This window comes from Glycine soja, chromosome 2, assembly GCF_004193775.1.
Source record: "Glycine soja cultivar W05 chromosome 2, ASM419377v2, whole genome shotgun sequence".
In the NCBI taxonomy this organism is placed as follows: domain Eukaryota; kingdom Viridiplantae; phylum Streptophyta; class Magnoliopsida; order Fabales; family Fabaceae; genus Glycine; species Glycine soja.
This window is the reverse complement of record NC_041003.1, coordinates 1,522,844-1,577,075: the sequence shown is the minus strand read 5'-3', so window position 1 is coordinate 1,577,075 and position 54,232 is coordinate 1,522,844. Positions and strand designations below refer to the sequence as shown.

Here is a 54,232-nt window from a genome sequence, read left to right as displayed (position 1 = left end):
TATTAGTTGCTGATATTTGCCAATATACATTAGTGGACCTTAATTAAGATATTAAGTAGAACATTTAAGCGAGACCAAGTGAATATTAATTCAGGGTTGAATAGTTAAATTATGGTCAAATAATGATGTGTGCAGTAATAAATTAATAAAAAAATTATAAAAATAGTTTAATTGTATTTTTAATCCTTTTAATTTGAATTATGTGTGACGTTGGTTTTTCAAGTTTTTTTAAAAAAGTAAATTAAGTCTTTCTATTTTTTAAATTTAACAAATTTGATTCATGTATCAATTTTCTTTTATTTAAAATTTCCAAATTATCATTCCTACTCAAAATCTTTATGTATTGAATTTATTAAACTTTTTTTAACCTAAACTTACTAACGAGAATATTGAATTTTATTTAAATTAAACATTAATCTAATTTTTTTCTATTCAAATCTCGATTTCACATTTTATTAAATCTTTAAACTTTATCAAGTTTTCACTAAATTTCTAATACCTAAATTATGTTTTTTTTAATTACAAATCCATCCTAAATCTTCAAATGTTTGAATAAAAAAACAAATAAAAAACTAATCCTTATATTTTCAGTCAAATATAATCAAGTTTTTTTTTTATATTTTCGTTACTTTAAAAATCATTTAAGTTTAGTTCATTTTCTCTTTTGGTTACTTTTTTTAAAGTTAGGAATAATTTAATTTACTTTTTCTTTAGAATTAGGATAAATTCATCCATATAAAAAATTTATTACATTTTACCAAAAATATAAAGATTAAAATATTTTTTTTATAAAAAAAATGTACCATCACATTATTTTAGAAAAAATAAATAAATTTGAAGGGTAAGAAAAATGATACGAGATAAACTAGTACACGCTGTGATAGCACTTGTACAATCAAGCGAAACTAAAAAGGACGCGAAGGAGAAAAAAGCAGATCCTTCCCGAGAGAGAGAGATCAGTAGTGTCAGAGATGGCGAGAGGGCAAGTTCTGAGCGCGTACCGGGCGCTTCTGAAAGCGACACGGAAATCATTTTCCGGCGACACCATGATGCTGAAGGAATCAGCGTTGGAAGTGAGGAACAAGTTCGAGGAAAACAAGAGCGTGAGCTCCCAGGCGGAGATCCAGAAGCTTCTCCTAGAGGCTGAAGAGGCCTCCCATTTCATCACCACCATGATCGTCCAGGCGCAACTCAATCCCGATTCTGGCACCTACTGTATGCTCACCTCCTGTTTGTTATTTTGCTTCCTCTTTTTTCGTTTTTCATTCCTCGGTCAGCACTACCACATCGCAGTTGCACGAACTTTTAATTATATGGAATTATGTCTTACACTACTTGAAAGACTCGCATTCCAGTCTTTGTACATCAAAAAAATAAAAAAAATCATTATGTCATGGAGCTTGCATTAGAAATAGGAAATCATAACATAAATGTGTTACTTCAGCTGGTTTATTGAAAAAACTTGGCTTTTGTTTATTGTTAAGTCGGAGCAGAATGATACTAATGACTTGTCCGCAAACTCTTTCATGTTCCTATTTACACTTGTTTTGAATTTACTTGCGTTTGTGGCATGCCATTTCGGCAATAATCTTCGCAATTCCTGATTAATAAGAGAATGACATTTCCAATTATGACCATTCGTTTCTGAGATAGGTTTTAGCCGCTGCCTTCTAAGCGTCTTCCATTAGGAATTAGCAATTACCTTTCATTGCCTATGTAAGTCTTGAGTTCGGTCACCAGCATTAAGACCTCCTAGGGCTATGGAAGTGCATCACATGTCTTAACACAATGGGCATCTCAGTTGATTTGAGGTTATTTGAGATGTCGATGGTTATCTCGTGTGAATATTCCAAACATGGTCATTACAGGCTGGCATTTGGGATGTCTAACCATATTATATCTGCCAGCCTGCTTACTAAGAGTATCCTTATAGTTTTGTGTTTGCAATTTTGGCATTGCATTTTATCTATTTTGTTTTTATGTCTGGAGGAGCTAGGAACTTTTTTCAATAAAATCTGTATCTGGGTAGACTCAGTCCTTTCATCAATTTTTCCGAACTTATTGCTGCAGTGGTGAAGCCGGGTAAAGAGCATGCTGGGGCAACGCTTGAACTTCCCTCGGAAGAAATTATTCGGAAATCAGGATAAGACAGGAGAGAAGAGGTTAGAACAAAGTGTTTCCTCTTCTAGTTTTTTTTTTCCTGTTTAGGATCAATAAGTAGTGTTGACAGTGATTTTATGGGGGTGTTTGAATTGTTCTGCTTAGATTCCTTTATGTGGTTGTAGCTTTGTTTTTTTTTTGCTCCCAATCCTATGTTTCCTTTCAAATCTATCTAGCAGAGTGGACAGGATATAAATCTTACCGGTAAAAGTATATGATACCCTTTTTTTGTTGTATGATTACATAATGTATCCCAACTGTTTTTGTTTAATTTGCCTTCAGCAGAATTTCAAATTAGTTTAGATAAGTTTGCTGTCCCTTTAGTTTATATTCATTTCGATTTTGGTCCTTATAAAATAACACACTGACACATATCAACGGGGTAATGGGGTGTGGATCCTTGTAGTGTCTTATCACTAAGGGTGTATTTTTTTTCCCTCTGGGACCAAACTGTTATGAAAAAACAATGACAACCCTAATAAGTAGAAACTACAGGGATTAAAATCTAATGGGTGAAAATATAGGGACTGACACCTTAAAGATTGGGAGCTGATACTGAAATGAGAGAAAATATTTGTACTGATAAATTTGATTATAACAAAAACTACAACAACTCTATAAATACCAAAAAAAGCTCAAGTGGGTGAAAATATAGGGACTGGTACATTAAAGATAGGGAGCCGAAACTGAAATGAGAAAATATTTGTATGATACATTTGTTTAAGACAAAAACTGCAACAATTCTATACATACCAAAGCTCAAATGGGTGAAAACATTTGGGATTAAATTGATATTTAAACCTTTCAAATTTAAGGCTAGGTTAGACTTTCCTTCTGCATGGCAGTTTGAGGCTTTAAGGTGGCATAGCTAAGATCCCACGTGTATTTGATGTAGCACTGATCTCCACGGTGCCTTGATACATTAAAAAAAATAAAAATGCACCTGATAACCATGTAGAGTAATAATTATAACTATCAAGGCATACCCAATTGACAGTTTGACATAATCAATAGACATAGAGGCATGTTAGGTTGAAAAGAAATGTTAACAACACATTCTCTGACACATTCTTTATTATTGAGTAAAATCCATTTGGGTTCTACTAAATGCAGCAAACTCCCCCGGAAAAGGTGCAATAAAGTGAGATATAAGGCTTGCACGATGCTTTTAAAGAGCCTACCATTTTCGAAACTAGTCAAACAGTTATCCAAGTCCACCATAAGAACTCTATATGGTCATTCCCAACTCTGTTTTTGTACTGTTAATATTAAACTAGCGGCATAACTACTTGTTCCATCTTCTTTCTAGTTCAACTTCTCTCTTAGTCTTCCTTTACAATTATCAGAGTATGTTACTGCTTGTGTTTATTTTTCCTTTATTCCTCGCAAATACTGGTCAATTAGTATTTGCAAAAGGGAGAAAGTGTTAGAAATGCTTGTGGAGTAACTGCTAACTAGGTATCTAGACCTTTGTATCTGCTCGCTAGCACCATTTTCTAGCAATGCTGGAAGAAGTCCCGCAAGTGGGCGAAAGCGAGAGTATCGGTGACAATTGGTGAGGTTAAGCATATCTAATGTTTAACCGAGAGAAACAGAGTAGCACTGAGATGTAATAACATCTTCGTATTAAGGATTTAATTTGATCTATTGTGTATAGTTCTTTCTTATATTGTCAAATAAATACAAGAGTTTAACAATCACATTTGTTATCAAAAAAGTTTAACTTTTATATATATATATATAAACATTTTTTTAGAAACGATACTGAAACTTAAATGTATTAGTTTCTTATTTATTTAATTTTATGTGCCACAAGCAACTCTAAATAATCAAACGAATTTTCATATATGAAATTATAATGACACGGGGGCTAACTCAAAGCTAAACTGTCAGAATTTTTTAATCCTGATAAATTTATATATTTTTATATATAAAAAAAACTGAGAAAGGGCTGGTTGCTTGTGCAATCTATTATTAATAAGCCCTTGGCAAACTTCTATAGTGCATCGTGGGCTGTAATCCAACAAGAAGGGCTATTGCATCTTTATTCCAGAAAATTCATTCTGAAATGCAAATTTTCATTTTGGAGATGGAGGATGCAATAATGAAAGTGCAGAAAACAAATGTCCAATTCAAGTAAGTCCCAATGGACTGACACATTAATCCTTGCACTCGATCTGAGTACACTTCAAGAGTTACGTGCTCGTTCTTTTTCTTTCTCGCGAAGTAGTACAAAAAATACAATAGCAAGTTATTCTCGATATTACCGAGCAGAGACACCAATGACTAGTATATGACATAAGATACTGTCAAAGAAAAAAAAGTACATGACATGAGAAATTATTAGGTAATTTGGACATATTTGATAAACTTTTCTATAAATATTTATAAAAAAAATAAGATGAGTTTTTTCATTTAAAATTTATTTATTTTTAAGTTACAGATCATTTTAAAAATAAACTATTGTATGAGAGTCTTGACAAATTAATTTATCTTTAAACTAATTTTAGCATATAAAAAATTTTAATTTTTTTATTTTTTTCACTGTTAGATGTACTTGTAGAAATTAGAAAAGTTTATACAAACGGATTCTTGGAGATCACTACGTGTGTGTATATATATATATCAGTGCTTTAAATATGGGTCCTAATTCGGGTGATTTGCAAAGAGATCAAAAGTGAATACTATTAACTCCAGCAATCATGATTTTTTTATTTTATTTTATTTTTTATTTTTAAAAAAGGAGTTTTTACAGCTTAAATATGGAAAGAAAAACAATAAGTGCAAGTGATACGTGAATGTTAGGTAAGATAATTAGGTGCATATTTAGCAAGATAATTTATTAGTTTAAAATTTAGTCAACTGATTTATTTAACCAAAAACAATTTATTGAAGGCGTTTGTTCAAGATTTTTTGTTTTTTTGAAAAAACTATTGACTTGCTCTGTCTTGGTGAACTAAATAGAAGTAGCTTAGTATTACTTATAGGTTATTTTAATGCACGATCGCCCCTATTAATTTCTAAAAAGTCATGCCCTAATTAATACCCTTATTTTCAATAATTACATATATACATATTTTAGTTTCTTAATTTTGTATGAAATATAGTACTTACTTTACTTATAATTAAATATTAAAATTTTAATTATTATGTAGGCACACAAGTACATAAGTATCATATTTGACATAATCTTATATATATCAGCTAATTCATTAATTTATTTTACCAAACATTTTTATTTGAATAAGTTTACCAACTTTTATTTTTCAACTCTTAACTTTTCAATCTGTAGCAACTATTTAGCCTTCAATTAGCTTTTCGACGATCGGTTACTTTTAGCCTTCTAGATAATTTATAAGTTAGGCAGTTAGCTTTTTTGGACTAAAAGTAAACTATTAGAAATGTTTGGTAGAGATTTTTTTTAAAAAAATGTTATTAACTTAAAAAATTGATTTAATAAGCTAATAAAAGTAACGCATTACGTATGAACGTATGATTTACATACTAATGTTGCATCATGATACTTATACAGAAATTCATACGACATATTTTTTGTGTTTATCTTTCTTTCATCGTTATGACATGTAATAAATAATGTATAAAAAGGAGAAAGACACAAAAAAAATATTATTTTATAAACCGTTGTATGAATTGTTGTACACATAATATTTTTCTTTTAAAATTTTGTCTTAAATGACTTTTTACCCACACCTAATTAATATATTTTTAAAAATAAATTACATGTACATACTTAGTAACATTTTTTATATGTAAAAAAAGTAACTTTTTTTTACATACTTTACCTAATAATAATAATTTTATATAATTAATTTAGTTTTTAATGATTATATTTGTCCATATAAATATATTTTTCTCTATTAGCTTTAGTAATGCAGCATATTTTTTTATGATATATACAAATTATTTCATTTTATTTATGAACGATGAAATTTATGAAATTCATGGATTGGTTCATTCTTCATACACACACGTAGCATCATTAGGGTCATTACTTTGGTGGTGGTCCATTATAAACTATTAATAGTGATCTTTAGAGTAATATGATGATCACAGTGTTATAGTGTACCATCTGCATCTGCATAATAGTACTGTCTATTTTCTTCTCTGCAGCAACTATAGTCGTTGATCAGCATTCGTTGTTGTCGAAGACGATTCCTGAAAATGACATTTATTTATTTTTAATCCTTTTCTTCTCTCCCAAAACAAAAAAGTTGTTCTGATGCAACATTACTGACCACCGCATTAAGATTGACCATCGTTGAACAAACCCAGCAACAAGTTTTCCTCCAGATACACACAACCACTTGCTCATCATAGATCTGGTGTGGAGGTGTAATAAGAAAAATGAAATTAGATAAATCTGATGACAAATAGTAGTGGTCCATTAATTATACACCACTTATTTGGATAGAATGGACCCATTCACTAGAACCGTCACTTGAGGGTAAAAAAAAGAATATTCTGGTGCATTTAACCTTTGTTTTGTTCCTATCTTTCAATGGAGATGATAAATTTTCCATTTTGGCCGTTTCTTTACTTAGATGAGGTAAAGTCAAAGCCATGTTGGACTTGATAGTTGCATCCTACCATCACGGATCACATTTTTGTAGAACTTTATTTTAAACAATAAGTATATTGCATGAAAAATAATTCTGTATATCTCAAAGTTCTTCCTATTAATGCAACTTTATATTTGAGATTTGATTCTAAGAATTATAATTAAACTAAAATAATATCATACCAATTAATTCACACCCATATACGGTTAATGATGGATAGGACTTTACTTAAACAGTAGGAGTCATTAATCGTTTTGACGATTCTCATAACTCTAAGTTCGGCATTGGTAAAGAGATACTGATAGTCTTTTATACGTGTCTGTCTATGCAACTTGGCAGCACCAGATACGGCCTTTCCCGGATCTTACCATTTACTTTTAATTTCCATGCAGGTCCCTCTGATATGAGAGTGAGGGACCATTTTTTTTTTATTTTTAAAATTCTCGTACACAAAAAAAATAAAATGGACCAGGTGAATTTGCCAGTAAAAAAATTATATTATTAACTAATTAAAAATTGTTTTTATACAATTTTTATGGTAAATAAACTTATTATATATAATTGGTAATGACATAAAGTATAACAAATATTTATTTTTTACTATGTAATAACCGCATTGAGATTTAAACTTATAATTAACTTTATGCTTACTATTCAAGCCCCATGTTATTAGGGGTCGATCCTACTGGGTATGAACACACATATTATTTATTGGTACATTTCTGTGAGGATTTATTTATGTGAGTGGTTGATCCATCATCTTCCCATAACTAACCTATTGGTTTAGGATATAGATATTTCATTTTAAGGAGGAAGCAAAGGTTAGAAATTTAACAATATTTCCATCTTGGTTGGGATTCCGTGCAATAATGGTGGCGTATGAAGGGTACAATAAACGTGCGCACTTTATGAGCATCACATTCACATGTACTATGCATTGCAGGTCAACAACAGCATTGCTTCGGAACCTGGCGAGGTGCACATTGCACTCCAGACTCTAGAATCATGGCGGAACAATTTCATTTCTGAATTCTGAACATTCCACACACACCAAAAAAAATAATGCTGAAAGTAAGATTTAATATATCCTCTCGAGACTTCAACCATGCCTTAATCAAGCATGAGATGAATTATTTGCTTCAAATACGTTTAAAAAATATTATATATAAAGTTAATGCTTGAACAATTTAAAGTTTATATATTTATTAATACGCTTAAATATGTATTAAATCTTAGCAAATATGATTATTTAGGTTTTAGTCTTCACAAAAGATTGTTACTTTTATCCCTGACAATTGTTTAGTATTCTTTTTTGTCTTCCTAAAAGGAAAAAAATATTTATTGCATGTATAAATGATAGGAAAATGTAAAAAAAAATAATTATGAATAACATAATTTTTTGTCTTTCAATAAAAATATTTTAACTTTAAGTTTGTTAATCAATATCTTTAAAATACTGATTAGTATTTATCTTTTTTTTTTATTCTTTATCATTAACTTTAGTTAATTTAGTGCTGACATAGCTGATAAAGTTGGAGAATGAAGTATTAATTAAGGTGACATTTTTTTATGACATGCACAAGGTCATATTTGATTGAGTGAGATGTGATCATTGGTATTGGTTGTATTTGGTTTAAAAAATAAAAGTAAAGAAAATAAAAATATGATTTTTTTTAATTAAAGTAAAATGTGATACGTGAGATATGAAATTCACACAATTAATTCTCTATTCCTCTCCTCCTCCCTCGAATCAATAACATAAAAACAACCTATACTACATTTCAGACAAGAAATGGCCGGGGTGTATTTATATGAAGGTCAAACTGCTTTTAGGATTAGAGACAAAACAAATCAAACTAGCAAACACATTTTTTTTAGTCTATCAAAGACATCATAGACTTCTCACTTAGAAGACTCAAATTGCATCTGGATTAGATACTAATACTTTTAGGGTTAGAGATGGGAACAAAGCTAGGCTTTAAAAAAGAAGTTTCGAATGGAGCTAGATTGCGGAAGGAGAAGCTAAAACTAAATTCAATCTTTGAGAATAATTGGTTGAAACAAAACAGAAAGATGGACTAATAATATGATGCTATTTGACGAACATTTGATAGTATATATTTTTTAATAAACTATTGATTCCCTCTCTCTCTCTCTCTCTATATATTGATGATTAATTAAGTTTAACGAATAGTTGGAGACAATTTGTAGAAAATGAGAAATATTAGTAAAAAATTTGATATATCTTTAATAAACTCTTTATTAACAATTAAAATTGATTAAGAATCATAAGATTTTGTAAATTTTATTTCTTATTTAACGAAATCTACTTGTTATATTGTAGTTTTCAATCAATCTTTATTAATAATAAAGAGGGTGTTACAAGAAATATATTATTAGTGCTCTTTGTAGAAAAGAGGGTGAAATGGAAGAGTTAAAATTGATTGTGAAAATTTTCGAATTCCCATACATATATATAGGGATGTTATTACCACATCATTTTAATGATTACTATGATGTGATAACAAAGTGAATTCCTATTGAATACTTATGTGAACAATTCTTTAAATTGATAAAAATATATAAATTAAACTTTAGTAAATATTCCTATTATACTAATGACACCTGAGTTTTACTTGTTTATTTTATTTCCTTGATTTATTTTTTAAATAAAAAAGAAATGATCAAATTTAAAATGTTAATTAAAAGAAAGTAAGTACTTAATAGCCAAAATTTACTTGCTCTTAACCGATTTTCATTAACTTAATAACATGAAAGGCGGAAATTATTTTAAGGTTGCATACCTTGATTCACTAAATACCTTGATTTTATTTAAAATCAATTTTATAAATACTGACCAAAACACACACTTGTTTTCCGGAAAGAGAACCGTGGATGTGTCCTGTTCATTGGAGAAAACGGCATGTTACTGATGTTAGCTTATAACGCAAAGTGGGTTTTGGCGTGAAAACAATGAACTCTTTTCATGAGTATACTATAGTCAAAGGGATACTTAATAATTAATGATTAAAATTTTCTCTTTACTTGCGTACATAAATTTTCGCAAGTGGAAGTTGTATTTTAAGTCATGCAAAGAGCTTCGATATCACTCCAAAATCTATATACCAAATTGCTTTTTACTCCTTTTAAGTGTTTTTTTATACGAATATTTTTTAAATTAAAATAAGCATATTTAAATAAAAAAAATTATGGAATGTTAAGCTATAATATATTAAGTATGATTTAACCAAATTGTGAAATGAATGTGACGTGAACAAATACTATTATTTTAAAATTGTAATTTAATTTGTTGTGATTTTAAAGTTGTGTCTTTGTTGTCCTAGATGTGTTCTTTATAAGGATATCAAATTCTTTCAAAGTTACCTTTCTCTTTTTTAGCCAGACTTGAGTTTCCTTAAGACATTTGTGATATTCTATTATTATTAATCTTTGACCCAATAAATCTTGTATTATTGCCTTAACCTCTACAAATTCAAAAGATGTCTCTCTAGATTTCACTTTCGCCTTCTTTCATCATTTTGGTTAATTTCCATGGGGTGTTGTAAAGGAGATGATATGTTGGGTCAAATTTACATTTAGGAAATAATGATATGTATGTCCTTAAACCAAATATCTTTTTTTTTTTTTTATAAACTTCCACCCCACTTTAAATATCATTAAGGATTGTCTTTCAATAATCGTCATGCATACTCAAATTTAAATATTTTTCCTTCATCTTGATTAAAAATGGTAAATGCATCATTCATAACATCATTCTTAAAACTCTCACTTTTCTTCCTCCTTACAACTTATATGTAGTATCCAATAAACCTTTGAATCGTAAAATTTATATTCCATTGTTGTTTCACTCTCCCATTGGCGTCGATTGTGATTCTCATTATAGTTGTATTTGACCTTTGACAAAAAAACTATTTGTCTGTTGGTTAATCCCTATAATTAAGTTCTTTGAATGATGTAGCCATATTTGAATGATTAGTGTATCCTCTTACATTGTAAACTTTTGTTTAGAGTTTGCATAACCACTCAAGCTTTTATCTTCGTTTATTGCAATATTTTCCATGTTGACTTAGGAGGAAATTGAAGGAAGTTGAGGCTTTGAAATAGACCAGACTAATATTTATGATTGTTGATTAGAATAAAATTTTGTTGTTACTCATTGTTGAAGGCCCACTAAACACAAGGGACTAGTTGTTGACAATGGAAAAAAATAATCTACTTTGCTCTGATATTCCAAATGGATTACTCACATATGACATATTTAGTTGAAAGAAACTAGAGAATGAAAATTTAACAATATTTTCGTGTTTGAGTTATGTGAACTAAACACAAGGGACTAGTGAACTAAACACAAGGGACTAGTTGTTGACAATGGAAAAAAATAATCTACTTTGCTCTGATATTACAAATGGATTACTCACATATGACATATTTAGTTGAAAGAAACTAGAGAATGAAAATTTAACAATATTTTCGTGTTTGAGTTATTTGGAGAATTTGAAGACATCACAGAATTTTTGACATTTTGATCATTTGAACGTTAGAAGTTTTGCATCTATTTGAGTAACAGTGTTACGGAAACATAAAATAATAGTTAACATATCTACATAAGTGCTAGTTCACATTATTTTATTATAATAGTGATGCATTAGTCAAATAATTTTTTCATCCAATAATGTTTTTTTTATAAATAATAATATACTAATATATTTTGGTGTAGCCCATAGATATTCTTTCTAGAAATAATTAAGTAAAATCGCTATAGACGAAAAATTATTTTTTTTCTAAGCATTAAACATGGTATATCCAAGATTCAAATTTAAGATTTTTAGTTAACCCAAAATTACTTTTGTGTGAATTAATTTATGTACTCAATGGTAACATCTACTGATTATAATAAAGTGGACCCCATTAAACAATAGAAAAACAGTTGCTCTTTTATAGGAAATATGCTTTCTTTGAACCTCATATTAGTTGTTTAAAGTAAAATTTGAGTTGCTACACAATGTTAATGTCAAAAAAGCAACCCATTAGAGATGACCTAATTTGAGTAAAAATTTAGTTTAATGACAAGTAAATTTTGAAAATGTTGGATAAGATTTGTCTATAAATTAAAATGGAAAAAGTAATGATATATTTTTCTATCATTCTCTTACAAATATCCTTAATATTTTATAAAGAAAGTTTTTGATGAAAAATTAAATTATATAATTTATTGAAAATATGAAAAAAAATTTAACAATTTCTATATTAATCAAGTATAAGGGTTGGTCTATTAGAAGAAGAAGAATGATTGGTAACAATATGTTATTGGATTATTCAGGTTCAAATTTTGGATATTATATCTGTACGGTACCAAACAAATTATAGATATTATATATCTTTTAGATAATCATAATTTTAATTTTGATAATATTTCTATAAAAAATTGCATTATTAATCAATTAAATTTTTACCTAAATGTATTTTTAACTTGACTCATGTATGTGAAACATTTGTTAGTGTGAGATTAATCCTTTAAATGAATCTCAGTATTTAGAAAGATCAGTCATTAATTAGCTTTTGACCCAAAAATACATTCACATAAAAAAATTTATTAAAAAACCAACAGTTTTTAATTATATGACAATCTATAAATAAGAGTGTAAATAACCTTTATATAAATAATGTATTGTAATTAAATTTTATGACTATTTTGAACAGAATAATGAGAAATATTGGGATAGTTGCTAATACGACAAATTAAGGTACAATTGTTTACGTATTTGTTTAATTTATATTAACTTTTAATGTTGATATAATATATATTATATGAATTAGTAAAGTGAAACTTTATCTTTGATAGAAGAATAATATAAAACATACTTAACGAATTCATTTACAATTTGTACTTTCAAATATTCTAATGGTTCTTTCGTCAAGTTTAATCAGTTTCCTTGAGCAACAAATGAAAAGTTTGATCAGGAATTCGTACCACTTTGGCCAATGCCCTAATCAAGCGATTTCAAGTGGAAACAGGCACATGATTGCCAACAAACACCAGTAGTATAGTCTTACCAAAAAACCTACTGGTCTAAAGTGTGAGTGTTAGGTGTTCTACAATAAATAAAGTTCATTGTAATTAATTTGGGAATTGCCTTCCCTTCTTGAGAAGCATATGCAAATTATTACGCCAAACCTTTTATTGAGGTTAACATAATTCAATTAGTTTTTGAAAGCTTTGACAAGTTATAAAGCGAATTTTGTGTTTTGCATCTCAAGTTATTGCCCATTTTTACTAATGTTATTTCTTATCAAACTAATCAACTTGTTGTCGTGATTGAATGAAAAAGAAGGATGCCTAAAAAGGAGAAAATGTTACCTCGAGTTATATATACACTATACACAAACAAAAAGCATTTAATATATGCTTGTTCCATCAATTTTTTAAACTAACAATAAGACATAACTTAGCTTATATAGAAAAAAAAAATATTATAGTAAATGGGCAATGAGTCACCTAGAAGATGCATTTTCTATTTGTCGTGGTATCCTGTAGTATTAATTATCGAGGAAAAGGGTAATAAAATGTTGTATGGTGACATCGGTGGTCCAGATATATATATATATATATATATATATATATATATATATAGAGAGAGAGAGAGAGAGAGAGAGAGAGAGAGAGAGAGAGAGAGAGTAGTTTGACCCTTTCAATGCACATTGAAATTTATGTAAAAAGTCTTTTGAAAATTAAAATACATTTATAAGAATTTGTGTTTTTTTTATTGAAATGTAAATTTTTTTAAAAAGTAATTTATCTAATATTTTGCTCAAAAGCTAAAAAGAGTAGTTCATAAAAACAGGGAAAAAAATCACATAAGAAAAGAACTTGTCTAAACAACACACTAATTAGCGTGTTATCATATCCTTCCTTGTTAAGATATTAGGTCAATTATTAATATCCAATATAACATGTGCATATGCTGTTAATGGTCAACAGCCACTGAATGGTATTCAGTTTGGCAAACCAGTGCATAGGTTTAGAATTAGATAATTTTGATTAGAATGTGTCAAATGTGTTACTTATAATAACTTACATCCGTTAAGGACTTCACTTCGCCAAACCATCATGGGCACCAATATACGACTTCTCCCCCCTACTCCCGGGACATAACGTAAAGTTGGCTTAATCAGGTTGTAATCATTGCAAAAACGATACCTGAGAATGAAAATGGACATTTCATAATCTTAAATTAAGGGTATTTCAGCTTCTCCCTTCCAGTTAGTTATGCAAACATCACCTAATTAACAATTTGTAGTTTTTTTTTATCAAGACAAATATTAATCATTAGTCTCGTTAGAATGTTAATGAGAAAAAATTTAAACTCTTGACCTCTATTTTTCTTTTTAATTATTAAATCGACCTTATAATTTCTACAACTTGTAACCTCTAGTTTATCCTTTCCATATCTGGTTATCGTTTGAGAGGTGTAAACAATCATGGACGCAGTCCGAAAAAGAAAACAAAAACAAAGAAAAAATCGTTGGAAGTATTCTCACCCAAATCAGGTCTACAAATTGTAGTTTAAATAATAGTAATTTCAACTAAAACCATTATGATACATAGCCCCCTGTTAAGTATCCAAAAGGCATTTCAAAGATTTGAGAGGTGTAAAGTAAATTTAAAAATGATAATAATAAAAGAAAAGTTTTTAGATTTTTTTAGTTATTAATTATTAATTTTTTTTAAACAAAAGTTATGATATTGATGAAGAGTTGTTGTTTATTAATTATTACTTACAGTATCAATAAAAAAATTAACGGTTATTTATAATATTTTAATTAAAATTTATTTTCAAATATAATTTTATAATAATTTTTTAAAATATATTAGTAATAAAAAAAATTTAAAGTGCTTGCTCGGGTTTAAGACGGTCCTGTAAGTATCACTTACCCACACACATTGCTATAATATTAGATTTGGTTTTAATTTTCTATATTTAAATTATTGCCCTCATTATGAGTGTTTTTGGGGGAGGTCCTTAGTTACTCCTTACCATCATTCTAATGTTTTTATTTTTGGGGTCTAAATTATTATTTATTTATTTTATTTGAAGACAGGTATAAATATTTGGGGCAGTGGATATAATATAACGAAAGAGAAAGAGCGAAATAGTTGTTAGGGCTCTGTGTCTCTTGTGACATCACCGGTGGCGGCAGACACTTCATGTATGACTGAAGAATCAAAATATCATTTTCACGATTTGATTCGACTGGCACGTTTCCATTCCAATTACCATTCAAAGCCACACTCTTCAAATAAGAAATATCCCAATCCTTAATTAAAATTACTACTGTAGCATTCTCCCTTTAGTTATTAATTTATTTCTTAAATGATTCAATTTGATTTGGAGTTTTAAAATTGAATTAAATTTTATCTTTAAGTTTTAAAAAAAATTAATTTCATCCTCAAATTTTTAAAAATAAATCAGTTTAATCTTTAAATTATTTTAATAGTTGAATTTAATCCTTAAATTCTTAAAAAGTTGATAATTAAATTTATTTATTTTAAGAATTTAAAAATCAAATTAATCCATTTTTAATAATTTAAAAACTAAACTAAATCTTCAAAAATTAAAAAATTGAATTAATTTATTTTTAAGAGCTTAAAAATTAAATTAAATATTTTTAAAATTTAAAAACTAAGTTAAATAATTTTAAAAAAAATTAAGATGAAATTGATAATTAAGGCTAAAAGTGACTGCCTAGTAGCAGTAGTTTCCATTTAGATTAGGGCAAAAATAATTACTAGTGGCTATTTCTGAAAACCCCCTCACCCAACCTTGAGGTCGCACCCAATGGCAGGGGTAGTTCCGTCTTTGCAGGAAAAGCCTTGAACGCATGCTCTTTAAATACTAAAAAAGCCATCATCAAACACCCTCACACACTTGACCAGCATCTCATTCCCGTCCCCGGCGACTGAGTAGCGGTCTCTTCCCAACTCGGAACTCAGTCCATTCCGCATTTCAATTTTCTCTTCACTTGGCAAAGCCCAAACCAAACCCTGGCTGAAGAAGAGAATTGACTGAGAAGAAGAACACAGAAATGGGCTCCGAACTGATTTTCAGAGGGCACGAGACCCAGCCCGTGGACGACGCGTACTCACCAAAGCCCCACAAACCCTGGCTCACCGTGACTCGCCCGATTCACTACATGCTCCGTGAGCAGCGACTCCTCTTCGTTCTCCTCGGCGTCATCATAGCAACCCTCTTCTTCACATTCGTCCCTTCCTCTTCCCCTTCCGCTTCCTCCTCAAGCGTTTCGTACGAGTCTCTCCCGATCTCCTACTTCGAGCGCGAGTCAAAGATTCCGGCGTACCACCACCGCGTGGCTGCGGCGGTGCATTCGGTGGGGAAGGTGCCGCTGGGGATTAAGAGGAAGGGACTCCGGATCGTAGTGACGGGCGGCGCGGGGTTCGTGGGGTCGCACCTGGTGGATCGGTTGATTGCGAGAGGGGACAGCGTGATCGTGGTGGACAATTTCTTCACGGGAAGAAAAGAGAACGTGATGCACCATTTTGGGAACCCTAGATTCGAGCTCATCCGACACGACGTCGTTGAGCCTCTCCTGCTCGAGGTTGATCAGATCTACCATCTGGCTTGCCCTGCTTCCCCTGTCCACTACAAGTTCAACCCCGTCAAGACTATCATATCCTTTTTATATTTTTATTTTTGTTTAATCAAAGTTTTAGGGATCTGGTTTGGGAAATTGGAGTCCTTAATTGTGTTTGTGTCCACAAGACGAATGTGGTGGGGACCTTGAACATGCTGGGGCTTGCAAAGAGAGTGGGCGCGAGGTTCTTGTTGACGAGTACCAGTGAGGTTTATGGAGATCCTCTGCAGCACCCTCAGAAGGAGACTTACTGGGGCAACGTCAACCCAATTGGTTAGCATTCCTTCTCTTATTATGTTCTCCGGTCACCACCGGCCTTTCTGGGCCATGTTTAGAATTAGAATTGTCAGAGACACGCCTTGCACTTGCTGCAGCACACTCCGTGTGAGACATATTTTTCAAAACTCAATAAGAAACGTGGAACGGAGGTAGAGGACCACGTAGTAGGAATTCCAGGGTCTGGCCAACGAGGAACCCGTGATATGCTGGTCCACAAAATGAAGGGTAGAGATATTTTTTTGTTGTTACGCATCCATAGTCATATCCTATTTCATTGCAACAAAGCAGCCCTGGTAAAAGTACTTGGGTAGAAACTATAAACTGGGAACTATGGAAGGAGGAGGGACCTGGCTGCAAGACAGTACCTGGATGCAATGCTCAGAACTTTATTAATTTGTCATTGCAATTTTTTTCTTTTCGTAAAAAAATATGTATTTTTTTACTATGAAAGACATCTTTTTTAAAGTGTTATTCAAAGATAAAAAAATAACAAAAATATTTTATATGGACTAAAATGATTTTTTTTATAATGACGAAAATTAAAAAATGTTATATTACATAAAAAAAATATATTTAGGCCTTTACTATATTATTAGTTTTCATATTTAAGAGGGGTAAAACAAAATAGGCCAGTTTTTACTCTTAAAGTGACAAGAGTGTGATGGATGGTTTCATGATATGTGTGGGTGCATGGATGTGTGACAGGTGTCCGAAGCTGCTACGACGAGGGAAAGCGTACGGCCGAGACGTTGACCATGGACTACCACCGAGGTGCCGGCGTCGAGGTCATTTTCTACGGACCTAACTGACTCTTTTCTGTCTCTCTCTCTCTCATCAATTTTCGTTGCTGTTTAATTCTTGTGTTGAGTTCAGCCTTTGATGGACTTCTCAAGTAGTGAAAATTTAAACGGTGCCTCTTGTGTATTGTGTTTTACAGGTTAGAATTGCTAGAATCTTTAACACCTACGGGCCTAGAATGTGCTTAGATGATGGTCGTGTTGTTAGTAACTTCGTTGCTCAGGTTGGCGTTTTGTTTATTTGGATTTGAATTAGGAATGGAGCAGTTGTTGTTGGCTTTATTTCTGTAATAATTGTCTCTATTTGTTGACCTTATTGCAGGCACTAAGGAAGGAGCCTCTGACCGTTTATGGAGATGGGAAGCAGACAAGAAGTTTCCAATATGTCTCTGATTTGGTAAGCAAATAATATCTTTCTCATCACTCTTAGTAATTGCCACTGGCTTGTATTTTGCTTATAATGTAATTAGCATATATATCTTTGTTCTTTAGCTGAAAATGCTCAACATATCCCTCCTCCCCCTATAATATGGTGCTTGTTGCGCAAGGGTTGAATTTGGATTACATTGCAGGTAGCTTTGGTAATTTAGTTGACACTTTAAAGTAACTTTTCCCCATCTGCATGCTGCAAATTTAACAGAAGCGATTCACATCTATTTCTGAAAAAAGGGTCTTTTCCTTTAGTAAATGATAAGGTTCGTCCGTGTGTTTGAATGACTCATTCATTGTGCATACTCCTGTCCTGTGTGATGCTATCGGTGGCTAATTTCACTGAAGAAGCATTTGCATGTGACTGGAAGCGAGTTTGAAGGCCCATGTGGGGAAGCTCTTAATTATTGCAGTTTACTCAATAAAAAGTTCACAAGCTCAACACTGAAAACAATGGAATACAAAAGCCTACTAAATAAATTGAAGTGACAGCCTCGTTGTAAGCTGAATGCACTAAATGAATGATACGTGTACTGTAATTAAATAGTACTTAATATTGTCGTCGATTACTTGAGTTATGGACTAGATCGGCATGCAGTGAGATACTGACATGGTTGCTATACCTTCAGAATCTAGCTCAATATGCTGCTATTTGGCTGTATTAATGTGATGTTCATGTTGGTATAGGTGGAGGGTCTAATCCGCCTTATGGAAGGAGAACACGTGGGACCTTTCAATCTTGGAAATCCGGGAGAATTTACAATGCTAGAACTTGCCAAGGTAAAGTTGGGTTTTTCTGCAAAATATATTTTATAAGAGGGGTAAAAGGTTGAAACTTTCTGATTTTTAAACTAGGCTAATATCATGCCTGGGCTTGATTCCGAGAAACTGCCCACAAGAAAGTACAAAGATTAGGAAATTGCTCATGGTCATGTGCATACTAATAATCCGAAAGGCGCATGTTCATCCGAATAAGTGAATTGAACCTTACTGATACAGAAAAACACTTGTACATCATTCTTAGCATGGGATACCAGTTTCTTCATTTTTCCTATTCTCAATTTACCTTGTGGCGTGATTGTTTTACCTACATTCTAGATTTTTTTATTCATTTTATAATCATGTGGATGGAAATGAACAGTGTCAGTTTGGAAGAAAGAAGGGTTGTATTTTTGTCGGTGGACTCTATATTTTAGTCTCATAGCTGATAGACCCCATTTAATTGAATGCATCTATATACTTGCGTTTTTTTTTTCTTTTTTCTTGGGGGTCAAGATACATGTGTTAACATTATTAGCTTCGTTGATGACGATGATGATGATGCAGGTGGTTCAAGAAACAATCGACCCTGATGCTAGGATAGAGTACAGGCCGAACACAGAGGATGATCCGCACAAGAGAAAGCCTGATATAAGTAGGGCTAAGGATCAACTTGGCTGGGAACCCAAGGTTGATCTGCGCAAGGGCCTCCCACTAATGGTTTCTGACTTCCGGCAACGCATTTTTGGTGACCAGAAGGAAAAGGCAACCGTAGCCTAATTCTTGCGTGTCATGTATCTTAGAGTGAGAAAGGGATATAAGATAATAATAGTTCGAGGATAACCCTGGCCCGCCAAAGGTCCCATTAGTCATCACAGGATTATATGAGCTCTACTAAAATGTCCCTTTGTCGTTTGTTCTCCGTCAATCTTTACATGCCGGGTTATTTACCCTCTTTCAAGATTGACCACCACCCCTGATTCCATTTTTCAAATTCCTGCCATCTATATTCTATTTCTTTCTCTTTTTTTTTGGATGTAATTGGTATGTGCAACAGTGCAAGAGGCTACAGTTATAGTTATTTCAACATTTTACCTTCTCACTTGTTCTATTTTTATTTAAACTTCATTACTTCTCCACTTATTTGCAATTTGATCTCTGAATTTGTAGAGTTTGCTACACTCTTGTTGAAATTATTACTATCATCATCATTCGTTGTTTATGATTTTCTTCCACAACAAACTACTTCCTCCGATCCTATAACCAATTATCTAATTCATCCAAACCAATAAAAGTAGTTAATGATTAAAGGATGAGTTATTTTTCAATCAACGAATATTTTTATTGATAGCTCAATAAATATATTTTCTATTTATAAAAAAATGAGTATAATCATTAATTGATTTTATAATTAATTAGGATAAAAAATTAAAAATAAAATAATTATATATTTCTTATATATAAAATCAGAGATAATATCTATTATATAATAAATATGAAAACTGTACAAATATGTGGAGTCCTCAAAAGTCGGTCGTGTGTCTTTCTCTCTACTAGTCTAGTGACGAAAAAGGATTCCGTTCCTTATATAATACTAGAGAAAGTGAATAAGAGACTCACTTTTTATTACAAGTTACAACAATTTATACTATAGTAATCTAAAATATAATAGCTCTACCCATAATGCATTCAATACAATGACTAACTCAATAAAAAAATGACTACCTACATTATTCAAGTATAGTTTTCATATCTCGAGCTCATATTAGTCATGGGGTTCAGAACCTGAATTGAAGTCTATGAACTTGAATTTTCCGTTGTTGATAAAGTATTTTAATTATTTTCATTAACTGAAAAATTTATTTAAGCATTTGGTAAATAAGTTTTTAGTAACTTTTTAATAATTTCTAGTATTTTTTGAAGCGTTACTAAAAGTAACATTTTTTAAATGTTACCTTTGGACCTCTTGCTTTTTATATTTTTCTTCTTTCCATCCTTAATAAATCTATCAAAATTTTTTATTACTTTTTTTAAATAAATTATTATTTTTATTTTATGTCATTTTATATTTTTCAACTACTTTAATAATTAGTTTTACCAAATACTTATAATTTAGTAAAATAATTTTTTAGTTTGTCTCTATCTTCTCAACTTTTCAATCTCTAGCTAATTTTTCCTAACAAAACCATAATAATATTACCAATCACAAAATGGATGGTATTTCAAGGTCCGTTTAGGTACCATTTAATGGTTTTATTTAAATCAATGGGAATACTAATCATAAAAGGATTGTTTTTTTAACAGCCAGCCAAATGGGTCGGTCCAATGAACCTTTCCTAATATTTATGTTGTTACGAAAATTATACTAACATATTTGATTTTGAAGGCTAAAATATTTTACTTTATTTCTGGAAAAATCAATTGGGGCTTGGGAAGGGAGGCTGAAGTTGGCCATAACAAAACACAATTAGGCAATTTGTGTCAATATTTTGTAGGTGATGCAGTTGTTGTCTATTTCTCAATGTCATTACTTTTAATTAATTTAACGGACTCAACATTTGCCATGCTAGCCCACTTATCCAACCAAGCTATGATGTCAGCAAACACAAGTGTAATGTTTTCATCTGTCTCTCCAGTTGTTATGCCATGACACATTCCAGTGTTCAATTTGATGGTCTTATTTATGCTACGACTGGAGAGAAAACAAAATGGAAAGTTCTATTCGTCTTTTCAAATTCACATTTTTTAGGTATATGATAAAATGTGATGAATGATAATACAATTGGATTTGGAGCCTCCGCTGAATTCTAGAATCTGTTGGTATCAGGTTTATATTCAGATGACAACAGTTCTTGGCAACGTCAATTTTACCAATTAAAATCAACGATGAAGATTAATTCTGTTAATTATTTAACTGCAAAGTTAACAGAGGGATCTATTGAAACAATGGTAAAAGTTTAAGTATGAATTGAGATAAAATGAGAATTAAGGGTGGCTATTTGCTACATGATAAAAGTACAAGGTGTTTAAATGCCCTTTTTCCAATTTTTTAAGGTTAAATTGACCTTTTATTCATATAATTTATTTTGGATTCGATTTACTTGTTTATTTTTTTGGATTTAATTTTATCTTTTAATCTTTAAAATCGATTCAATTTAGTCTTGTCATTTAAATTAAACTAATGATATTAAAAAATGTGTTTTATGACAATTTAAAATCATTATAAAGTATAATTTTTTAATATCGTTGATATAATTTTGATGATAGGACCAAATTGAATCTATTTTAAAAATTAAATGATTAAATTGAATAAAAAAAATAAGAAAATCAAATTAAATCTAAAAATAATAAACTAATTTAATCATTTTTTAATAGTGTTAAGACTAATGTCTATGGCCAACTAAGGGATATTTTGTTGTAGTAGATTATCTCATCCCTTACCATGTATTTGAATTTCCTAACTTGTTCATGATTTCACAAGAATGATTCAGGTTATTTTTGAAATATGTTAAATATTTGATATCTTATTCTTGACTTTTGAATGTAGCGTCTTATGATGCTATACAATATATTTTTTTTGTTATACACAATGGTAATGGAATATTGGAGTGTACTGGGGTTGGTTTGGACTAAGTTTAAAGAAATTTGTAATCCAACACAAAATTGAATAGGTTAGTTTTGATTGGTTTCCCAATTAAAAAATTTAAAACTCAACTTAAACAAGATGTTTGTAAATAGTTTGAGTTGAGTTGGATGAATAGGTTAAAATATTTAAATTTATTTGTTATTTTTTTAAATCCAATATTTTTATAAGCTAATTTTTTATTAAATGAAATATCAAATACATTATTTATAATTGTTATAATCAAACAGTAAAAGAGAAGACCATGGACGAATCACATTGTTATTATTATCATCATCATCATATAGGCTAACATACTATCTTAAATATAATTTAAAAATTGAAATATAATAAATAAGTTCAAGAATTACACCCACAAAACCTGAAAACCCAAAAAATAAAATTATTACAGCATAGTTTGAAAATTTTAATGTTCTCAAATAATCAAATGAGTAGTATAATTGAAATTTTAACTAAATCTAAAATAGTTTGATGAAACAAATTAAAAAGCAAAATATATGCTCTATAACCAATTGAAAGTTGAAACCCTAATTTTACAAAGGTGACCAAGTGAAATTGGAAGAACCGGAAAGAAGAGATCTTCTCGCTCTTAGTTATTAAGTCCGATAATAATAGTTATTGATTTTTAAAATTTAAAAAGATATATTATTTATAAAAATAAATAATAATAATTTAATATAAATTAACGGATTGAATCAACAGTTTTAGATATTAAAACTCATAATCCAATCAAAAATTTAATAAATTTAAATGGATCATATTATATTTAACCCAATCAAAAAAATATTCAATCCAAATTATTTAAATTGATTTAGATCAATTTAAATTTAAATGGATCATATTAGGTCAATTTAATTGAATGTATAAGTTCACAAATATTTAATTTCCTTGGTTATTTCCACACCGAGAAAAACTTATTTGTATTTTCAGAATAAAATTAAACAACCTTATTAAAATTGAATCTTTTCGCATTTATATTACTTTGTCGTATGTGATATCAACGAGCCATTACAGTTAATACCATGAACTTTGGCTGCCCTTTCATTTCCGTCATCAATTAAACTTGGTCTTCCATTACATTAAAATATACAATTAACAATAACAAGAAATTTTATTCTCAAAATAAACTTACTGTGCAAATTTGTTTTATATTTTCTCATATCTTAAATTGATTCAAAATTATTACTTACTAAAATTTTTTATTTAATTTTTTAAGAAACTGTTTCTCAAAATTATTTTACAAATTAATTTTTAAAATAAAAAAAATAATCAAGCAAGCTTAAAGTGGACAAATGAGTTTGCCACTACTGATACAAATGTGTTTTTTTTCTTCTTTTGATTTTCACTCCAAGCTAAAATATAAGAAGCCAATCAAACTATAAAGATTGCGCAGTACACATTAGTTAACTTAAAAGATTAATATATTAGGGAAGGTAGAGTGTGTGTTATGATATACATAGTTTTATTTTATTTTATTTTTTTAATTTGAGGTCAACAAATTGGCTTACCCACGACAAGCTAGCCAACATTAAACTACTAAATTTTGAGGCCACATTGTGTTGGACCAAAATAATCTTGAGCCTAAATTTATTATTCTGACACATATTTTAGATTACACTAATCAAGTTAACCTATTGGACTCAGATAATTTTACACTTGTATTAAATCCTACATGTTTTATACCTCTTTCAAAATTCATAATCTAGCAACACATTTTTTAAGCATATAATTATTTATCCCTATAATTACTATGTAATCAAACAAAGTAGTTTAATAGTGATATATTACGAAGTCTCTATGTATATATTTGCACTTTCATCGAAATAATATTTTTCTTCCTTCTTTCTCAACAACATACAAAAATTAGTCTGGCCCTATGGATCTCCCAATGTTTATATGTTGTTACAAAAATTGCGCTAAAATATTTGATTTTGAAACCTTACATATTTTGCTTTAATTTCATAAACAATTTAAGCTAGAAGGAGGATGAAGTAGGGCATAATAAAATGAATTTTTGAAAAGAGTTGTAGCTATTAGCTACATGTCCATAATAGATAATAATCATTTGACTGGATTTATAATTCTATACTAATGAATCGAATCCATGCAAATAATCAAAATTTCTTCAATGCATTTTATGTTAAATGAATTTTGTGTCAATTATAGGCATTGGCATTTGTTGTCTATTTCATAATGCCATCGTCATTTTCATTTGATATAAAGGAATCAAATTTTTCCTTGCTAGCGCGCTCGTCTAACCAAGCTATGATGTCTGCAAACACAATTGCAATGTTTTCATCACTCTCCCCAGTTGCTACGCCGTGACACATTCCACGATATAATTTGATTGTCTTGTCTACACTACTAGCTTGATCATATAATGCCATGCTTATTTCTGGGTCTGTCACTGTATCTTTCTCTCCTTGTAACACTAAAAATGGAATTGTAACCTGCTAAAAGTTTATAGAATGAGTCTAGAAATGGCGTAATTTGATTTTTAATCCAAAATAAAGGGTGGCATATATAAACTGACTTCAAATATGTTTTTTTTAAGAAAAAAAAAATCTATGAATCACCTCATGTAGACTCTCTTCAAGACTCATGCTAGTTCTCATCATTTCCATTGCTGTTTTTAGCCTGGGCTTGTCTTGGTATATCAATTTGTTATTTCTTATCTACAATCATTATCAGAAGACAATAAGTAACTCTTGCACTATAGAAATAAGATTATATTTCCTTTCTCAATTAGCCTCAATAATTGTTAAGTTTGGAAATTCCATTGATATAGAAAAAGGACATTAAGGTACTGTTTGAAACGTGGAGAAAATAAAATTGAAAATTATATTTGTCTCTTTAAATACACCCTTTAGGTATAGTTGAAATAAAATGAACTACTTTTAACCTCAAGTCTTGTTCTGTTTTATACGTTTCTTTTAAATCAAACATAAAATGAAATTTATATGCTAGTTGCTTCTATCAAAAACTACTTAAACCTCACCGCTTCTCTTTTGCCACGGTCTTTGAAGGCAGAGTCAATGATATTCTTTGTGGGAACTATTTTCCACTTTGGTACGATATCTTCAAATTTTGTTAACATGTTTATAACTATGGGAATTGGCTTCATCAATTTGTCCGATATCTGTTTACATTTGAACATATTTATGTTAAGTTTGTCACACATCTCCTAAGCCATCAATAAACCATGTTATGCTCAATATGGTGGGAAAAATATTTTTTTTGAATGAATGCTCATATACTCTAAAAAAAATCATACCTTACACATGGGTGCAACAAGAATAGTACCGTCCCAAAATGAAGGGTCCCTTTTATGCAATAGTAAGCACACTGATCCTCCCATTGAATCCCCGTATAAGAACCTAGGCTTCCCCTTGTAATCTTGGAGCTCTAAAATACCCAAATGAGGAAGCAATTCAACATAAGAAGTTTTGAAATGTTTCAACACTATGATTATTGCTTATATAGCAAGAAATTCAAACCCTACCGCAAACTGACTTGAAAAAGTCTTCACAATCATTAACAACATTGTCAAACTTAGTTATGAGACAACGAACACCTCCAGAACGTCCATGTCCTTCATAGTCGACTCCAAACACTGCATATCCAGCATTGGCTAACCTTTCTCCGCATGCTAAAGGCATGAAGCACACAATAAATCATACAAGGTTTTACCATGTATTATATTCAATGCGACACTACTAATAATTTATAAGTACTAAAATCACAAAAAATATACTTGTCACAGGAAATTAATGTCATGTACTTTATATATATATATTCATTCTCTATTCGTATATAAACAAAAATAATTAATTTTATATTAATTAATAAAGTTAATTGATATCATTTAATCTTATTGATCTCAAGCAAAAAATAAAATTATTACTAAAATGTCTTTCATTAGAACTTATATCATGAATAAAAAAATTATTGAAAATAAAATTAAAATTAAAGGAAAGATATTTTATGAATGATAACATTAAATATGATAAAATTAGTTAGATTTACCTATATTTAAGTCAAATATATAAGATCATTTTTTCATTTATATATGAGTTTAGACTATTTATACATGAGTTCGGATAAAGTACATTCCATACAATGAAAAAATTGCATTTTTTAATTCCTTCCATACCCCATAAAATCATATAACAAAATTAAATCTTATTTTGATTTTATATGTATCTTGAGATTAGATTCTTAATTAAAAATGAGAGACTATAATATCTTGGAAGCAATTATTTCAATCTAAATAGGTAAATAGGATCACTATGAGCGACAAAATATTCTTTAAATATTTAGCACCAACCCACTTAAGTTGATGTACAAACTTAATTTTTTAAAACATGTTTGGATAAATAGATTAATCAAGCACTCATTTAATTAAAATTTATTTACCAAAAAATTATTTGTTCATAAGCTTAACCTTAAGCTTGTTGAAAAAAAAATATAGAAGAATTTATAGGAACATTATAAACTACTTTCGTGAACTTAAATAATTAAGTTTCATCTTTTAAAATCTTCCTTAATCCATCAACAATAAAGGTGATAAAATAGTTCAATGACAGTTTGGTGAGTACCAGGATTGATCCAGCAGTAAATAAGACCTAAAATAAATTTTAAGAGAATTTTTTAATTTAAATGTAAGAGCTATATTATCAACATATCTGCCATTTTTTTTTATCATACAAGACATTTTTTGTTTTACAAAAAATTAAAAGAAAATATTTTGTTATCAGTGGCTCTAAAGCTTTAGTTTTAGATGTTTTATCCTTGGACCAAGAGTTTAATTGGTGTTATTGATATACCATCATTTAACACGTAGAATAATGCAATATATAATAAGTGAAAAGCAATAACTAACCGTAAAAAAAAGAGAGGAGAAAATATGGTAAAGAAAGAAAAATAGTAAATCGTGAAAGAATATGTATTACCTCTCATGAATGTACTACATTCCATGGCATAACCTGTAATAAGTAATTAAAAACGTAAGGTTAAAAAATCAAGCCTAATAGGAGAGAGAGGGAGAGAGAGAGTGAAGAAGAGAAAAGGCAATTGAACCATGGCAAAGGAAAATAATGGCCTTCGGAGAAGACAAAGGCACCCATCTGCAGGTAAAGAGTTGCATTCCCCTTGAGTTCCTCGTGTATACCTATAATGTTACATTTGATACAATTTTCACAATTAATAAAACAATCACACGAAAGAAAAAGAACTATGAGTCCGTGAATGAAAGAGTCAAGTTGGGAGGAATTACTTCATAATATTTGAACTTCGTATCCATGATAGGTGACCAAATAATTCGACGATGGTTTGGTGGGTGTTATTGAACTAATAAAAAAAACCTGTTAATCTTTAGATTTTCTCTTAGAAGTATATAAGCAGTTGAGATGGTAATGAAAGTTGATATGTTGAAAACATCAATGAAGTTTTCGTACACAGGCCACAGGCCTTTTATATCTTGTGAGTAACAGATTGATGCTGTTTTTTCTTTGTTTAAGATTCTGCTTTGTTGAATTTATCTATTTTGAGTAACAGATTGTAAAAATATAGAATGAATTAGGTGGACATACCTTTTTGTATTTGAAGAATTATCTGTTTTGAGTGTAAAATCAAATAAAAAATGAATTAGGTGGACTAAGATACCATTTTGTATCTGTAGAAAGTGTTATTCCCAAATCCCGTTTCTAGCATCATTTGTGGATGTTACGCAAATGCACACTGTCAATGTCGTCGACAAATCTATTTTTATCCCTTTTATCAGTAAAAATTGTATAATGCCAAAATAATATTTGAATGTCGTAGCTATTAATTTGGGCACCTTTGCTCACTAGAGAGACTCATGACGTGTTATTCTATTTTAGGTTGGGTCGATCTCAGGCAAGTTATTTGTAGAATAGTAATTTTTTTAATCAAACCAACTTTTTACCTGGTTGCAAGCTAAATGGAATGTCACATAGATTCACTGTTTTAATATCCACTTCTTATTTATTAACATAAATGATATAATATTAATTTTAAATATTATATATATAATAATAAGCTTTCTATATATCCTAATATCCTCCTCCTCCTCCTCCAAAATTAGTATAAAGTTACGATGTTGTTCTTCAATTTTAGATTAATAGTAAAGCATTCCAAAAGTTTTAATTTTATTAAATTATCTGTTTGAAATTGAAGTATTTGTAATTAACTATTTATACCAATTCTTTTACATATTTTTTTACAACTCTTTTATACTGTTAACACCAAAAGTTAATATATTAAACCTTTCTCAGTCAAATAATTCCTAGAATTGAGAAATACAGGTATATAGAAATAGATAGCAAAAATTGTGAAATACAGGGATATGAGATCACTCTTTTCTTTTGGGTTTTTTCATTTTTTTTGCAGACATTAGTTTCGACCTAAATAACAAATTTATTGAATTGTTCAAACTGCATGAATTTTCTATTACAGAGTACAAGGAAGAATTATGTGGACAAACTACAAATAAAACCAAAATTAAGATTACACTAAACACAGATGTATGCTGTAATAAATTAATACTCATGCTGATAAAATTATATTTATGATTCTAATATGTATTTTAGGATGCTCTGGAATAGTCAGCTGCAGCAGAGAAAACAGAAACCAAACCAGCTATCCCTATCACCTGTGACCAACTTCGTGTCCCAGCAGCTGCTGCACCTGCTACAGCCCCCCGATCAAACCATTGACCTGTTGGGGAAATTTAAAAGTAATTTTCAGCAACTCATTGAACCATGTTCATGTTGTATTGTTACTCATAGTTGTTTAGTGCCAACATATGCAACCATGCAAACGCCTATGCAAAAATAAAAATGGTGGTTTCAGAATCAATGCCAAACTAGCTCCCAAAACTACACAATATATCTATAAGGTTCCAGCACATTCATATTTCATACAAATATGCAATATTATCTTCCATTAAGCACATCATTTGGTCAAAACCACTTGATCATATGAAGTCTGTTGTCTGCTAAGAGGAATCTAGCCGCAGAACAAGAATTCAAATTTCCTCAGAGAAATATATAACCGAGTAACTATATTGACCTGTCACTGATCACCGTGGAGAGAACAATGATGCTATGCAGTGTTCAATCAAGAAGTAACCACACTAACACCACTGGTGGCACTTTCCAAAGATGATTAGAAGCATTTAAACTCTGACTACAGGGGAGGCATTGAAACAATCCATAGAAGCAAAATTAAAGACCCATTTGTTTAAAAAAAGTTTAAAAATGATTTTAAGAATTATAAAAAAGTAATTTACCCTCTTTAAAGATTTTATAGAAAGTAGAAACTATAGTTTGTTTAGTTATAATTATAAAAAGCACTTTTTATTTCAAAAGTAAGTTAAAAAATACAGTTTTTTTTATAAAAAAAAGCTACTCAAAAGTCAAAATAATAAGAAATCTGATTTCTTTTCAAAAACTTGAACAAATAAATTACAAATGTTCAAAAATGATTTTTCATTAAAATAAAAACTGAAACAAATGAGTTCTAAAAGTCTAGATAGCCTCTCAAGCATGCAAATAAAAAATTGACACATTTGCAAATAATGGGCGAGCAACTGTGTATTTGTTCCATATTATATCAAAGGGCAATGCCGTGGAAAGCCTGACTGTTTATGTGCTTGGACATTTACAGCATCTGAAAAGCCTTTTTATTAAAAAAAAAGAAAATGTACTGCATGTATCCTGGTAATGTTTATGCAACCAGAGGGTCATGCTGCCTTGGTGCAATGTGTGAGAACCAGAACAAAAAAGACGTGCAAAAGCAGCAATGTATGATGTGTGACTGCCAAACCAGCAAGCCATGGAGTTCATACAGAAACAGCCATTTCAATTGAAAAATATCAATGTATTGCATCTTTGGTTGGTAGACCATATCTTTGTGTGTCAAGCTGTATAAAAGAAAAACTAATCATTTATCAAAAAAGAAGCTTTAGCAGAGCCTGTAAGACCTGCACAGAGAAATGGATGGTTACGAATTAGAAATTCATAACCATAATAGAAACTATAGTTACGAGTCTCCATATTTACCTTGTTGACGAGTCAGCACACAAGCCCCAGATTGCACCGGTCTGAAGAACAATTTAAAGTTTCTTTCATTAGGTCTATTATTTTGCGATTCAAGCAAGGTAGAATAGGCGATGTTGTTACCGCTCCGAAACGAATCATAGCCTCGACGGTGAGGGAGGAGCACAGAACGACGCCGTCCAGGTCTTCTTCCATTTTTCTTTCTGTAGAGGAAGGAGCAGGGCCAGGGATCGGAGCATTTTTTACACAATTGGGCCTGTTTAATTGGGTCTCGGCCCATGTAGGTTGGACCTGGCTTATAATAAAACGGCAGGTGTTGTTGGCGTTTTAAAAGACAAAAACCCTAGCCTAGTGCTCATCACCATCGCAAGGGGAGAAAGGGAGAGGCGCGAAAATGAGCGGAGCGAAGGGGAAGAAGAAGGGAGCGAGCTTCGTGATCGATTGCGCGAAGCCGGTGGAGGATAAGATTATGGACATTGCTTCTCTGGAGAAGTTCCTTCAGGAGAGGATTAAGGTCGGCGGCAAGGCCGGTGCACTCGGCGATTCCATTACCGTCACCAGGGACAAGAGCAAGATCACCGTCACCTCCGACAGCAACTTCTCTAAACGGTACTCTCTTCACCATGCTCCTCTTGTATGCTGCCATTTTTTTCTCATAGGAGGGGATTTTTTTTTTTATTATCGATTATAGCATTTCTCAAAATCAGGGTGATTTACCTTTTCCGTATGGTTATTCATCGTTAATTGATGTTATTTTTTCTGTAGGCTGAGATATTTCGGAGAATAGATCTAGGACCCTGTTACTGACACTGAGATCAGCATGATAGAAAGCTGTTTGAAAACTTAAGCTAAATCTGTTTGAAAACTTAAGCTAACATATTCGTGAATAATTTTGTACTATTGGATTGGCTGATAGGTATAAGATTAAATGTGGTAATCTGGCAGAATATGATTCCATTTTTTTAATAGTAGACGATTCGAAATGTATGTTTTAGCCCTTATGTTTTGAATTGTCAGATTGCTTATAAGTTTGTTGGAAGGTAAAATAAGAAAGAAATTATGTATTCAGGTGTTCTTTAGTTATGTTATCTGAGATGGCTAGTTGTTGCTAAAGCTGTATATGTATGTTCATTCATGCTTGTTTTATGAAAATATGGCCTTCAGTTTTTTCTTATCTCTCCGTAAGGGTTAATAGTATGATTGTGATAGAGAATTAGGGAAAATGCATATAAGGGTTGCCGTGTTGGGCTTGACATAGGATGTATTCATGCATGAGAAAACTAGTATCTCTTAACTTTTAATTTACGTAGGAAAAGTTCGAACATTCCTCACTGTTTCCCTAGTAATCTATTCTGTGATTTTTTTTGTTTAAACCCTCACATGAAATTAAATTTGTTTATTTTCAGCCCAATTTCCTGTGGGTACTACTGTACTATTCTTTTTGCTAGTATTTTGATTTTCTTTGCGTATTACACCTTTCTCAGGTATCTGAAATATTTGACCAAGAAGTACTTGAAAAAGCACAATGTGAGGGATTGGCTTCGCGTGATTGCATCCAACAAGGAGCGGAATGTCTATGAGTTGAGATACTTCAACATTGCTGAGAACGAGGGTGAAGAGGAAGACTGAAGATCTAATTCCGTGTCTTGAGGCATTTTCTATTAGGTTTAGTTACTGTGGAGTCTCTTTTATCTGTGTTGTTTATTTGACTTGTTACTGGTTGAAATATTCCTGTGTTTTATTTGGACCAACTTTTATGCCTTCATATGAAATTTTATAGAGATTGTTTGATAAAAAGTCTGATGCCAATACATGCTACTTTATGTCGGCATGCATCTTTAATTTGGTTACCATTTACAATTACAGTTGGAGAAGTTTCTTTTTAGTTTGTCCTCCAATGGGCATAAAATTGCTGTTCACGTGATGATGAACACCCTAAGCAGGATTCAATGCCCGATTCATCTTTATTAGGCATGGCAGAATTGGCTTGTGTGTATTTGCTCCGAGTACATGGACGAGGAAGCACAAAAAGTATAAATTAATACGTGGACAGTTGAGGTGGATTAGTGCTGGAAAAGAGTAGGACGGTGAGAGCTAGAGTTGATTCTTCGGAAATATCCGTGAGAGGAAATACGAAATATCAAAGGCGTATTCAGTGAGAGGAAAGAATTTTTGAGAGACTGAGATGTTGAGATGAAGGAATGGGTTCAGAGAGATGGGAATCGGTGATTAAGTGTGAATGAGATAAAATGATCACAACATAAATCGACCATTTATTTTTTGAAGTCAAAATACTGGCTTCAATGCAAAGGAAAATCCTTTACATCAGCTAAAAAGGAGATCCACTTGGTAAGAAAAAAAATCCAAACTAAACGTTGCTAAGTGGTGGTATGAATGTTGTTTTACACCAGAGAAATGCTTTAAACATATTGATCGACACATTCTTTTAAATACAGTTTTTGACATACTCTTTACACAAACTAATAAATATTTCATGTCATTGTTATTTTATTTATCAGGTATTATCAAGCCAGCAAGGAAGAACACTAAGAAGAAAAGAGGTGTAAAACTCACCTTAAATACTAAAAATTTTCCTTCAATTACTCTTCCCTTCTTAGCGGCCAAACTTATATTAGGAGACCTTTGTTTTTTGATATCATCATGCATTTTCAAGAATATAAAGGTGAGAATGTTTATTAGAATGTTATCAGAAAAATGTTTTCAAATATTTTTGTTCCTTCAAAGTTGCATTTTCATGTTTAGACAGGTTTTATTCTCATGCTCTTAGGGTGGAGATGTTACATTCCCATGAGAACGTAAGACTATTCTTCATTCATTATTTTAAAACTTAAAAAATACTCCTAGAAATGTTAAAAGTTAACCAAACGTATTTTTATATATACAAGAGAATAACATTCTCAGTTAAAATATTTTTATGGATGTGATTCTCAAAAATATAAAATGATTCCTTAAAATAAAATCTTTAAATATAAATATTTTTTCCTATAAGAATTTGAATCTCAATTTATTTAGGGGAGACTTAAAACTATGTCTTAATTTTTTAAATAAACAACAAGCTTCACTCTTTTGTTTTCTTGATCACCTTAAAATTATTAATTTTATAAAACTAAAATAATAAATTAGTTTTATTTTCCTTTTTGTTCTTACAAATTAAATAAGAAAATTTTATTTGTCATTTATTTTTTACCATTAAGCCTACTCAATCACTTCATAGTCCTGCGACCTTGAACATCGGGAGTTTCATGATTGGCTTTAGCAGTCACCACCAATGCGTGCTTCCGCGAAGGTGATATCGTACACGCACCCAAGTCTTTATCTTTCCTACCCCAACATCGAATCGTTCGTGTGGAACAACCTCATTCGAGCCAACACCAGAAACAGAGTCGAAATCGTTTCCGCCAGCACTGTCTCTCTACCTTCGCATGCGCCACCATGCCGTGCTTCCCGATCTTCATACCTTCCCATTCCTTCTTCAATCCATCAACACCCCTCATCCAGGTCGCCAGCTTCACGCTCAAATCTTCCTCCTTGGTCTTGCCAACGACCCTTTTGTTCAAACCTCTCTCATAAACATGTATTCTTCACGTGGCACCCTCACCTTTGCCCGCCAAGTGTTCGACGAAATTACTCAGCCCGACTTACCCTCTTGGAACGCCATCATCCACGCAAATGCCAAAGCGGGCATGATTCACATTGCGCGGAAACTGTTCGATCAAATGCCTCATAGGAACGTCATATCGTGGAGCTGCATGATTCATGGTTATGCGAGCTGTGGCGAGTACAAGGCAGCGCTTTCTTTGTTTCGCAGTTTGCAGACGTTGGAAGGAAGTAAAGTCCAACCTAATGAGTTGTGCGCGGTTAGGTGCACTTGAGCATGGGAAGTGGGTTCATGCTTACATTGACAAAACTGGGATGAAAATTGATGTTGTGTTGGGGACTTCTTTGATTGACATGTATGCCAAATGTGGAATATCTTTGGTCCCGAAAAGGATGTGATGGCCTGGAGTGCCATGATTACTGCTTTTGCTATGCATGGACTCTCAGAGGAATGCCTTGAACTGTTTGCGAGGATGGTAAATGATGGGGTGAGACCAAATGCTGTGACGTTCGTGGGTGTTCTTTGTGCTTGTGTGCATGGAGGGTTGGTTAGTGAAGGGAATGAATATTTCAAGAAGAGGATGAAAGAGTATGGTGTTAGTCCTACCATTCAACATTATGGTTGCATAGTGGACTTATACAGCAGAGCAGGTCGTATTGAGGATGCTTGGAGTGTGGTGAAATCAATGCCTGTGGAACCTGATGTGATGATATGGGGAGCTCTGCTTAGTGGGCTAGGATGCATGGGGACGTTGAAACTTGTGAGGTAGCGATAACAAAGCTTCTTGAGTTGGACCCTGCAAATAGTAGTGCCTACGTGCTTCTTTCTAACGTGTATGCTAAGCTGGGACGGTGGAGGGAAGTGAGGCATTTGAGAGATGGAGGTCCGGGGAATCAAGAAACTTCCAGGGTGTAGTTTGGTTGAGGTAGATGGCGTTATTGGTGAGTTTTTCGCGGGATATATATATATATATATATATATATATATATATATATATATATATATATATATATATATATATATATATATGTATGTATGCATGTATGTATGCATAATGCTTGATGAGATTGTGAAGAGGTTGGAAAAGCATGGTTATGAACGTAACACTGGGGAGGTATTACTTGATTTGGATGAGGAAGGAAAGGAGTTTGCATTGTCCCTTCATAGTGAAAAACTGGCAATTGCATATTGCTTCCTCAGGACAAGCCCGGGTACCACAATTCGGATTGTGAAGAACTTGAGGATATGTAGCGATTGTCATGTTGCAATCAAGATGATATCTAGGGAATTTAATTGGGAGATTATTGTTAGAGATTGCAACCGGTTTCACCATTTTAAGAATGGGCTTTGCTCCTACAAAGACTACTGGTAAATATAATGGAAACTTCCAGCATAAATTTTGTTATAATTTGGGATTCTATCACTTCAAATTCTACCGAAAATCTAGCAAATTAATTCTAACAAAGCGGGTGGTAAAAATGAAGTTGACAGTTGGACAAGCAGATTCTAACTTTGAGTTGGCAAGTTTAACAGTTAAAGGCAGTTGTTGTAAGGGCATCTTCCTGTGGATTTGAAGAGAATAACAATGATTAATGACAAAATGAATAAATGATTAAGGCATTTATGTTAATATATCATTTTATTTCCTTTACTTAAAAAATTATTTATTAGAAATAAAAAGTTTGGGTCTGTTAAATTTGTGAAAATAATCTTCATTCTCTATTTTCATTTTTAGGAAATAATTATTGTTTTCAAACTTTTATCTTTTAGAAAAGGCTTAAATGCAATTTTGTTTCCTCTATTTTACATAATCTGTAATTTTGATCCCTCTATTTTAAAATTAAGACATTTGATCATCATATTTTAAAAAATTATTTTGGTACCCCTATTTTAAAATATTTGGTCCTCATATTTTAGAAAATTCATAATTTTGGTTTTCGTATTTTAAAACGTCTACAACTTTGGTTTTTAATTTTGCGTATGTTTTATTTCTTATTTTGTAATTAATTAAATTATTTCTTGATGATATCTTAAATGAACATGTTAGGTTTAAGATTCAATTGAACCAAAGGAAAAGAAATAAAATGTAGATAAAATTGAGAATTTGATCAAAAATTGCTTTTTTTTTTCTAAAATAAGAGGATCAAATGTCTCAATTTTAAAATGAAGGAACCAATACAAACAAAATATAAGGACTATAATATCATTTAAGCCTTTAAAAACATGTTTCTTTTTAATTATTTTTGTTTTTAGATTGTTTAAAGATTATTTGTTATCGCAAAGTATCTACCAAATCCAAAGACAAGTTTTGTTGTACAATTATAGATTCCATTATATTATGACTATACTATGTGGTAATGAAGGTTGGACTTTAAAGGAATAACATGAGAGAAAAGTGAGAGTAACATAAATGAGAATGTTAACATAAATGTGTAGTCATACAATAAAAGATAAAATTCTGAATGATGTTATGTGTGAGAAAATTGGTGTAGAAGGAAAAAAATGACAAAAAAAATCCATTAAGACATTATTGGCATGCACAAAGAAGGCCAAAATAAATGTTAGTTAGAAGGCTAGATGACATGATTTTGAGTCTAATAAAAAGGAGAAAAGGGAAATCGAACAGTATTTTGAAGGAAATTATGAAGGAAGATCTTAGGCTTAATAATATTTTTGAATTTTGATCTTTAATTATGTTAAATGATATTATGTGATTTATGTAACCGATCTCACATAAGGAGATAAGAGTTTATTATTATTTGTTTGTTTGTTTTTATATTGTTTATTTTCAAAATGAAAGTTTCTCTCATTCATCTATATTGTCCACTTTTCACAATCATCCAAATCGGTTCTCATTCATCGTCAACTGTCAGCAATTGAGAATGAGGTTTTGAAAAGAAAAAGAAGGAACCATTTTTTTATTATTTTTAAATTAAAAAAGTTATATAATTGGTTAGAAATAAACAAAAAAATAGAATATTAAATTTATGTTAACTTATCATCTTATTTTATTTTTAAAATCATAAAATTAGAAAATATTTATTATAAATGAAAATTTTACCTTCATATTTTCCTTCTAAAATTCTAAAATGAAACAAAAAGGTTTTAATCTTTTACAGGACATTGAAACTTCCTAAATACCTTATTTTCAAAGACGTGAGATAAGTCAAGAATAAAATGAAATGATTTAGCAATTCATGAAGGTCACTGAATTGGATGAATACGTAGGTTAAACCTCTGAAACCAGAAGTAGAAACCTAGGGATAGATGTAATTTGCGATATACATGCTTGTATGCATAAATTCATCTATACACTTTATGTTAGAAGATATTTATAGCTTATGTTAGACAGCATGGGTGCTCTATGTATCGAGTGGAATAGAAAGATATCAGAGGTACAAAGGTTATAAAAGGAATATTCAAATAAAATGACTTTTATTTAAAAAATTCAAATGCAATGAAAAAAAGTGAGATGTGCTTTCAACACTGACTTGTGTTCATGAAAAATTGTCCCAAGCTTTCTAGTCCCTAGAAACACAATTTAACATCTTGCTTTTTCTGGTATTATTATAACTTTATAAGGATAAAGAATGACAATTGTATCACTAATTTGTTCCTCCAGCTTTTCTATCTTTGATGTGATTGGAAACAGGTTTTACTACAACAAAGTTGTTGCTGACTAATTGATTATTCAAATTTGGTTTTTAATGCTGGCAAGTGCAAATAGTTATTCTAATGAGAGACTTGAGTGCTTGCCGTGACTTTCTTCCTTCTGAATAATATTTGATGCTGCAGTTTTTGTTTTATTATGATCTTCAATTCTTTCTGGAATTGTTGAGGAGCATTAGATTGTTAAGCAATATAATAACTATAACTGCTGAATATTCAGGTTTGGGACCCGGAACACTTGTTGGTTCTGCAGCATTTGACCTGTTCCCCATTCACGCTGTTTGTGTAGTAGTTCCAAAAGCAGGAGAGCTGAAGAAGATTGCTGATATAGGAGTATGGCTGGTGGAGCTGTTTTGGCCATTTTGGGCTTACATTTGGTTATACATAATTTTGGAGGTAATATACCCACATTCTTCTGTTTAAACCTTCTTAAATATGTATTGTTTGTTTCCTTCTTATTTTCATTAACTCATTTCTGGTTGTGTAAGAACTCTAATATGGGCCTATATTTCTCACCAGAAGACTTCTTGCCTTAGAAACTGTAGGTGACCTAAAAATTTAGGGAAAGATAGTGAGAAAACTTCTGAGACTGTCTCTCACTTCCAAGAATGTTAGATGCGGTTCTTAGGTTTTCATGACCAATATCTGTATGTGCATTTGCATCTCCTAAATTAGCACTGAATATCCTGTACAGTCTTGTGTCCCAATCAGCAAGTCAGAACAACTATAACTCTTTTACTCATAATTAAGGTTAGATAAGTTTAAAAACAAAAGTATTTACAAAACAACACATCTTGTTTAACTGTATTAATTCTTGTTATCACTTTGCTTGTTTAATTCTTAACCGTTCTTATTCTTCTTGTGGAATACTCATCAAGAAACTGAATGTCGGTATGGACTCCAAACGCTGTGACTCTCTGGGAGGCACTGTTGACTGTACTGCAATATGGATTAACTATTGACTCATGCTTATGCTCAAGACAAACGTTGGCCATATATTTCTCTGCCTATGTATGTGCTTCTACTTGCTTCTTTTTAAAAGATTGAAATTTCATGGTCCAATTGAATCTTAATTTTGATGCCTTGTATTTTATTTAAAGTGTAAGAGATGAGAGGCCAGAGGATTGGGTACCGGAAGAGACTCCTTATTTTCAACATGAAGCCCATGAGAAGGTGGATTTCTCTGATATAAAGCATGTTAATGAAGAAAATAGGGACACTGTTGATATTTTTTACATTCATTCAGAAAACCCCACAGGTAGGTCTCCCACCTTTATGTAGTGAAAGTTGGCTTGACTTAGCACAAAGTTTTCTTCTCCTGAAACAATTTGCTCAGAATTAGAAACATCCTGAAATGTCAGAACTATCTTTTGTCAAAATTTGATTTTTAGTTCTTAAATTTTTTTTTTACTAGTCAAGGTTTCTAAGCTTTTTTTAGTTACTAAATTTTTTTAAAATTTGGTTTAGTTCTTAAATTTTTTTGACTCGTGAACGTCTTTTAATTTTTTTAAGATTTTTAATTCCTAAATTTTTGTTTTACTAGTTAAAAGTTATTTTACTTTTTTCATTAAGGTTTTTAATTCTTAAATTTTTTAAAAATTCTGTTTTAGTCCTTAAAATCTCATTAAATAAATAAAAATAATAAATTTAAACTTTTGTTAGGGATTAAAAATTAAAAAATTTAAAAGTTTAGAGATCTTAATTAGTCAAATAAAAGTTTAAAGAATAAAAATTTTAATAAAAAAATATTAAAGGACCTTAACCAATAAAAAAATTTAGAGACTAAAATTAATGAAAAAAAACTTAAAACACCTTAACTGATTAAATAAAAATTCAAAGATTAAAAATCAAATTAAAAAAAATAGACACTAAAAATTTAATTAATCTTTTTTTATATATTTTATCACATCATTCATTACATTTATTTATTTATTTATTATTTTTTATTTTAATTCTCTTTTTCTCATCCATACACCTAAAAAAAGGTTGTACTACAAACATTTTCGGAAAATAAAACACGAATGATAAGGAGAAATTGGATATTAGAAATATCATTGTGTAATGTAGTGCATGAACCCAACGTCAAAAAAGTAAAAATGCAGGCAGGAAAAAAAAAGGTTAGGTGGGGGTGTAGGTGGCCGGCGCACGTCAATGCAAAGGTAGATGAGATGAACTGTTAACAAAATTAGTTTACGAGATTAATTCAGCGTCTAAAATTATTAAAAAGTTTATATTTTAGTACTACTTTCGTAATTTTAGAAGAAAAAAATAATAATCATTTAACAAGGGGGAAACTTAAAATAAGAATTTTAAAAATTAATCTATATAGGTAATGTGTAATGTCACTAAAAAAAATATAAATAAAAAGGGACGATAATGGTAATAATCCATCGAAGCCACATACAGAGAGAGTGAGAGAGAAAGAGCTTAGCTTAGGAATGGAAGCAGAGAAGCATGAAGCAGCATTGGCAGTGGCCTCAGTCTCCCTCTCTCTCCCCAGAGTTTTGCCCTTCTTCCAACCCACCACCCCTCAGCCAACCAAGCTCAAAGTCCCAACCCAGGCCTCATCCCTCACACACCTTTCTCTCTCCACTCCTTCCAAAACCTCCTTCAAATCCACCATCTCCTCCACCCCCCTTCACGCCCCTCTCTCCCTCGGCCCCCACCGCCCCCGCGACCCCTCCAACGCCGCCGCCCTCCGCCGCGCCGCAGTAGTCTGGTTCCGCAACGACCTCCGCCTCCTCGACAACGAGTGCCTCACCGCCGCCAACAACGAGTCCCTCTCCGTCCTCCCCGTCTACTGCTTCGACCCCGCCGACTACGGTAAGTCGGCCTCCGGCTTCGACAAGACCGGCCCCTACCGCGCCGCCTTCCTCATCGACTCTGTCTCCGACCTCCGCCGTAACCTCCAGGCTCGCGGCTCCGATCTCGTCGTTCGCGTTGGGAAGCCCGAGGCGGTGCTGGTGGAGCTCGCCAAGGCCGTCGGGGCCGACGCCGTGTACGCGCACCGAGAGGTCTCGCACGACGAGGCGAAGGCGGAGGAGAGGGTGGAGGCGGCCATGAAGGAGGAGAATGTGGAGGTGAAGTACTTCTGGGGAAGCACGTTGTATCACGTGGACGATTTGCCTTTTCAATTGGAGGACATGCCTTCCAATTACGGAGGGTTTAGGGATAGGGTTCAGAAATTGGAGGTAAGGAAGACAATTGAGGCATTAGATCAGCTTAAGGGAATGCCTTCTCGCGGTGATGTTGAGCCTGGGGAGATTCCTTCTTTAATGGACCTAGGCCTTAATCCATCTGCAACAATGTCACAGGTTTTATATTTTGCTTTTATTTTTAACTTGTTTCTATGTCATTCTTGTGTTAGCATCAATGGTTTATGTAGGTTATCATTGTGCAGAATGGAAAGTGCGTTGCTAATGCTTCTATGGTAGGAGGGGAGACTGAGGCACTGCAGAAGCTTAAAAAATTTGCAGCTGAGTGTGCAGCTCAGCCACACAAGGGGTTTAAGGATGGAACACAGAGTATATATGGTGCCAACTTCTCCTGCAAGATTTCTCCGTGGTTGGCAATGGGATGCCTTTCCCCTCGCACAATGTATGAAGAACTGAAGAAGACTGCCGGCAGGTCTGTGGTCTTTTGTGTTGTTCTGTTTAAGGGTATTATTGTTTTTGTTATGAATAGGGTGGATACTCACTGGTGAATTGTATTGCTGACAGAGTCATTTCTGCTTCGTCCAACCGGAATGATGGTGGTAATGGCTCGTCCAGAACTGGAACAAATTGGTTGATGTTTGAGTTGCTATGGAGGGACTTCTTTAGGTAACTATTTTTTGTGCACATCTTTTGGCTTTGCTTGAAACTTCAGTGTACATTTTTCTTTGCATGAGATATATGGAAATGGCAATGGTGCACCACTTGGGGAATCCCCCCCCCCCCCCCCCCCCCCAAAACAGAAAGTTAGGGGTTTAAGATGAAACTGGTAGTTTTAAGTAACTCTGTCTCTGTTCTCGAGAATTATGCAATTGTTTTTCTTTTCCTATTGCAAAAATATGTAACTTTTCTATTTAAGAACTTATAATCATAGTCAATAGCGTACTATAGTGGGATAGCGAAGTGGAGCAGCCTTGTGCACTATGGGATTCAAATACTGGAGCACATTTCAATAGAGGCCATGTATATATATATATATATATATTGCAGCTGCCACCATGACATAGGGTTCGGTAATCCATTTTTACCCGTAATTTTCATCATTGTTTGGGGTTTTTTAGGTAAATATCCCATGAATAGTTAACTCTATTTTTATCTTTATTCCCTCACACATTATAGGACCATTTTTATCTTGTATTCCACCCTTACTTTAGACTTCCCAGCTCACATTCTGCTAAGTCTTCTATCTAATTTGTTATGTGCTTTTTGTATTAATTTCGTCGTCTATCATTCATTTTTTGACTTCATTACGATGTTCTTATTGGTCATATAGATTGATGGTGATTGTGTATGTGTGTATTATAACTTCTAAATTTCTTTAAAACGATGGTGATTGTGTATGTGGTCATTTTTCTTGCTTTTTGAGTATTTATATGTGCAGTATAAATTATTTAGTTTGTATTATAATATTTAAAATAGCAGTCATCCCGCTATAGCATTTTCATAGTTAGCTGTGGTACACCACTATCCGAGATTGATAACTATGCTTATGATATTGCTCTCTTATTCTTTTCAAAAGGATGACGTTAGTACCAAATGTTTTTAAATAACCATTATAGCGCCACCATAATGGCATAGTGCTATAATGTGGCATTGTCCACCATTCTGCCATAGGCAATTTTTGGAGAGGCCCATTATTGCGGCGCCATAGGCAATGGCGTGTTTATATGGTGGAATTTTAGCCTTCTGACATGTTCTGCCTATCAGCTATTGATAACCTTTTAGTGTATACAGGAAAGTTGCAAACAACTCAAATCTAAAACATAAAAGTTGTGATTGTTCCTCAAAATGTGGTAAATTCCAAATGAATGCCCTTCTTTTTCTATATGTTCACTGTAGTACCAAGATTTTAAAAAAACATTTCCATGACTGCAATTGCAACCACAATGCCAAGGTTTTTAGGGTCTTTGCCATTGCATTTGTGGCTGCCATAACTGCATTCATCTGCAATTTTCTACTATATCAAGGATCATGATGGATTCATAATTGTGACTGCAATTTAGAACCTTGATATCAACTATTTGGCTTTCACGTGCAGTTTTTGAATGGTGTACTTGTCTAAGTTTAAAATTAGAAGTATCTCATTCCCCTAACCTAGAAATGTAAGGGTGGCCTTGTGATTATTGAAATCATGGAACACATCATTCTGAATCAAGTTTCCTATTTGACCAATAATGATCATCAAGTTTTGCTTCAGATTACAGCATAGTATGATTTTTCTTCCTTCTGTTATCTGCTTTGTTAATTGTTATCATACAGAGTAAATATTGGTGTTTCACTTGTTTGTTGGCAAAACATTATTTATGGATACTGTTTCTGGCAATAAACGGGTACATATAGTATAATTTTTGAATTTTATTTCTTGTTGATTTGTCCAGGTTTATAACAAAAAAATACAGTACTGCAAAGAAACAGCTGGAAGCTGCTCCAGCCACTGCATGTGCTGGTGCATTTGCTTAAACTAGAAGTTCTAGTGGGCATAAGGAAGTTTGTTTCAGGGTATGGGTTGGTTCCCTACGCAGTCATGGCAGTAGGGTGCTGGATGAACAAGATTTGGTTCCCCTTCTGAAGTTCTGTTGTAACTGACAGATACATTATTTCAATATGGAAGCTTTACATTATTTTCTCGAAGGCAAGTGTTGGTATTCTTAGAGTAGCATTTCGTCTGCATCGGGCATCTTTTGAGTAGATCTGAGTCCAAAGTTCATGGCTCTGACTCTCCCCTCAATAACGCGATATTGTGGGAGAAATTTGAAATTTAAAAATGGATGTAATTACTACGGTATCTATATTTTTAATAATACCAAGATGAATTCTCTGATTTTTATTTCAGTTACGAATAAAAGTGGTTATAGAAGAATTATACTAACAATTTTGATACGAATAAAAAAAATACTAACAACTTTGATGGAAGTTGAAAGAAATTTTAGTACTACACATTAGTTATATGAAAGATTTCTTCGTTACTATAAAAGAGTAGACTGTGACTAAGATAAATTTGAAAGAAATAGTTTTACTAATAATGGGTGCTTTACTGCTGTCATGATGAATTGTCATCTTAGGAAAATGCTAAGCAAACGAACACGTTAGTTTTTTTTTATAAAAAAATGGAATATAGTTTTGTTTTGGTATATTGAACTCTAAATCACTTAGAATTTACTTGAAATGTGATTAAAATTTTAATGTAATTATTACAAAATTGAATAATCTTCAATTATATAAGGATTTATCAATTTTATACACAAGCGATGAGTTTTATTTTCTTAAAGGTGACCTTCGCACCAAATAAACATGGTATTGCATAAAAAGTTTAAAATTAACCATGAATTTCCTTCTCACCAATAAACATGGATTTACATTCTTAATTGTTTTTCGGTTTTATTTTTTAGGGCTGCTATTTAGTACGAGCAAAACTTCCCAACATTTTGTGAATCTGTATTCTGCAGTGAAACTTAGCTGAAATTCAATTTCTTGATCTGTATCCTCAATTTTTGGACACTTAAAAAGTCCTTCTATTAAGCTTCGATCAATGAATCTACAAAATCCTTCAAATTGTATCTGATTCAATCCGGATAGTGTAGATATTCCTTCATTTCTATCCCCAAACATTATAAATTTCCCCGTGAATTTTATCGAAAAATATTTCCCGGCTCCAACTAGTTCTTCGTAAGTGAGGTGAAGTACTTATTTTGAATATGCAGGGTTGTTCCAGGATGACTCAAGTGACGATGCTGACACCAAGATTGCTTGCAAAGCATCGGATATGCAAAAGAAGGAGAATGTGCTGCTACGACAACATTAACAATGACCCTTGTTGCCATTACTTTTGCTTTACTATTACCCATATCATTTCTCCCTTTGTTACGCATTATTATTATTATTATAATATCGAGCATTCCAATTTTCAACAAAGACGCTAGTGATCGTGGTCATTTATCACGTATGCTTATGCGTGCTAGAATAGAATAGAGTCGCAGACATGCATGTTTGGATCACTGGTGACGTAAGTGTAGACTGCGTTTGTTGTCTGATTAGTCATATAGAACATTCCACACTAGAGAGAGAGAGAGAGAGAAAAGGTTTTAGCTTGTCTTGAAATTTGAAAATATAGTTATACGGTAGATGCTCAGAATTTTTTGTTTTGTTTGTCCTGTTGAAATAAGAGCAACACAGAATAAATGGCTTATTCTATCATATTCCATTGGTATCATCACCTGATATAAAGCAGAGTTAGAGGATATAATGGCAATAGGCCAAATTCAGAATATAAACGTGTTTTGGGTGGGAGAGCGTTTCCACAAACAATCTAACCACGTGGGAAGAACTACATTTAGTAAATAGTAATAATAATGTTAGAAACAAATTGCACTATACACAAAGATCACTGCTCACATGTACAAAAGACAACAAAGTGGGAAAGACGGCAACGGCCATCTACCTGCCACCAAATAGCTAAATCAAGAACCGCTTTTCAAACTGACCGGTGCTTACATTTATAAAAAAAAAAAAAAAAACCCAGCTAGGATCAAAATAGAAAGTGGAATGTGCAACTGATTTTCAAAGGACAGTTGCAGGATGGTCAAACAGCAATGGTGAATAGATAGCAACGTCACTAAACTGAAGCTCACATGCCAAATACCCCAAGTGAGAAACTTTGGAGTGGTGGTGGAATGATATTGAAACTATTGTTAGTTTAACACAGGAAGTGTAGGGCGTGGCCTAACAACATTCAGAACCCCCCTTGCAGTTGCCTGTTAAGGGACAAAATAACAAACAATAAGAAACATTGTTCTAAAGTTAAACAGTGAGACTAATTATCTATCTGATTGTTTTACCTCAAAGAAGGAATTCAGATTTAACCGCAAGAGAAAACGTCTCAAAAAGGGTGCTCGCTGACTTCCAGCAAGCCTGCTGCTGCGCAGTATGGTGTACAAGGAATTTGATTTCTTGTTGAATTCCTATAGATGTTAGGTTAGAAAACATAATAGTCAAAACAATAGATTTCAGTAAAGGATGGAGATGTTATCTAAATCTAAAATATAGAAATGTAACAAGTAATTTGAATAGGTGCAATCAGGTGAGACACGGAGGAAAAATGGATGTGCCTTTATTCATTACACACACAGATTGCATTTAAATACAAATCTGCCCCAGCAATTTAGCCCCGGTTAGAGTAAATTTCTGCAAATACATCTAAAGTGAAGAGAGAAAGCTCAACTTTTGGCAGTATACATTTGAGAATAAATGACATAAATAGTAATTTATCATTTCTTGTTCATTGAGTCAAAGAAGGTAGTATTTCAGATATTTGAAGGGAAATAGAAGGGCTCAAGCATATATTCCCATATAATTTCTGCCAGCTTCCACTAAAAAAGGAGGCTTGTGGGAAACAGAACCATAAAGTAGCAACTATATTGTACCTTTCCTGACTACTACCTTATTGTTTAGAAGTCAATTCTGAAGTTCCTCGAACCCAATTTAGCCTGTCTTATGGTAGATCTAAGAGATACAATTACAGAATTCACAGATTTATCATCATAACCTTACCCACATCATTGATTATTAAGTTATAATGAATTATATGGAGAAAGCAGAGTATTTTTCTGCTATCCATAATATATCATAAAATTACAGCATGAATGCAAATGACACAGATTGTATAAGATGATCATAAATTAGTATAGTTTTTTCCCTCTTAATTAAAAATGTTCAGATAATTGAGCCTGCTAAGTTTAATGTATGAAGATGTCTGAGGACAATAATGGCTTTATTGAGATACTTATTCATGTACGGTTATTTGGCAAACAAAACCAGCAATGCATATCACCTCAGCTATATGCTCCAGTTCAGAAGTATTAGAACAGTTATCTTGGTTCTCAATATTCCAGCAAAATTGCAGGCAAAGCTTCATGATACTATCCAGTATCCTCGATACAGAACCAATGTCCAAGAAAGTTTGTGAAATCAAGGCTGACAGATACCTGTAGGAGACATTAAAGTCAAATAGTATGATGTAGTAATTAGCAATATTTAGGTAAAATAGCCACCAGAAGGAATACAACAAACCACACTAACTAGTTTATACTTCACAAAGCAATAACAGTTTAAACATTGTGGCACCTGACAAATGCTACCCTATTTCTCATTAAACTGTTAGTTCAGGGTAAAGGAAGCTGTTTTCTGATCTACTGTTACTGTTGATACTCAATAACAGCAAAGTGAAAAACTAAGTTATCTTTGACCATAAAAGTAAAATATGATCCCTGTAGGTGACAGCAATTGGATAAAAGTTGGCCTACTGAGTCAATGGTCACTAAGAGCTGAATTTAATTTGGATAAATATGATCATGCTGGTTTTGATAGTAAGCATGTGAAATAGTTCGGCAAGAAAAACAATTTTACACCACTATAAAATGTAAAAACTAAACATGCAATAGAGAAATTATTACTCTTGATGAAAGCCCACAAGTTCTGTAAAATCATGAGACTCTTGAATATGAGATTGCAAAATATTCCATTGAGACTCTATCACATCAACCTGCAAAGGAAAGCACAATTTTAAATGTTAAGCAGACATTTTATTCGTCATAAAAAGGTACAGTACACACCAAAAAATTGTAATTAGGATACCATCATTGTGCTTTTGCTCAAACGAAACTCATTAAATTTTTTTTGCTAATAATACTGATGATGATAATTTATAGTAGCAATTTAATAAATTTAAAATCAAAGACAAGATATGAATGACAACCTGAATATAAAATTGGAGATTTCTGACCAAGAATGCCATATGCTCTCTCACACGCCACATCGGTCGAAACCGCTGTCGTTTCTGCTGTGCTTCTGAGCACTTTTCTTGATCATTTCGGTGTTTGGGAAAATCACTATGATATTGGTGCATTACAGATGCCCATAATTTCTCCAACTCCATTTGTGTTCGTTTGAGCCGTAGTAAGTATTGGAATATTCTTAGGTACCTGTTGAAAGTGTTATTTGTGCAGAAAAGTTATTGACCTAGAAATAACATATCAAGTTTATTAAGATATAAAGGCCATATTTGGATAAACTTCTCCATAAGCACTTTGAAAAGAAAATACAAAGGTAAAATTGATGAAACTTCTACCATAAGTAAAATCAACTTATGGACTTCAACTTTAATAAAAGCTCTCTCGTGAATCTAACTTCTCTAATAGGTGATGTGCATCAGCGTATTTTAAAATATAAAGGAAGTTTAATTCATTTTGTTTTTTTATTTTCTTCTTCTATAAGTGCTAACTGCTTATATAAAGAAGTTTATTCAAACAAGACCACAATACCGAAGCATTGTTTTGGTACGAGAGGGAGGGAACAAATCCTGATTAAGTGATTATTGAATAATACATGGTCAACAATAAAACACAGTCATGTGACTTTTTCAAACACTCTTTCAATCTTGACCATTTAAGCCAGATTATCCAGGGTCCACATTTGTTCATAATAAAAGCAAACCAGTGGTTTCACAGGATATATCCCCTATACATAAATAATATATATCTCTTAAACTAATGTAACAGTTGTACATCTTGCACACTTGGTTTATGATGCCATGACACTTTTTAAGAAGTTTTATACCATAAAGGTTTTCCAGTTAGATCTAGTGAATCTAAAATAATAGCAAGAGAAAAGAATAAGTCAATAAACCCTTGGCCACAGGACATTAGCAGTGGAAACTTACTTAGAGAGGACTTCTTGAGTAAAGAACAAATGCAAAGGCCAATCAACAGAATACTCAAGAGCAATACCATCCCAACCATCTACTGACATTTCTGACAAAGCATTTGAAAGTGAAGCACCAGAGCTACCATCTACAGAAGAGGTTGGCTTTGGTAAATCTAATAGGGAAGGTTTAACTGTGATTCCAAAAGATGGCATCCTAGAAGATAAAGAGGACATTTTAGCACATAGTGCTCATCACAACTCAACATGAAGCTAGCAAAAATGGAAGGAAAAATAATGAATATGGATGCTAACCGCAAGGACACTTTAGAGAAATATTTGTCTTCTTCACCAATAGTTTTTAATGCAGCCTGCATTTCAATGGAATTGCAATTAAGCTTTGTTAATGCATTTAAAAACATGAACATGCTGATGTAACTAAATGGTGAATGGCATTAAGCCAAAAAAACAAATCATAAGGTAAACAAACCAGCTGAAATGGGACCATAAGATCAGCTTCAGCTGTCGACTGACGTGGTGGCAATCGCATTAACTGACGACTTTCCTCAAGGAAACACTTGCACAGAAAATAATGAGTAAACCAAAGATGTCAGCATAATTTCATTAAAATTACAAGATAAACTGAAGTATGAACCTCAGCAACTGATGCATATCCAAGGCATTGGATATAGACAAGGCACTGCCCAATGTTGATTTTGTAGTTTAAAGTTTAAATGAATTTGCAACATAGGAGATTCAAAGAATATTTTTTACCATTCGCAAATAGATCACTCCAAAATAACGAACAATGTAGATGTTGGAAATCTAAGAATGAGTGAATGACAGAGAGAAACTCTTCTAACATAATTTATAATCAATTACAAATTACTCAAGCTACTATCAAAATAATCAGTAATCCACCATAAATTTCACTACATATAGATCGATTACAAGTAATGTCATATGATATGGCCATAGACACAAACACACAAGGATTATGATAAAACCAATATAATCACTTTCAAGGGTTAAAAGAAACACATGCAGAAAAGGAGAAAACATATCATTGAAATCACTATTTGATGGGTGGATAGTTATCAAAAGTTCAAAACTCCTATTCCCCCTGATATGCACAAAGAGTCACAAGGGTATATGTTGAGTCTGTGGGTCGAGCTCAACCCAATGACCCAAGTCCAATGGCTTAAACAGGAAAGGGCACCCATCAGATGCAGGGTGTTATTTGTCGAGTCTTGGTCATATCACCCCCATGCCCCAACCCCAACTGTTCATCTTCTGTCACTTCCATTTCAAACAAATGCCAAGCTTTAAAGATAATAAACAGTCTTTTCTTTAACACAAATAGAAAAAAATGTGCAAGTTGACAGATACTCGTTGCCAGTCAAAATGTTGGTATAGATAGCATTTCAAGATTTACCTGGAAGAAATCTCCTTTTGCCAAAAGAAAATAGTCTTTTAAGGCCTTCAGGTGGCCATTCAAGTCAGCACGTACAACCACAAGCTGCAGACATGGAGGGAATAGAAACTGAAGTTTCTGAACATAAATGCTCTAAAAACTAATAAATACATGAACCAGGAGATTATGTTAAGCACCTGCCAGAGATGACTAGCTGCAACAGCCTGAACAGAGTCCACAGCACATTCAAATGATCTTTTATGAAATTCAGATGATTCCTGTGGAAAGTTAATAATGAGTTTGCCTAAAAACTAACTGGAAATGTTAATAGTAAAGAAAGACTTATTCTTCAGTTAGTTAGAACTTAGAACCATAAAAGTAAACCACATAAAAGGCTGCCAACAATCCAACAACATGAAAACCTTTAGGTTCAGAAGCATTGCTTCAATCTTATCTGCCTCAGATTGTGGAAGCAAATCTTCTCCCATTCCCGTATGAATTGCAGGTTCCCTCTGAAAATGAAAACGCCCTGCTAATCCATGTATTTTCTGAAAGCTTTTAGGCATTTGAGGATGCACAGCATCCCCAGACTGGAAGGAAGGACTTGGATTTCGTAGAACCTGAACAGCTTTGCCAGCAAAAAGAATTGATTCAGCGACACGCATAGGTATATATTCAGGCAGCATATCCTGCAAAACAAAATGTGTTAACAATAAAAATTGTATACATAAACACCAGGTGCCCTGTCAATCTAAAGTAAAGGACAATAAGAACTCCATGTATTAAACTGGACAAAATCCCATTCATTAAAAAATGAGACACGGAATTCCATTGATACAAAAAAGAGAGCCACAAACACTAAGAGCCAAAACTATATTCATCAAAAAGATGACGTCTGTTTCAAGGTATAATACTGCATTCCAAGGAATGACATTCCCAGGACTACCATAACCAGAAATGTTATTTCTGAGTCAATTAAAAAATGTTTGGTTAGATTTTAGTATTCCAATGAATATCTTTTAAAATTCAAAATGATTAGAATAGAAAGTAAGTAGAAAAGGAAGTTATAATTGGGATAGAAAATAACTTTTTGTATTCCTATGAGTATAACTTTCCCAACCCTAGCATAGGAACAAGAATTAAGTAAAACAAGGTATTACTACTTTCCCAGGCCCGAAAAATACCTAGCAATAATTTTTTATGGCCCATAACAATCATGGGAATATTGCATTCCAAAGTTCACATTCTCAGCAATAAATTTTAAACCTTGAAACAAACACACTGAAAGGAAATCAGCTCAGTCTCATGACATGTCCAGAACTAGCCAATAACGAGGGCAATTACCAAAGAAATGTGAAAGCCCAAGTGCCAATCAGTCAAAGATGCATCATCAGTTGACATGCATGCCAACTTTTCAGAGATGTCCGGATGAGATGAGCTATTTTCTACATCTCTATCTTCTTGCCTAAAAAGCAAATGAATCAGGTCAAGTATATAATTACAAAGCAATTGCAAATAAAAGATCTCAAAACTTAAGAAACCAGAAATTATCAATGCAACCAAACAATCACAAAGTTTGAAAGAAGTGAAGAGGATGAACTAATATCCAGATAAATTAATTTTCATGTACCAAACATGTCATACATTTTAGCACATAGTTTTTCTAGTGTGGAGGGGAGAGATTGGAGGAGATAAAACCTTTCTTTTCATTGTTTTGGTAATTGATTCTCTTAAGTATACACATAATAGATAATGTTGAAATTATGGAGTTTTAAGTATAGAGACACGGAATAGAAAGAAAAGAAACAAAAATACTATGAAATTGATACTAACCTGATATGATATGATGTATTACAATGTGATGATATGGTCATAAAACCTAGAGTACCAACCCTTACAATCATAATCCTAACTAGCAGGACACAAATCATGAGATTGTGAAATATGGTAACCAATCTTAAAATATAGGGAGAAAATAGGGAAACTAATCCTAAAGGGCAACCTAAGATATTATAAGATATGATCAATATAATATTAGATAATTTCATAATTCTAACATATAAAAGCAAATAAGTATTGTTAATATTTAGTCATTGGAAAATCATGGTGACAACAGCATATAATAGAAACTATTGAAACAAAGCAGGGGCTACAATTGTTTTGAAAACTTATGACAGTAATTGACAATAATAATTCTGTATATCAAATTTAATAGTATGATACATCAATTGTGGAAATAAATATTTTCAACAAAGGTCTTCAGCCCTTCAAAAAGTTTGGAACATTGGGATAATAAATGAAAGAGTGTATATTATCTAATCAGCATTCTTGCAATACAACCCCACCGCATCAGTCTACCCCTATAATTGATTTCAGACACAAAAACATGCATATCAACAACATACACACTAAAAATTAATACTGAGTTACCTCCTAATGAAAAACTCTCCATACTGGTCTTGAAGAATCCCATAAACTATCCAGGATGCAAGCTGGTTATACATGACCTGGTGTCCATGCCAAAGAAGCCTAAGCTTTGGACAAGAATAACCGAAAAAAGATAATAAGAATTAACCAGGAGAGTAATATGAAGACTGATGCAATGTTTTAAGGACCAGAATAAACAAATCAGTACCAAAAAGAAATCCATCATTAACCTGCAAACCAACACAACAAGATAGTCTTCGATATTTTTTCTTCCCACCTATAATTTTTTACTACACTAAAGACTTGTAGTGACAAACAGCACTAAAACATTCAGGACTTAAAAGTTAAAACCACAAATGTTTACTAACTACTAGCCTAACACAACAGCATTAGAGGCATATCATCACATAGTTGGAAATGACACAACCTGCATCTTAACATTACCAAGAATACTACACGTGAAAAGAACTGCATACCTTTGCATGCAAGTCTGTAATTCAGGCACTCCACAGTGGCATCTCTTATGTAGAAGATTAAGAAGCTGACCTCCACGAATATCATCATGCTCAATCTCTAGGATGAGCTCATACAGAGGAGGCAAAAGGCAAAGAAACTGGAAAGCAAGTAAAAAACAAAGCCAATATCAAAATACACACACACACACACACACAAAAAAAAGGTGGGAACAGAAAAAATTACCTTGTTAAGGCCCTGAGTAACTGTGGCCAAGATAGGCATGTTTTCAGACAACAACTTCTGCTCAATATGCAGAACCGCAGACCTATAAACTGAGAGTATTTCAACAATGCCATTGGCAAGTGCCCTACGATAAACACTTCCCTTCTCCTTTTTCTCCAAAGGGTTCGCATTTGCAGACCTTATCCAACTTAAATCCCTGCACTTTCCTGAAAACCGCTCCATCTCCCTATAATAAAACCCCAACACGATGATCCTCTCAATAAGTTCCCTGCACCCAACAACACAACCCATTCGAAAATTTCAATTTTCAACGTGCCCATTATAAAAATACCCCACAAAATAAACGAATTGAATATTGGGGTATAGAAAAAAAAAATTGAAGGTTACAGCGAGAACCTGTCGCTTGGGTCGATAAAAGAAATGTCGGGGGCGAGCTTGAAAGTGCATTCGTAGGAGATAGGGGTGTCGGCGGTGAGGTGGTCCCGGCGGTCGATGATTAAGTCGCCGGTGTAGCCCAACAACGCTAGCAGAAGCTCGTGCAACATTGTTGTCTCTTGAGAAACTAACCTATCGCTTGTGGAGAAGATGCATGTGTTGAAGAGTGAGGAAATGTGAAGTGTTGGATTAGATCAGAGAGATTTGAATTTTTGTTTGAGTCACAAGAGAGACCAAAGTGAAAAGTTCGAAAGGAATTCAGCAGCGGCAGCGCTATTTTTTTATTTTCTTTTTCTTCAAAAAAACCACTCCGATAACACAACACACACTGCCACTGGTTGCTTACTTTCTTTACTCCGTTTTTGAAAAACAAAAGTAGTATTAATAATGAGAAGAAAAATAGTTTATGTATATAAAATGTTTTACACAGGAAAATAATTATAATCCACTATAATAAATTTATTAACTTTTAAAATAATTTAAATAATAATTTATAATTAAATAAAAATATAAAATTATTTTTATATTATCACTCCATAAACATTAAACTATAAACTATATTATAATTGTGATATTAGCAAATTATATTTTTTTTGTATCGATAGAGAACGATAGATCTTAACAGAAGAAGTTGAAAATAACTCATGAGCAAATTATAATAT

The 54,232-nt window shown here is 32.3% G+C and overlaps 7 protein-coding genes and 1 pseudogene across 11 annotated transcripts; 5 read left to right on the top strand and 3 right to left on the bottom strand.

Moving 5' to 3' along the window:
* The first annotated feature begins 873 nt into the window (after positions 1–873).
* LOC114378870 (mitochondrial zinc maintenance protein 1, mitochondrial-like) lies at positions 874–3,807 on the top strand. Of its 3 annotated transcripts, none has more exons than XM_028337467.1 (3): positions 874–1,215; positions 2,071–2,162; positions 3,274–3,807. In XM_028337467.1, exons 1-2 carry the CDS (start codon positions 972–974, stop codon positions 2,145–2,147), a joined length of 321 nt encoding a protein of 106 aa, XP_028193268.1. In that variant the 5' UTR covers positions 874–971; the 3' UTR covers positions 2,148–2,162; positions 3,274–3,807. The 3 variants fall into 3 exon arrangements, with proteins under 3 accessions (XP_028193268.1, XP_028193271.1, XP_028193263.1); XM_028337470.1 differs by having other exon boundaries at positions 3,244–3,807; XM_028337462.1 differs by lacking the exon at positions 3,274–3,807 and having other exon boundaries at positions 875–1,215; positions 2,071–2,461.
* An 11,857-nt stretch (positions 3,808–15,664) lies between these two features.
* LOC114378856 (UDP-glucuronic acid decarboxylase 2-like) lies at positions 15,665–19,857 on the top strand. The gene is made up of 7 exons (XM_028337457.1): positions 15,665–16,448; positions 16,538–16,685; positions 17,397–17,476; positions 17,629–17,712; positions 17,811–17,885; positions 18,605–18,697; positions 19,244–19,857. The coding sequence occupies exons 1-7, from the start codon at positions 15,846–15,848 to the stop codon at positions 19,454–19,456; spliced, it is 1,296 nt and encodes a 431-aa protein (XP_028193258.1). The 5' UTR covers positions 15,665–15,845; the 3' UTR covers positions 19,457–19,857.
* Positions 19,858–24,471: 4,614 nt separating this feature from the next.
* Positions 24,472–27,621, bottom strand: LOC114378863 (caffeoylshikimate esterase-like). Its single transcript, XM_028337461.1, has 8 exons — positions 27,595–27,621; positions 27,399–27,489; positions 27,272–27,304; positions 25,822–25,968; positions 25,594–25,724; positions 25,318–25,458; positions 24,896–24,994; positions 24,472–24,769 (listed from the first exon to the last, which is right to left on the bottom strand). The coding sequence occupies exons 1-8, from the start codon at positions 27,619–27,621 to the stop codon at positions 24,503–24,505; spliced, it is 936 nt and encodes a 311-aa protein (XP_028193262.1). The 3' UTR covers positions 24,472–24,502.
* A 1,116-nt stretch (positions 27,622–28,737) lies between these two features.
* Positions 28,738–30,723, bottom strand: LOC114378830. 3 transcript variants are annotated; one of them, XM_028337443.1, is made up of 3 exons: positions 30,524–30,723; positions 30,404–30,444; positions 29,950–30,264 (listed from the first exon to the last, which is right to left on the bottom strand). In XM_028337443.1, the coding sequence occupies exons 1-3, from the start codon at positions 30,593–30,595 to the stop codon at positions 30,069–30,071; spliced, it is 309 nt and encodes a 102-aa protein (XP_028193244.1). In that variant the 5' UTR covers positions 30,596–30,723; the 3' UTR covers positions 29,950–30,068. The 3 variants fall into 3 exon arrangements, with proteins under 3 accessions (XP_028193238.1, XP_028193244.1, XP_028193241.1); XM_028337437.1 differs by lacking the exon at positions 29,950–30,264 and adding an exon at positions 28,738–29,057 and having other exon boundaries at positions 30,404–30,723; XM_028337440.1 differs by having other exon boundaries at positions 29,950–30,324; positions 30,404–30,723.
* A 1-nt stretch (position 30,724) lies between these two features.
* Positions 30,725–32,242, top strand: LOC114378848 (60S ribosomal protein L22-2-like). The gene is made up of 2 exons (XM_028337451.1): positions 30,725–31,009; positions 31,885–32,242. Exons 1-2 carry the CDS (start codon positions 30,795–30,797, stop codon positions 32,027–32,029), a joined length of 360 nt encoding a protein of 119 aa, XP_028193252.1. The 5' UTR covers positions 30,725–30,794; the 3' UTR covers positions 32,030–32,242.
* Positions 32,243–33,619: 1,377 nt separating this feature from the next.
* Positions 33,620–35,649, top strand: LOC114378823 (annotated as a pseudogene).
* Positions 35,650–40,058: 4,409 nt separating this feature from the next.
* LOC114378817 (blue-light photoreceptor PHR2-like) lies at positions 40,059–43,732 on the top strand. Its single transcript, XM_028337427.1, has 4 exons — positions 40,059–41,002; positions 41,089–41,315; positions 41,408–41,509; positions 43,279–43,732. The coding sequence occupies exons 1-4, from the start codon at positions 40,127–40,129 to the stop codon at positions 43,358–43,360; spliced, it is 1,287 nt and encodes a 428-aa protein (XP_028193228.1). The 5' UTR covers positions 40,059–40,126; the 3' UTR covers positions 43,361–43,732.
* A 1,426-nt stretch (positions 43,733–45,158) lies between these two features.
* On the bottom strand, positions 45,159–53,908 carry LOC114378810 (gamma-tubulin complex component 4 homolog). Its single transcript, XM_028337422.1, has 16 exons — positions 53,532–53,908; positions 53,136–53,403; positions 52,913–53,049; positions 52,440–52,538; positions 51,354–51,474; positions 50,432–50,698; positions 50,207–50,287; positions 50,031–50,114; positions 49,086–49,172; positions 48,911–48,966; positions 48,615–48,812; positions 47,652–47,877; positions 47,350–47,438; positions 46,728–46,881; positions 45,736–45,858; positions 45,159–45,651 (listed from the first exon to the last, which is right to left on the bottom strand). The coding sequence occupies exons 1-16, from the start codon at positions 53,678–53,680 to the stop codon at positions 45,589–45,591; spliced, it is 2,202 nt and encodes a 733-aa protein (XP_028193223.1). The 5' UTR covers positions 53,681–53,908; the 3' UTR covers positions 45,159–45,588.
* Positions 53,909–54,232: the final 324 nt, after the last annotated feature.

Coding starts and splice junctions, on each gene's coding strand:
- LOC114378870 (XM_028337467.1), top strand. CDS start 972: ATGGCGAGAGGGCAAGTTCTGAGCGCGTACCGGGCGCTTCTGAAAGCG. Junction 1,216..2,070: donor TCCCGATTCTGGCACCTACT/GTATGCTCACCT, acceptor TTATTGCTGCAG/TGGTGAAGCCGGGTAAAGAG.
- LOC114378856 (XM_028337457.1), top strand. CDS start 15,846: ATGGGCTCCGAACTGATTTTCAGAGGGCACGAGACCCAGCCCGTGGAC. Junction 17,477..17,628: donor ACCGAGGTGCCGGCGTCGAG/GTCATTTTCTAC, acceptor TGTGTTTTACAG/GTTAGAATTGCTAGAATCTT. Junction 18,698..19,243: donor CAATGCTAGAACTTGCCAAG/GTAAAGTTGGGT, acceptor ATGATGATGCAG/GTGGTTCAAGAAACAATCGA.
- LOC114378863 (XM_028337461.1), bottom strand. CDS start 27,621: ATGGATACGAAGTTCAAATATTATGAA. Junction 27,490..27,594: donor CGAAGTTCAAATATTATGAA/GTAATTCCTCCC, acceptor GTAACATTATAG/GTATACACGAGGAACTCAAG. Junction 27,305..27,398: donor CATTATTTTCCTTTGCCATG/GTTCAATTGCCT, acceptor TACTTATTACAG/GTTATGCCATGGAATGTAGT.
- LOC114378830 (XM_028337437.1), bottom strand. CDS start 30,680: ATGGGCCGAGACCCAATTAAACAGGCCCAATTGTGTAAAAAATGCTCC. Junction 29,058..30,403: donor TGTGCTGACTCGTCAACAAG/GTAAATATGGAG, acceptor TTTCCCCAACAG/GTCAATGGTTTGATCGGGGG.
- LOC114378848 (XM_028337451.1), top strand. CDS start 30,795: ATGAGCGGAGCGAAGGGGAAGAAGAAGGGAGCGAGCTTCGTGATCGAT. Junction 31,010..31,884: donor GACAGCAACTTCTCTAAACG/GTACTCTCTTCA, acceptor CACCTTTCTCAG/GTATCTGAAATATTTGACCA.
- LOC114378817 (XM_028337427.1), top strand. CDS start 40,127: ATGGAAGCAGAGAAGCATGAAGCAGCATTGGCAGTGGCCTCAGTCTCC. Junction 41,003..41,088: donor CATCTGCAACAATGTCACAG/GTTTTATATTTT, acceptor ATCATTGTGCAG/AATGGAAAGTGCGTTGCTAA. Junction 41,316..41,407: donor CTGAAGAAGACTGCCGGCAG/GTCTGTGGTCTT, acceptor TATTGCTGACAG/AGTCATTTCTGCTTCGTCCA.
- LOC114378810 (XM_028337422.1), bottom strand. CDS start 53,680: ATGTTGCACGAGCTTCTGCTAGCGTTGTTGGGCTACACCGGCGACTTA. Junction 51,475..52,439: donor GGAGAGTTTTTCATTAGGAG/GTAACTCAGTAT, acceptor TTTGCTTTTTAG/GCAAGAAGATAGAGATGTAG. Junction 50,699..51,353: donor TGGGCTTTCACATTTCTTTG/GTAATTGCCCTC, acceptor TTTGTTTTGCAG/GATATGCTGCCTGAATATAT.